At 40.1% G+C, this 72,089-nt stretch overlaps 2 long non-coding RNA genes across 3 annotated transcripts; one reads left to right on the top strand and one right to left on the bottom strand.

Annotated features, from left to right (window-relative positions):
• Window positions 1-32,405: 32,405 nt before the first annotated feature.
• On the bottom strand, window positions 32,406-41,872 carry LOC128812790 (uncharacterized). 2 transcript variants are annotated; one of them, XR_008438836.1, is made up of 6 exons: window positions 41,073-41,872; window positions 39,684-39,724; window positions 38,878-39,069; window positions 38,272-38,339; window positions 37,206-37,374; window positions 32,406-33,347 (listed from the first exon to the last, which is right to left on the bottom strand). It is a non-coding gene; the product is annotated as an uncharacterized LOC128812790 (long non-coding RNA). The 2 variants fall into 2 exon arrangements; XR_008438837.1 differs by lacking the exon at window positions 32,406-33,347 and adding an exon at window positions 36,686-36,773.
• Window positions 41,814-48,783, top strand: LOC128813080 (uncharacterized). The gene is made up of 3 exons (XR_008438904.1): window positions 41,814-41,900; window positions 42,949-43,069; window positions 48,465-48,783. It is a non-coding gene; the product is annotated as an uncharacterized LOC128813080 (long non-coding RNA).
• The last annotated feature ends 23,306 nt before the right edge of the window (window positions 48,784-72,089 follow it).

The following is a 72,089-nucleotide window of genomic DNA, read 5'->3' on the forward strand; positions in this document are numbered from 1 at the left end:
CATAAATGGCACTGACAAGACTTCATTCTTTTAATGAAAAAAAGGCACTCTGTGGTACTGACTGTGCCTGACTTCACTCTCCAGACTTTATATGCTCAAAACTCTATAAATGTTCTCAATTGGAATAAGAAGAAGGCAAGTTGAAACTTCACTTGAAAATGAATTTGTTTCCTTGTGGAGTCTATGTACATTCAACAACATTTGCTTTACATATGTTATGGATAATTATTCCAAACATAAGAGTTAATATGTAAAAGAAAACATTAAATCAGCAGAATAATTTTTACCTCCAACCATCAGTTCTACTTCCCCTTGCAAGATTCACACCTATGCACTGCAGGCATTGCTTTGAATCTAATGTTTAATGGGAAATTTTCCCTTGTGTAAATTTTAGTAGTGCCAACAGCAAGCTGGAGGGGTTCCTTTGTTTTTTTGAAAGAGTGTATCCCTGTTTCCCGTGTAACTGGACGTGAATTCTTTCTGGGGTCAGCATTTTGATCTTTGCTTGTGGCAACAGAGTCCTGGAACTCCTAAATACTTTTATAGCACACCAAAAATGATTCTTATTTAGACACATTTTTAAGTCTCCTGACACTATTTGTCATATTTCTCAAACAACATTCCAACTCCTTTCCTTCTTTATATTTTTATTTCTTTGGTTTTCCTGATAACCAGTTAGAGATGTTACTGTGTCACTGTCAGATGTCTGCCCCTCCCTTTTTTTTTTTTTTCCTTTTCTTTTTTCTTTTTATTCTGACTTGTAAGATCACACCTTGCTTCCTCTATGGAAGCTTCTAACATACAGAATGTTTCTGCTACACTTTCATGGCTGTTTCAAATACCCCAAGCCCTTCTACAAAAGAAGGCAATAATGTCCTGAACACAGTGTAATGCTTCCATTGTACATAAGACCATTTCCCGTATTTCTTAAAAAAAAAAAGGAAAAATAAAAAAAAGAGGCAGAGGGAAGGGACAGGAGCAAGGATGGAGAAATTATTTTATTAAGGAAGCTCAACAAAACCTCAAAAGCTTTCTAAAATGAATCCTTTTAAAACCTAGCCTTTTATGTCCTTGGTAATGCAGGCTGCATCTTCCCTTTAATAATTCCTCCCATGGAGTGATTTGGAATTACATGATCTGCAATTCTGTAGCCATTAATCTAACACAACACGTCTTGGAAAGTAGATACAAAACTCAGCAAAACAGGGCCAAATGGTCACAAAACTCTGAACTTTCTGTACAGTGTTTTGACAGCTCCATAAACTTATAAAAAAGTCAGAGCAATAAAACAACAGAGGCTTTGGGGATGTGGTTTGGTTTTTTTTTTTTTTTTTAATTTCATTTTAGTTCACTGCAGAAGAAAGTTGGACCTATGAGAATAAATAATTTCCTGCCCTCTGCACAGTAGTTCCCATCCCATCATGGTATATTAAGCACACATTACCAACAAAGACTGCTTGAATCATACACAAAAATGTTGGAAAATGCTCAAAATGCTCAAGACTGAAGTAAAATTTTCTAAATCATGATCTGTTAACACTCATGTTCTTTGCTACAGCTTGAATGCCTGCTAAATGGGTGCTTTATTGCCATAGCTTTCATCACCAGCTCCTGCAGTAATCCTTCTGTTTAATGAGCCTGATTTAAAAATCGTTACAGTTAATAACTCCTGATATTTTACTTTCAGCATTTTGGCATTCAGAACTGCTTAAATGAAACAGTTCAATCTTCTAATTGACAATAATAGTTCTCATTATACCAACCTGCAGGATTTCCATACTGCTACATTTTGATATATTATGCCCCTGCTTGTCTGTGATCGTTAGCACTGTATTAAAAATACACTTAATCTTTGTCATAAAGCTCATCAAATATTGAATTTTTTGTTTGGAAATATAATTTTCTTCCTGGGAATTACTTTTCCTCTTCCCATGCTGGACATGGGCTAGAGTTTAGCTTCAATCTAAGGATCTGACTGGATTGTGGTGCTATTGCAAGTGTGTATAACATTGCATTAAAACCTGCCAGTTGTTAGACTAATTCATTGATACTACTCATTAATCTCTGTATTATTAAAACAAAAAATGAAATAGAAAAGACTTGAGTAAAGTGTTGTTCCTGAAGCCTGTCAAAGCATCTACACTTTCCTGTTTTCATGATTTTATAGTGAAAAGGGGAAGAGAGGAAAAAGTCAAAACAATTTGCTACTCAGTCACCAGGAAAGGAGACAACATTGTGTTTTCTGCATAATTGCAGCATTTCCTTTTCTATCCAGCAATTCAGTTGAATTTCACAAATGGGCAATGGTCTCATAGAAAATAAACTACCACGAATGCTGTGAAAACATGGAGCTACACTGTTCCAAACAGATAGAGTCCCATTTGTTCTTTTCTACCTCTTGCTGATTAATAGATAGGGAACAGAAATGCATGAGAGTACTAAGAAAAAGTTATGTGTGATGGAGAGGAAAATAAAGAGCATAATTCAGAAGATGAAAATTAACAGGGGGATGGAAGAAGAAGAGAGAAAGAATCAGCAGCTTTGACTTTTTATTTTAATTGGCGACTATTTGAATCACAGAATCGCTAGATTGGAAGAGACCTTCAGGATGATCAAGTGTATCAAACCATGGTAAGGAAATTTTCCAAGCACAAGAATAGGATAAGTGATAACAGAAGTACAGAATGTCTTTAATACAAAAACTTCCTTTTTGTGGAAAAAACAAAAGATTGATCAGGCCTTGGCAGGGGCTGCCCAGGGAGGTTTGGAGTGCCCATCCCTGGAGGTGTCCCAGGAAGGGCTGGAGGTGGCACTCAGTGCTCTGGGCTGGGGACAAGGTGGGCATCGGGCACAGCTGGGACTCCATGGGCTGGGAGGGCTTTTCCAACCTCAATGGTTCTAGATTTCTGTGATAGGGAAGACTTCAGTGACCACGTGAAACTGATAAGGCCTTGGGAATTCCATGTACTGAATTCCATGCACTGAATTCCAGGCACTGAATTCCATGTACTGAATTCCATGCACAGCTGCTGTAGAAGTAGAATGGGCTCTCTAGGTGTGCATGTTATGGGTTTCTGTAACACATCCAACCCATGGGCCTCTGCACTGAGGCTGTCCCAGACCCTTGTGGTCTATCCCAATTCTCTTGGATCTCATTTATGTGCTTAAAAGGATCTTGGAAAAGCTTTTGTGTTAGCAGTTAAGCTCTAGAAGAGCCCTGAAGAGAGGAATATAATGAAATCCTTCTAGCTTCAAGTTTCTGGAGAGCTCTGCTCCTGCTCCTTGTAACTTAGTGTAGCCAACACTACATTTAGAAACTGTCTGTGCAGCCCTACTACACATTAGTATTTTATGTCATAGAATATGGGAATTAGAGACAAGTTACTTTGCTGGTACCTTGTTCCTGGACTTACTCCAAGGAACAGAGCTCGTGCAGAGCAAGGCTATACAAAGTGCCAACTGTTTCATAACCACCCGCTATAAGCAGTTTCAACCTCATCCAAAAAATGTAACTTAACACTGGTAAAAAAAAAAAATCACAGTTGTCAATTCTAATTATTCATCTCAAAGGAGCCCTGGCTTCATATTAATTTTCTTTCCATCAATGAATCAGTCCAGTTAAATCTTTTAATAATAATTTACTTCAAAATGTGAAATGTTATTTAGGTAGCAGTTCTTTCAATTCTAAAGTAACAGCATATGTAGACTTTAATATAATTTGAGTATATAATCCAATATATATATAACTATTTCATTAGGGTTTGGTTTAGGGCATACCATACATTTTTATGCTAAGGAAATTGAAACAAAGAAATTGAATAAAGAAATTAACTCATTACAGAGACTGTGTTATTAGAGGGTGACTGCAAGGTTAAAATTCATGCTGAAAGCCTATGGAAGATCAAATGGCATTCCTTGCATTCTACTTTCAATTATTCAGTTTACATGTCATATACCTATAACCCACCCTGGTAACAACCTCAGCTGACTCCAGCTGCTGTGGATAAATAATCAAACAAAATCACCAGTTTTCCTCATTTATAGTTAGAGCAAAGCCAGGATTTGAATGTCACAGGATTTTAATCTGACCCCATTAACTGAAGCAGTGGTAAAGAACATTTTAATGTGAACAAGGCTAGAACAGCACAGTGGAGATAGCCACAATGAATAGGCTACAAATAATACCTAAATAGACAGGCAGAAGAAAAATTAAAGACTGAGATTGATTTGGGTTGGTTTTGTTCCATCTGCCACACAAAGATGTCACAACACAACAAGTTAAATTTGTTTCTCATCTTCCTACTTAGATAAAGTGAATAATCAGGTTTATGTGTTCCTTGATCTCTGGCCCTGCAGTGGATATCCTTCTGTAGTCTGGAAAAAGTTCTGAGGCAGCACTGGTCAGAATGACCTGGGTAAACTCAGAACACGAGTTCACAGATTAGTGAGATTTATTTTAAATTCATAAATCACATTTAAAAATTTATTTACAAGCCAAAACAGAGAAACAGAACAGCACTGTATACTCAAATCACTAATTTTGTCATCTCCTCCTAAATACAGAATATTATTTTGATTCACTGTGTTGCAGTCAAGTAGAAAAATTATTAAAGAAAGGCCTCATAAAACCAGGCCTGCTCTGTTAGATCAGTAGCCAGCCTGTCACTTCTTCTTAGTGCAGCTAGCACTTTGCAAGTTCCCATGTGAAAACAATCCTGGTATGAATAGTTCGTTAACATAACAATCTGTTCCTGTGTGAAAAACAACTAGCATCTGCATAAACATTTTATCTATCCCATGAGAATCAGTGAAGAAAATATGTAAACAATTCAAGAATAGAGAGATTTGATAGACAAGTAAAATACCTTTTACTAACCAATAAAATAATAAGCAAGAAAGCTACTAACCAATTGGAGTCACACACGAGGTCTGTAAAGCTGTATAAAATCGAGTTATGTGAATAAAGAATGGGCTTTTCCTGCATGAAGAAAGTGGAGTCTTGTGTGATTTATTCTGATACACAGCATAAAGAATCAGAACCTCTTCCCAATTCTGAAGGCTTAATTTTGCAGCAAAAAGTTCATTAACTGTGAAGCTGCTTATTTCTTTTCTCATGTAGTTACAAAGGGCTCTCCCTACAGTGATGGCAGCTCTGCTGATTCACCTTTGTCTGTCCCCAAAACCCTTACCTGGCCAGCAGAGCATGAGAAGATTGTCCACAGGGCTGAGCTGTCAGCAGATCAATAGCTGTCTCTTCAGGGATGGAGTGAAGCAGGCTGAAACATCAACAGAGCACCACTGGAGAAATTCCACCTAACCACAGATTTTCTCAGATTTCAGCACTTGTAGCATTTCTTGATGCATAACTCACCTGGAAAGATTGTACCGCAGGGACAGGATTGTCCCACAAATGGTTATTCAGCAAAGGGATTTCAAAATAAAAGCTGCTGTTATCTTTGAATGAATCAAGAAAAAAAAAAACACCCACACAATCCACAAGTCCCAAGTTCTGCATTATGTACAATATTTGCATATCAGAGAATAAATTGCCCAAGGCAAAATTAAGAGATTGTGCATAGAAATTTATTCAGTAGGAGAAAAATGCAACATTACAGAGAGAGTACAATGGGAAAACCAGATGGGTATTTCACTTGGAAAGATTGATAGGAATGCCTTGAGAAAGCTGGTCTTATGAAGAAATGGTGCTTTGGTAGAACTAAAAGCAGCAGTTGGGGATGAAATTCTCTACCTATGTTTGGCAGATCTTGAAATCAGGTTACTGCTTCTTCTTGTTTTCTGCTGGGTTTTGAGAACCTGCCTGAGAAGGTAAGCCCTGACTAGACTTTTTACCAGGTTTTTCATCCTCCAGATCTAGAAGAAAGATGAATACAGTGTCTTCCAAAAAGATCTCCTAATGCCTGATGTTTGTGCAGGCATTATTTCCTCCAATCTCTGTGCTAATAGAATAAGTGAAGAGGCGGGTTTGCTTTATTTTTTATGACTTTATTCTAATTACTACCATCTGGAAACATCTAAGCCACCACTGACAGAATCAGTAGGGTACACAAAAAAGTGGTAAACAGCTACAACAGCCTTTTATTACAGGTTAATCTTGATATCTGACAAAACAGCCCAATTCAAGAAAGATGTATTTTAAGAGCTGAGCATCCATGGGCAGGAAATACAAAATATAGAAACAGAAAGAGAACACCCTGGGAAAGAGAGACTTGCCTGGTCTAAATGTTAATTACACACTGATTGAGCAATTCACAGTTCAAACCTAAAGGAAACAAATATTTTTACTCCTCTGCCAAGGAATATTTCTCGTGGATTGGGTGTTCACATGTTTAAAATCATGCTTAGAGAGTGCAGCAGGCTCAGAGAGAGACATGTTATATAAGTATTGCAGAAAAATCCTTGTAGTGAAAGACTGAAAGAGTTCAATCTATTCAGCTTTTCAAATGGAAGACTGAAAACAACTAAACATTGTTGTATAAGTACATTTATGAGTTTTTTTAATGAGGAGAAAATATCAGTTACAAAAGAGCTTTACAACTAAGCAAAGAACAGTACAACATGAAAAGTGAAGGCTGGCAAATAAAAACTGTTAAAAACAATTGGCTTTAACAGTGACTGTGATAGAATAACAGCAGCAAACTACTGAGAGAAAGAGAGAATTTTCCAGCTCTTCAAGAATACAGATTGCATGCCAAGAGAAATTCAGTCACACAGAAATTCATATGCTCAAGGCAGAGTCATTAGGGTAAGCATATGATAAACTTAAAAAGGTAATTTCAGGCAAGAGAGGTCTGCTATACTATAATATATACATCTGAACAATCTGAATGTGAGAAGCTGCTTTAATGAATCCATGGACACAAAATATGAATAAGTTGCCAAATAATTCAGACCTGTGAGTAGCCAAAGGGCAGAATTAATTTTGATGTCCTGAACCAAACCAGGACGTTTCATAGAATCACAGAATGGTTTGGATTGGAAAGGGGATTCATAGATTGCAACCCCCTTGGCATTTTTTCCATGAAAACTTCCCACTAGTTTGGCATGAACATGCTATTATTTTCTCTTTTGGAAAACCCTTATTAGCCTTTTTTTTTTTTTTTCAATCAATAAATATGAACTTTTAAACACCTGGTTCCTGTGTTCACACACATTTATTTACATACATCATCTCTTCACAAGGCAGGTGCTGGTTTGGGATTTCATTCAAGAAGCAAAAATTCACTTAATATTTCCTGTCCATATTCTTGTTTGGTTGTTGTTCTTGTGCAACTTTTCAGGACCAAAAAGAAATGAATATGGAAAAAAAATCTATTGAAGTGAACCGGAGCTGCATATTTGACACAAATTGAGTGTTATTAGCATATCATAACACATACATATTTTGGTATCTCATTATTATACCAATGGCACAAGAAACAAGATTCTGTTAGGTCCTACACTGATTTTCTACCTAGACTGTGCTGCTAATTAAGACATAAAGCAGGCCAATGCTAATTGCATAAGAAAACATTGTAAGGCTTTCCACACAACCCCAAAGTGTACTGATCGCCTCAGTGAATAAAAGAAATATTTCTTTTTGTACCACGAGGTTCTCTCTGAACCAGCACTCCTGTTTCCCTGCGTGACTCAGTCAGTGACTGCACGTCAGACATGTCAGAGAGCTGATGTTCTCCTTGTCTGACCTCTCTGGGCCACGTTTGTGCCCAGCTGGGCAGGAAGGTCGGTGACATCCTGCTGTGTATGAAAGCAGGGTGGCAGCAGGCCCAGGGCAGGGCCCGTCCCCTGTGCTGGCCCTGCTGAGGCACCTCGAGGGCTGTGGCCAGCTCTGGGCCCGTCATGGCCACGAGAGCCCTGGAGGGGCTGGAGCGTGGCCAGGGAAGGGAATGAGCTGGGGAAGGGGCTGGAGCCCCAGGAGGGGCTGAGGGAGCTGGGAAGGGGCTCAGCCTGGAGAAAAGGAGGCTCAGGGGGGCCCTTCTGGCTCTGCACAGCTCCTGCCAGGAGGGGACAGCCGGGGGGGTCGGGCTGTGCTCCCAGGGAACAGGGACAGGAGGAGAGGGAACGGCCTCAGGCTGGGCCAGGGCAGGCTCAGGGTGGACAGCAGCAGGAATTTCTGCATGGAAAGGGTGCTCAGGCCTTGGCAGGGGCTGCCCAGGGAGGTTTGGAGTGCCCATCCCTGGAGGTGTCCCAGGAAGGGCTGGAGGTGGCACTCAGTGCTCTGGGCTGGGGACAAGGTGGGCATCGGGCACAGCTGGGACTCCATGGGCTGGGAGGGCTTTTCCAACCCCAGTGGTTCTGGGATGTTGTGCTATGCAACTTGGACAAAAAGATTTCCCAGCTCCGATTGGTTTCATAATGAGAAAGGAAATTTCTGAGAATACCTTGACCTTCATAGTCATGAAAAATGATCCTTGTTCTAAAATTTTGCCCTGCCTTTAGCAAACAGAAGAAAGCTTATGATTGATCTGATTTCCCTAAAAATAGGGTAGGAAAAAATTAACATCTGAAAGCAGTTAAATATACACATTTGTCCTTCATTGAGGAGCAAATAACAGACTGCTTAGCTTTAAACATATGGCCTTGAGTTCTCCTGACTTTGTGGGAATGAAAGACTTAAATCAGATTCACATGGATGGAAGTAGCTGAGTATAGAAATGAATACAAGATCAATGTTACCAATGAAGTCACACTTCCTGTAGTGTCTCTTAGGCATTTGTTGAGCAAAGAAGAGATTAATTGTATCAGTTGTAGAAATTTCACTGGTGCCTGAATTTCAGAAAGGTAAATATTTAAACAAGAAAAAAAAATCACTGGCAATAAAAATTGGATGCTTCTAAAGCCACTGGTAAAAGCCTCATCAATATTCAGGTGAAAATAGAATACTTTCCTAAGAAGCAAAAAAAAACCCCTCATACATCAGTCACAGTTTGACAAGAAAAAAGCAGTTCTTACTTCAGATTTTTTCCCAATCTGAAATGAAAATGTTTCAAAAAAAGAAAGAAAATCAGAAAATGGAGCAAGAAATCCCTATGGGTTAGTCATATCAGGAAAATGCTGATAGGCAATACATCATGTTTGACCCCGATAACCTCTGATCAAAATTTAAATGGTTCTCTGTAGAAATCACTATGTTGTAATTATTTTCTTAAAAGACTCATGATTATTTAAATGGCATAAGATTCAGCACTAAGTGCTATTCCCAGAATGAAAATACCATTATCAGAAAAAAAAAAAATAACAATCTTTCTAGAAATATCAGTACAATAGAGAGTTTGTACCAAATCAAAATAATTTAAAAATGAATACATCTGGTGCTGAAAATTTTTATGTGCACAGCAGGGAAGAACACTGAGCTATGTAAATGGTTACATCTAAGAATTTTAATAAGAAAAGTATCTGATTGGTACTCTTCACTTTAATATTATCAAGACTATCTTGGTAACTCTTTTTTTTTATCCAAGGGCCTGGAGTGCCAGGACAAGGGGGAATGCCTTCAAACTGACAGAAAGCAGGTTCAGATGGGATCTTGGGAATTAGGAATTGTTCCCTGGCAGGGTGGGCAGGCCCTGGCCCAGGGTGCCCAGAGCAGCTGGGGCTGCCCCTGGATCCCTGGCAGTGCCCAAGGCCAGGCTGGACACTGGGGCTGGGAGCAGCCTGGGACAGGGGGAGGTGTCCCTGCCATGGCTGGGGTGGCACTGGATGGGCTTTGAGGTCCCTTCCAACTGAAACTCTTTTTTTCTTTTCTTTTCTTTTCTTTTCTTTTCTTTTCTTTTCTTTTCTTTTCTTTTCTTTTCTTTTCTTTTCTTTTCTTTTCTTTTCTTTTCTTTTCTTTTCTTTTCTTTTCTTTTCTTTTCTTTTCTTTTCTTTTCTTTTCTTCTCTTTTCTTTTCTTCTCTTTTCTTCTCTTTTCTTCTCTTTTCTTCTCTTTTCTTTTCTTTTTTCCTTTTCCTTTTCCTTTTCCTTTTCCTTTTCCTTTTCCTTTTCCTTTTCCTTTTCCTTTTCCTTTTCCTTTTCCTTTCCACTACATAACATCCATATGAGAGAAAGATGTGTTGCTACAAGGCCACGCAAAATTAAAAGTGTAACATATTAACATATTTACCACCCCAAACAAGAGCTACACATTGTGCTTTGGACTCTGAACTCCTTTTTCACCCACAAAAACCTTGCACAGACATGAGAACACTTCCCACAGAAGGATATTTTCCTTTTAAGATATCGTTCTGCCACATATAGTTATAATTCTCCAGGTTTGAAAATACCAATTATGTATTATTAATGTGCATGTTTCTTCTGCTTGGAAATCTGTGCAATGAAATTCCTTAGAATCTAGATGTGAGTATCAGCATAAATCATAGTGAGTGTTGATGTGTCCTAACACTTACAAGCAAGTTGAATTCTCCAATAAATCCACTCACTCCCTCACCTCTTCAAGGTGGCCCTAAACCAGCTGCCATCATCACAGCACCTGGAAGGGCAGATAAGCAGCTCTGTTTGTGACACTGCAGCCAGCAGCTTTCTCCAGGAACCTGAATCTGTCACTTCAGCCAAACATCCATCTTCTTTCCACTTCTTAACTTCCTACCCCCAAGCAATGCTGCAAACACGGCAGCCTGGACTGGGACTTGTTGTCCTGCAGCCTGGCCTGGCTGGAAATGGAGCAGCTCAAAGAAAAGAGCAGAACTGATCCATCCCAAGAATGCAGTAGGGTAAACACATACAAACATAAATCTATGTTTACTGTACAGAATTATAGAAGATTTTTTAAAAATATGTCAAATTCTATGTGATGCAGCCAGTGGAAGATGCATGTATATTGTAATTATTTTCTCAAAAGACTCATGATTATTTAAATGGCATAGGATTCATCACTAAGTGATATTCCCAGAATGAAAATACTATTTATCAGAATAATAATAATCTTCCTAGAAATATCAGTACAATAGAGAGTTTGTACCAAATCAAAATAATTTAAAAATTAATGCATCTGGTGCTGAAAAGTTTGAAGTTAAAGGGAAATGTTCCCTGAGGTCAAGGTCAAGGCATGCTGTTGAGGACACTTAGCACCATTTGAAGAGCACCTGATACTGACTATTATCAAAAACTGGTCTAGGCAGACTTACAAAACTTCATTCCTTCACATTTTTCATTCCTTTGAGTGGCATTTCTGGTACGGTCCCTTCTGGTTCCAAAATAACAAGAATTTTCCTCATTTAAGGTCTTGCTAGAGAAATGACTTAGTAAAAAACACTTCATGTTTCCTATGCCTTTGAAGACATGGAGAAATGTGTTGAGAACTGGATACAGAAAGATTTTACTTCCTTGTTGAGGCTGGTGCCTAATCAATATTTGACAAGTTTCTTTCCACAGAAGTTTTAAAGTTTTCTGTGTAAGTTTTAGCAATTTCTTTCAAGGCCAGTGTCCCTGCCCATGGGAGAGGGTGAAATGGGATGATCTTTGAGGTCCCTTCCAGCCCAAACCAGTATGTGAATCTATAATGCAAGATGAAGGAATTGAACCTTTTCTGGAGGAAGATTATTTTAATTTCATGTCAAATTTAAAATAATACTTGAAAAATATAGAATGAAAACTTTCAGCGTGTAAAATTACAGATCCATGCCAACTTGCATGAATCCCAGAGTCCAGTTGCATTTACATTCTTTATCTTTTATGTCTGTTTAAAAAGGACCTTTTGGATAACCCACAGCTGCAGAAATGGCAAGAGCATTTGGAAATGTATATGTGACAATCAAAAGAATAATAAATGAGGTTCAATTTGGCCAAGTACTGGTCCTGTTATTAGAACAAAAACTCCTGAAGTTAGGACAGCCTTGGATGTGTGTGGGGGGTCATTATATCAAAATGACTTGGAAGCACCCAAAACATTAAGTTGAGATCCCCAAGGAGATTTCCAGAAATAGAAGCAACCAATATTTATTCACTGAGCTACTTATTTTCCATGAAGCAAATGAATACCTCAGTTTAAATAAAAGGCCCATGAAGAGTTGCTTGGCAAGCTGCTGTCAAGAGAGGGAATTTCTGACCTGGAGATGGGAGGAGTGCTCTCTGCAGGCATTAAAGGCACATTTGTCATGGAAAGGTAGCAGGCAAAATTACACCACACACAGTCTAGGTTAGTTTGCCTCTTCTTCCCCTGCATGTCTCAAAGATTCTTTATAAAGGCATTTTTCTCACAGGAAATCTGAAAACTGAAGCCTGCTCAGTAAGTTTCTTGCCTTCTGTGATTGCTTGGCTCTCATTGTAATTCAGGCAACTAGTGTGTCACACCTACCATTTTTTTAATGCTACTCTTAAAATCCCTATCAACAATCATTTTGTGGCTTTGCTAATCACTGTTCTAATGGCTGCATTCACCTTAGAGGTGGCTGGATTTCTGTAATGCTGGAACCAGTCTTCCTTTGGTGCATTCACAAAGCAAAAACCTCTCAAAATAGTCAAAACAAAAGAGACATAAAACTGGAGGCAGATTTTAATCTCTGTAAAATAAATTCTCAAAGTATTTTAATTCTTGTCATTCTACAAAGCACAAGACCAGCACAATTACAACAGTTTAATGTACAGAAGTCCTGGAATACAGTCTGCGTCAAGAATTTCTTGTGATTCACCTAATTGGGATTTGGAGTGCTTAATCCTATTTCTACTACCCTGATATTCCTATCAGCTGTGTTCTCCATTTTATTTGCTTCCCAGGAATGCAAAGCATTCTTAGTAGCTGTTTCACAGAAACTCTTGCTGCTCCACTGTCTCACAACAAGAAGTATTTTTGACAAAACCCTGTTGTGAACAAGAAAAGCATTTACCTCCAGATCCAGATGATCAAACTCACGGGAAGACATGAGTTATTCTCTTCAGTATATTTGCCTTCCTCTGTTCAGTCTTTCTGTGAGGTGTTATTTTTGATAATATTCTCATGTTCAGGCTATGGGAATTTGTACTTTGGCTCATTTCTGAAAACAGAAGTTGCATGAGGGCTTGAGGGAGCCTGAGCCATGCTAAGGTGAACGACCATTTGACCTCTGATTTACGCTGTGAGAAACAGGAACATTTTTCCAGGTAATCCCTTAGTCTTATTTTCCTATTATGCTTCCACAAATCTTTGCAATAGCTTTTCTAAAGATGAAACACTATGCAGCTTCTGTTGAGATAATAATAGGAGGTTTGCACACCATGGCCAGTGGAAACACCATCAACCCACATATCAGCTCTGCAATGTTTTTACTGAAATTGTCTGCAGCTGGGTTATTGGAGTGCAATTTATTTTCACAAGCCATCATTTCAGGCAGTTTCAGATGGCTTTTAATGCACATTAGTGACTTTGCCCTGTGTTAATTGCAGGTATTATATTTATTTCTTTTATTTCTATGCTGCTATTCCCAGCAGGTTGGAGGGGACACCACAGGATCACACCCTAGATAAGGCTGGGAGGGACCTCTGGAGATTGTCTAAACCCTCCTGCCCAGACCAGCGTCAGACAGAGCAGGTTGCTCACAGCTGCTTTCAAGTCAGGTTTTTGGTGTCTCCAAGGATGGAGAGCCCAAAATCCCTTCGCACAACCTATTGCAGGTTTGGTTGTCCCCATAGTGGAAAGGTTTTTCCTTATGTATAAATGGAATTTCCTGCATTTCAGATTGCTGAGATTACCTCTTCTCCTTTCACTCCATACCACTGAGAAGGGTTTGGCTGCATCTTCCTTCCTACCCCCACTGGGTATTTACACATTCCTGCACTGTTCACAATTGCCATCAGCAAAGGATAAAATGGAAGGAAAAAAAAATAACTGGAATTTCAGTTGCTTTAGCCTCTTCCTGCTTCATTGATTTGTTTTACTTCTTATGGAACAATTTTACATAGCAGTACTGGCTGCAGACCTGAAACAGGCTGGAGTCTCCTCTGGGCTGAAGGAGAATAACAATTCCTCCTCTCCTATCCTGTGGAATAAACACAGTTGTAACATAGATTGAATTAACCTCTGAGAATAAAGGCAGAGTTTCACTCTTTATGCCTTTATGGCAATGAGAAGTTCATATGCTCCTTCTCACCAAGTTGACAGAATGCAAAAATAAGAGGAGCCGCAATTTCCCCTCTGCACAAGGAAGATTCTGACAACAAAATAACACCTTCTTCCATGAATTTTCAAATTTTCTATTAGAATAATATATTTAAATTCAATTTATAAATGAGTTAAAATAGCAAAAAGGCAGAGAAAGTATTGGTACCAGAAAATAAGGAATGGAGAAGGAACTTCAGGTATTTTAGCAGCTTGCTCACTGTCCTCTACTCCCACAGTGTGATGAGGGAGAAAATAGGAAGAACTAGGTTGGGAAGACTTGTGGGTCAAAATAAAGACAAGGAAATCACTTATCAAGTACCCCTGAGAGGAAAACAAATTCTCACCCTGAAGCTTCTCTTTTCCAGGCTGAACAATCCCAGCTGTGCCAGCCTTTCCTCCCAGCAGAGCTGCTCCATCCCTCTGCTCATCCTGGTGCCTCCTCTGCAAATCTTATGTAAGAACAGGAAGGGTCTTGGTGGATAAAACCAGGAATATTCACCTCTTGTTACAGGGGCCAAACCTGGCCAAGTTGTGTGATTTGCAGAACCCTGAGCTACTTAACAAAATTATTTTCCTTTACTCTTCTGACAAGTCTCTGCCTGTACTATCTACTTCAGCTGCTGCAGAAATGCAGCAGCTCAGGGTCACTAGAAGAAGCAGGACAAGACCAGAAATGACCTCAAAGCTGTATTGTACAGGCTGCAAGGAAAGCAGAGAGTGTGTATCCAAAACCCTGAAAATTTCACATAATGACTTAAAGTTCTACTGCAAGCCTGCATTTTAAAAGACTGAAAAAAGTCCCTGTTTTGGCATATGACACTAAAACTTTGAATTTCAGCATTTCTTCAAAGGCATTCACACTTATAACAGGAAATAAATCTGTGCATATTTAGTGAGCATTTATAGCAAGAGTCATCACTTCTGTTCTCTGTATCATCACAATATTCATTACAATGAATTTTAGTCTAGACAGTTTTTTTCTCCTCATGATTAAAAATGTTTATTCATAAAATAATTTAGTTTCACATTTGGGAACTTTGTATAATTCATTTGCATTAAATAACAGTCTTAGTGGCTTTAAAAGAGACTACTTATTTTCTGTATACACATCTCTTACAAAAGGACTTGAATATTTACGTAGCTACCACCTTGGATTTCAGCGTAATTTATCAGGCTATGTAAAAGTATTTCTGAAATACGTTGATTAAACAAACATTCGATTGCTAGATTAATCAGAGCTTTCATAATATTTCCACAGAATATTTATTTGAATTAGGACTGGTTTTAACTAAGGTAACTTCATCATCAAGGACTGCAATAGGCATTTAATAAAACAATCAAATACTTGACTGCTTTTTCTCTGCGCTTAGACATTATTGCAGCTCCTGCTGACTAGATTAGAAGTGGTGTTAAAGAAGATTTCGATTAATGAAACATGTAAAGTCATGGGAGAATATATTAATAGAAAAATCACACAGTTATCACATAATCTGTTCTTGTACTTGCCCATTAACACAGATTTATTGTGTCTTTACAGAAATGAATGCAAGTGTGCTTGACTCAAGGCTTGGACCAAAGATTCTTGACATCAACAGAAAACTCTTGCGACTTCAAAGAGCTTTGCAGCAGAGTTTATGTCATCTGTGAAACAAACCTCTCTTACAAAAAGATATTCAGCATCAGCTCTTCTAATTTAGACTCCAACTATTATCCTTCAAAACAGGGTTTTGTGCTAAAAGCAGATCTGATAATTAACTCAGTTGGACACCTGAGTGTTTCCAGAGTACTAATGGTCTCTGCCTGTTCAGAACAAGGCTTGAGTCCAGGAGATCCAGAAACAAACCTTTAACACTGCACCAGGAATGAAGTCACAGCCCGTTCCCAATGGGAAGAAACACACCCTGTTGAAGAAATAAACATCCCCCAGAATAAGGGTGCTGTTGCAAAATTTAAATATACACTGACAAAGGAAAACTCCTGGTTTGAAGCAGTTTATACCTAAATTCTTTATGCTAGTTTCCACCTAACAAAGCTCTCCACCCCAATTCAGGTTCTTTTTTTAGACCAAAGACAGTGCTTTTGTTAATCTGTAGCAACAGGACATGTTTATAATGGGAAAAAAATCACATGGATTCCATTTTCTTCATGGTGGAAAAAGCCCATTCTTTATTCACATAACTCCTTTTCATACAGTTTTACAGACCTCATCTGTGACTCCAATTGGTCAGGAGCTTTCTTGCCAATTACTTTATTGGTTAATAACAAGTTGTTGTCCTGTATTGATTGGTCACTCAAACCCCCATGTGTACATGCAGGAAAAGCTGTTTGTGACAGAGAGTTTTCATTTTTTCTATCTGATTATGTAAAACTAGTCTGTACAGGTGCTGGTTGTTTTCACCCAGGAATAGATTGTTATATAAACCAACTGCTCACACCAGGATTGCTTTCACATGGGAACTTGCAAAGTGCTAGCTTGCCTTAGAAGAAATAGCCAGAGAAGGCCTGATCTTATGAGGCCTTTCTTCATAATTTTTCTACTTTATTGCACCAGTTTATTAGCTGTTATAGATTTGTCATGTGTCCTCTGCTGTCTCAGTGATCCTGGGCAATATGAAATGTTGCTGACAAATAAATTCTGACAGGCAGTGCTGTACAGTGATTCTGACCATCAGCCCCAGATTTACCACAAGCTCTGAGGTACAGCCAGCACTGGGCACCCGTTTTTACTGACCCAAAGCAAAGGATGGCCTTTTCTTACTCTTTTTAATACTTACACAGGTTCAGATCACAGAACTCTGCAGTTCTGCTTTATTCAAGTGCTTCTCTTTTTAGGAAAAATTGCCCTGCATGCCATGTAATTGCACTGCTTGGTGTGGCTGAGGAACTGGATTTGGGCTATGAATAGGATACAGTCATCCTGAATATTTTCTCAGTTAATGATCTGTGTTAAAATAAACCTGCAACTTCATCCATTAGCACTTCTCTCTACAGAAGAAGGGAAATGCAATCAAAAGAGAAAAGGAAAAAAATTAGTCTTGGCTTCAGGACATCATTGTTTTAGCTTGGAATCAAAATCAGGAAACTATGAACATTCTAGGACTGTAAATCACCTTAAATGGTGAGTAACATCATAGACTTGGGTGTCAATCTTGCTTCATATTTTTATTCCAAAGGCCTTATTTTCAGCAATTCACCTTTGAGTGCCTTAGGTGAAGTGTTCTCAGCGTGAAAGCATTTACCTTTGACCAGATGGAATTGCACACCCATTGCTGTCAGATTTCTCTCATCTTAAACACCACTGTGAAAAGATGGAAAGAGACTGTTCACCATTCAAACTCTCCCATCCACTTCCTTTTGGCTTTCTTAGTTAACTTTGAGGAAGAAAATTGCTTAGCTTATTTTTTAGTAATTTATTTTTTAGTAATTAATTATATACAAGTATTACAGTGGCCTTTTTCTCCTCCTCCCCCCTGCTTAAAAAAAAAAAAAATTAGTGCTGGAAATTACTGCATGCTTTATTTTTTCCAAGGTACTCATTGTAAATCTTAAATTCATTGATCCCTTCTCCAAGCAGTGGCAAATTGTGACATATTTCTCTATTACTTCCCGTCACTTTTAGTTACAGATAAATATCTCAAGAGCTTGAAACTGATGGTCTTAAAAACCAGATGGGGATCTTTGCTAATGGCAGGGTTGTTTGCTCTCACAAAGGCATGAGACAGCCAGGTTTTGGCAAGAAGCTGCCATGTACCCATGGGCTGACTTCAGGAAACTTCTCATTCCAGCCATGCAGGACCCTCCAAAGGCACTGCTGGCAGCACCTGAGCTGGGACCGAGGCCCCTCCACAGCTGCTCCCCACACCCACACCGGTTTTCCTCACCAGCTCAGCCCCAGGATTCCTGTGGCAGAGTCTCAGATGTCCTGGTCCTCAAAATAATTTAATCTTGGTGCAACAACTTAGTAACAAAACCACAGCCTGAGCTGATGCCTTAGTGTTGGTCAGTGCTGGCTGATCCTTAAATGTCTGTTCTGCTGCCACTTTGTCCATCTGAGAGCTGCTCCTGCCTTTCCCTCTCTTCCAGCAGAGTATGGCACAATCCACAAATGGCAGTGCCCAGACAAATACCTGGGGAGCCTGGCCCCAAACTGCTCCACATCTGCCTTTATCCAGAAAGGAGAACAAGACACACTTGCTAGCACAGAGCAGAATCAAGCACATGATATCAAGAGCTGGTGTCCTGGATGGGGGTAGCACAGGTTAGCCAGATTCATTCTGAGTCTGAAGTGAATTTTAAATTAGAGTGAGTGTATATGGATGAAAAATCTCAAAGTCCAGCCCAGATCCAATGAAACCACACAGGCCTCGTTTTCAGTATCTTCCTGCAGCATTTTACAGAATCACAGAATAGCATGTGTTGGATATAAGAATAACCTCGAAGGACTCACCAGGATTATCGAGTCTGACTCCTCTCCCTGCCCAGACTCCCAGCAATCCCCCCTGTCCATCCCTGGTGTCCAAACACTCCTGGAGCTCTGGCAGCCTCGGGGCTGTGCCCATTCCCTGGGGAGCCTGGGCAGTGCCAGCACCCTCTGGGGAAGCAGAACCTTCCCCTGATGTCCAGCTTGACCCTGCTCTGCCCAGCTCCAGCCACTCCCTGGGTGCTGTCCCTGGCCCAGAGCAGAGCTCAGTGCCTGCCCCTCCTCTTCCCCTCACAAGGAAGCTGCAGTCCCTGCTGAGCTCTCCCCTCAGTCTTCTCTTCTCCAGCTGAACAGATCAAGAGCCCTCAGCCACTCCTCACTCAGCTTCCTCTCCAGACCTCTCCCCATCCTCATTCTCCTCTAAGCCAGTTGAAGATGTGGCAGTAGCTGATGGCTTCCTTGCCAGTTGCCCTCTGCTGTTTTCATTATTTAGGCACAGGCCTAAACTGGGGACTATCCACAACAGCTGGGTGAGATCTGCCAAATTTGCACCCAATTCCTGCTGCAGGAGAAGCAGTGCTGGCAGAGAAGAGCAGGTGAGCAGGCTGCCAAAACCACTGATGGTGAAAGGATCACATCGACAGCAAACCTCCTCCTCTTCCTCACCAGAGCCAAACACAAAGCTCAGGGACCAAAAGAAGCAGAATCTTCCCTCAGCAGAGGTTTGGCACCTTCAGACTTTTAAGAAGCTCCAAGTCTGCTTGCATGGAGTTGCTTCAGAGTCCAAGAGTTCTCAGGTGTGCAGGAGAAATGAATCAGGATTTTAGGAAACTGCTCTGCAGCGGGCAGTGTGAAGGGCTGGCAAATGCTTTTACAGAGGCATTTTGTATTGATGCTACAGTTTCTCCCTGACATTTTAATCCACACCCCAGCGAGTCAGAAAAGAGACCTCAATTCCAGCTTGGATCATCTGGCCTGAGCTTCCACATGGATAAGAAGTGCTGTGATAGTTCTCTATAGCAGCTTAATTTCAAAATCGCTGAAGCCTGAAAGCCTCAAATGAGTTTTCCTTTTCTGAAACAGAAAATAAAACTTCAAGATCCAACTGTTGAAAAGCTTCCCTAAATCTCCTGGGAATCACAGTGCAGTTTTATACAGTAATAACAGCCATCATTCCCATAATTCTTAATTAGAAGAAAGCCTTAACCATATAATATGGAATATGTTTTATGTACAACATTTCTTACTGTTAATCTTAAATTATATTTAAAAATTGCTCTATTACATACAGAGTAGTAAATGTCTTAAAGCACACACCACATTGATAGTAAATATTGAATTTGAGGGGTGGAGGAAAAAAATTTGAAGCAACCCTCCCCCTGATGATTTCAAAGACAAGTCATAACTAGAAACTGGAAGGTGCCAACACTATCCAACAGCAAAAAAAGTGATTGGCAAGGTCAGACTATGTCTAGAAGCAGCATTTAAACATTGTCTTTACTGAAACTTGAAAATATTGCTAAGACAAGGGACAACAGGCTATTAAGAAATTAAAAAAGACTTAAGCAGAAGAAGGCTCTCCTCACAGGGAGCATGAAAACAAAATTGATTCTGCAATTGACCCAAGATATTTGAATTGACAGAATTCACTTAGTGTGTCCTCAGGAAAATCATGTAGTATAGTTTTCCAGTATTAGTGTATTGTCCAATTATCCTTCTAAAGATGCATAGATCACCATTTTACCCAAATGCTTTCCAAAAATCTGGTTATCAAAGCCCCATTTATTTTAATTGCTCAACTATCCTAATTTCAACTGGTTGTTTAGGAAAGAGTATATATAAAAAAAGAATAGTTCTCTCTCAACAATTTACATTGAGGGGGTTTCCTCAGCAAGGTGTGGTTTTATTTTCACAGCTCTTGATGGATTTCTTTTCCACATTTCAGAGTCGAAGCAAAATCCAAAGAAATTATTAGCACATCCTGCAGCAAGGGATTTCAATGCTTAACAGGGTAAATGTTAAATTTTATTATATTTTAAATTAATTTATGAATACCAATGAGGAGTGTTCAGGTCTGTCCCCTCAGTCTGTCTGCATTCAGTCTGTACTTGAAAAAAGAAAATTAATATGCTTTTTTTTTTTTTTAAATTAAGGTTACCCAACTTTGCATGTGTTTAAAAATCTGTTACTGCTGTGCAAGAGTAGGTTCAAGAGTAGGCAAAAAACAACATTTTTGACTTTAACAAAGGGCAACACCTGAACAAGGTGAAAGGGCTGATTTTCAGACTGATTTATGCTTTGGCCTTTAGTTTTGAGAAATTCCTCTGTTATGCCCTGACTTGCCTGAAGATGGTACTGGCATCCCACAGACCTTCCTGCCAGCTCCAAAGCAGCACAGCACAACTCCAACACCTCATCTTGTGATCCTCAGAGCAGAGCTGAAACCAGCTCAGGCAGCTGCTCTGAATATTTTAATCCTGTTTCTTCTCTAATTTACAGTAATTTAAATATAAAATAATAAGTTCTTCATGGTGCATTATTGTGCAAATAGCATTTAGTGAACCTATTTTTCTGCAGCTCTAACTTAGCTTTCCAGAGTGAGCATTGCTACAGGTGGGAAAATAATGGGTGTTTTAGTTCTGTATCCAAACCTTCAAAAAATGAGGAGTGGTTGGTGGATTTTTAGCAGAACTTGAGGATGGAAAGGGAGAGAGAAAATGGTGAGGGGAAAACCATCCCTGCCTTGGGGCAACCTGCAATGCATCACTTACCACAAAATAAACTATTTCATGCCAAAAAACTTTGAAAGATGCTGTTTCGAGGAAGAAATTAAGACAAATTGAAAGGGGTATTTTTTCATACAGTATTTCACTTTGAAACAGATGATGAAACACTAACCACTTGCTTGTTTCTGGAGAGGTTTACTAATTTTTTGATAAAAAACCTAAATCCTTCTTATTTAGGAGCAGAAAAACTGAGAGGAGTGATGAAGATCACTGGAAATAGATATATTATATATATATGTATCATGCAGGTTATATATAAGTTATGGATTAAAGACATAACTTAGAGTCAGCTGATGTCACTGAGCTTAAATGGCTTTGAATTTCCATTTTTCAGCTTTCATCTTTTCAATCTTTATATGAAATTGATACTTTTAACCTTTATTTCATTATATAATTGGTTGATATGACAACAAAATATGGGCTTGTTTCAGGGCAAAAGAAATCCACAAAAAAAAAAAAAATCCTGAATGTCCTAATCTTCCAATAACGAAATGTAAAGGATTTTTGTTAAACTAAAAAAAGAAAAGGATTTCTATGTGCCAGGCAGCACCCTGGAGTCTAAAGGGAATTCTCTTTTTAATGCTACTTGGAGACAAATGATACAAGACCTTCAGTGACAGACTGTGTTCACCTTGTGCTGAAAACTGAGAGTGTGAGGCAATGTTCTAATGTCTGCTCAAATGGGTGAACAGATTTGTTTGAATCAAGATGCTTTTTGTGCTGTAAAATGACCCATTTTTTGGTATCAAAGAGGATTTTGTTCATACATGATGCTGAATAGAAAAGCCAAACAAACCAACAATCCAGCATATTAAGGGATGGGGCAGAGAAGGCAAAATTTTTCCACATTTTAAAAGTTTCTACTCTTGTGGCAATGAAAATTCACCTTGGAAAGAACAACTGGATTAGAACAGAGAAAAGACTCAACTAATCTGATCCAAAACACCTAGGGGAAAAAAACCCCAAAAACTAAAGTTGATTCTATGGATTACTATTTTCACTGACTTCAGAGACTTCACTGGACACTGAATAGCTCATTTATATAAAATGGCTAGAATTTTCTAATAAAAAGCAAAAAATACACCATAAATTTTCACAAGGATTCATAGATGTGTGGAACATTTCTTTTCAAAGACTGGACAAGGGGGAATGGCTCCCAGTGCCAGAGGGCAGGGCTGGATGGGATCTTGGCAATGAGGAATTGTTCCCTGTGAGGGTGGGCAGGCCCTGGCACAGGGTGCCCAGAGCAGCTGGGGCTGCCCCTGGATCCCTGGCAGTGCCCAAGGCCAGGCTGGACACTGGGGCTGGGAGCAGCCTGGGACAGTGGAAGGTGCCCCTGCCATGGCTGGGGTGGCACTGGAGGGGCTTTAAGGTCCCCCCAACCCAAACCAGTCTGGGATTCCATGACTGTCTGAAGTCCTGAGAGAGTAGTTGTAGAATCTAAATGTGGATCTTCCAAACTAGGAGTAAAACATAACCTGTGAGCCTGTAAGGGTTGATTTTTGAGTACCATCACACTAAACACATATAAAACTTTCCTCTTCTGAGGCAACCCCACAGACCAGAAATAAAACCCATACAATTAATTGCGCTCCCCAGGAAACTTGGAGGAAGGGTCAAAATGATATTATTTCTCCCAGGTCAGTAGTGAGACATACCATCACAAAAACCAGCCAGAAAACAGACCCTGACCTTTCCCCTAACCCAGCTCTCTGCACCAATTTCCGCTTCAGCTCTCTTTTCATAAAGATTAAACAAAAGAACTGGATGGCAACTGCATCTGCTGCCAAACTTGGAGCCCACTACAAGAGTGAGATTACCCCTTAGCTACTGAATAATTAACATCCTTCCCTAGATCATACCAAAGATCTGAAGGACTTCATGCTTCTGTGGTGATAAATTTCTGGAGTTTTGTCCATATTCTCTATTTTCCAGTTCTTCAGTGTTGCTGAAGGAAGCAAAGCTTTTCCATTCGAAGGAAGGACAATGCAAAAGTGGGGACAGCATGGTTTCACTTGCAGCTATATAAGTTTTGAGAACCCAAGCAGGATCCTGAATATTAAAGGTTTTTTTGGAAAATGTTCTCTTGGACCAATTATTAATTGCCCAGACTGAATGATCTTTCTAATGATCTTTTTTTTTTGTCCAATTGGAAGAATCATTTTACCACAAGAATCTTCCATCTTTTCTTCATTTTATGTGACCTGAAATCTGTTCTTCAGCAGAGAACACATTTTCTCTATCACTTACCTATTTTCTTCTTCTTTGTGAAATTATATCTTCTGGTGATAGTTTTGTTTGCTTGCATCTCCTTTGAAATATGAATTCTTGGTCACGGAGATTGTTGTGATGTAGCTTCAGCTCAGCTTCACTTCATATTTTTCTGAAAGACAGGTAACAGAATATAATGGGTCAGTGTGAACCACAAAGATGATTAGCTGTTCTATGCAACATGTGCCCAAAAAGTCTTCTCAAAATACTTGTTTGTTTAAAAGATGATTTCAGAGGTTTTGTTATTGCTGCATGCATTTCCCTTCACAGGGATTTCATCATTTCAAACCATGTGTGATTTAAATGGATTCATTCAGGAATCATTTCTCTGAGTTATTGATGGCTCTAAATTAATACTATAATAATAGAAATAGCTCTGACCTCCGGTGATTTTGTGATTTTTCTGGAGGCTCTCCACAAAGGACAGCAGAGAAAGGAGAGCTCTGCTCTTGTTACATTACAAGGACACCCTTCCCCTTCCCCTTCCCCTTCCCCTTCCCAGCACTTCCCAGCACTTCATTTGTTGGATTCCCTTTGGCACTGGGAGTTGCTCCCTCCGCAGCTCTTACACACAACCACACCACTACAGCCCTGTCCTGTTTAGGATTGGGTGCCAGGAAGAGATCATGGCTTTGCAGGGGCAGGGCACAGTGCAAGACTCAGTGAATGGATGCAGCAGGACACCGTGCACTTCATCCAATTAATTACATTGCAGAGTCAGGCACTGATGGAGGCTGAGAGCCAGAACAAGGAGATTCTGAGACCTGCTCTCAAGGAACTGCCAGGGAAGAACACAGATAATTGACATGATTCCTGCTTTCTGGCCACATTTAAGCTGTGTGATGCTCTTATTAAGCTCAGACTTTTTCCTGTTCCTTATTTCTTCAGTGAAAGAAGGTGATAAATTCTTTCTTCAGTAAAGCAGGGGAGTCCACGGGCTCTGAGCAAGGCCCAACAGACTTGTGCAGAAGCCTCAAGGTTGGAAAAGCCCTCCAAGGCCATGGAGTCCCAGCTGTGCCCACCCTGTCCCCAGCCCAGAGCACTGAGTGCCACCTCCAGCCCTTCCTGGGACACCTCCAGGGATGGGCACTCCAAACCTCCCTGGGCAGCCCCTGCCAAGGCCTGAGCACCTTCTCAGTGAAAAAAGGAAGTGTGAAGCCTCTCACAACAAAGCATGTACTTTTCCCCACCTCTCAGATTTCTTTAACTGTTAAATCTGTCTCGTCTTGACTGATTTCAGTCCTATTCCCTAACATTCATTTCTATTCCCTGCAATTTCATAGGTGCTCAGTAATTCCCAGTTTCTAACTTCATTATGGGCACCATGGCGTTGAAAGGTTTTGTGTGCACATTTCTTGCTGTGCTGGAAGTGCAGCACAATTTGCACCTGCTTGTACAGTTGACTGAGCACAGAAATCTACTCTCTCTTCTCTTACCTGGAAGCCAAAGCCAACCACTCAGACATGCAAGATGAATCTAAACAAAAGTTTTGGAGTTTCATATCTCCCTAGAAATCCATCCTAACAATTATCCATGGAAGCCAGACTGTAAATGGCTTCCACTTCTTATGGCTATAATTCCTGATTTCAGCCAAGTCAACAGAAGCATTTCTCAGTGATTTTTATTTTGTGTGTAAATTCTAATAACCAGTTAATTGGCAGCCAGGTTTGTATTTCAGTATTCTTATCTTGGATACTGAAAATATCCAAGACTACAAGATTCCTCTCCATGTTTTTTTAAGGCAATGTAGTTTATTTACATGGTTGAAGTAATGCAGCTGCATCCAGGGATACATTCTAAAAATTCTGCAATCACCAAAACTTGTTTAAAAGAAAGCTATAGCCCACATTTCCTTTACCTTCTTACTAAAAATAACAGTAATATTTTCACTTACAACAGTGCAGAATTTTTGTAGCTTTCATTTTTAAGCTCATCCAGCTCTCACTTTTTACCTTTTTATGTGTTGCACAGTAATATTATTATTCTTGGCTCCGTTTGTAGCTTCATGAAAACTATACAACCTACTTTAGTATTCTTTGGTCCTTAACAAGAGAGACTGGGAATTGAGGAGTAATCACTAATGGTTATCTGCCTTTCTTATTTAAAAACAATAATGATGTTCACTCATCCTGAACAAGGACTTTAATTAATCATTGTAGTAATGCAGACTGAAGTCCCAGTGTTACTATCACTGACACATAACAGTAAGTCCTGCTCAAATGCTTTTATTCTGTAAAATAAATCTTTGCATCAAGACCCAATGATTTAGTAAAATTAAAATACAGCCCCATTATTCTAGTTCTTACAAAATTTTCAAGCAGGTGTATTATTTTCAGGCAGGTATTGCTGTTATCCTGTGAGAGCTGACAAGTACACTATTTAAAGGATATGTTTTCAGGCAGTGAATAAATAAATCTATTTTTATATGTATTCTGTCTGTATATTTTCCTTATATATCTATATTTAATTCTTGTATTAAGTGACACATTTCTCCTTCTAGAAGTATTTTCACTCCGTTTTGCAAGGTATATCTAAATTCCACAAAGTGTAGCTTAACCTCCGGGTTTGTTCCTTTGGGTTTAAGATGACCCTGTTTCAATGGGCATGGGAAGAGCCCAACTTTGTGCATTACCTCCCAGACTGGTCCCCTGACTGACTGAAATACAACCTTCACCTTCTATTTAGATATGGCTACTACCAGCTAATAGCCTAGTTAGATTAAAAGCTACCCAGCATCTTTTTCCATGTGAATAATTCAAATGCAATGACCAATTAAATCCTTAAGGGAAGCACACAGCTATTTATGCTGCTGCCTCAGAGTTCCCATCACAGTGGCCACGCACACATCTCCTTCTTCTGTCACATTCCAAAAGATTCCCCCAGGCTGGGAATGCTGCACAAGGAAGTGATGTGCAGCTGAATTCTCTGGAGAGGAGGAATCAGTTGTGTAGGGACTTAAGGAACTCCAGTTTCTAAGGAAGACAGGGAAAACCAAAAGGAAATGCATTTCTGCAGCAGCCTGAGATGGAAAGGGCCACATTTCATATGCACTCTGCCCTATTCAGTGCCATACTCTGAAGGCAATGAGTTAGAGAGTGTTACTGGGGTGTTTTGACACCTCTTTAGCTGGACTCCACATATATTTATTTATATATAAAAGGGATTTGATACTTTTTTTTTCCTCAAGCCTTGCCACAGCTACTCAAGGAAAACTTTGGCTAGTATCAACTTTGCTTTCCATCCTAGATTTTCCACAGTTCTGGTCCTGCCAATAGAAGAGTGAGTTGGCAAGGTACAGAGATGACAGTGCTAAAGTGAAAAATGAAATGAAATGAGAAGAAAAGAAAAAGAAAAAGAAAAGGGAAGGGAAGGGAAGGGAAGGGAAGGGAAGGGAAGGGAAGGGAAGGGAAGGGAAGGGAAGGGAAGGGAAGGGAAGGGAAGGGAAGGGAAGGGAAGGGAAGGGAAGGGAAGGGAAGGGAAGGGAAGGGAAGGGAAGGGAAGGGAAGGGAAGGGAAGGGAAGGGAAGGGAAGGGAAGGGAAGGGAAGGGAAAGTTCCCAGCTTTCCATTGGGTGATATGGCATTCCAGAGCCAGGGACTGTGCTTTGCATTCCAGGCTGTTGTGGACAAATCTCTTGACCTCTGAGCTTTCACTACCAAATTGGCAATGGTGGATGCTGACTTTTCCCTACCTAGATCATCAAGTCACAAACACAGGTATCAATCAGTGCCTGTTAGTCACCTTGGTAATGTAGAAATCAAAGCACTAAGTATTTGTCTAGCTGGGTAGAAACCTGGTATCAAGCTCTCAGCATGAAAATTGAATCTGACTTTTAATGAGGAGATTTGGATAGGTGGTCCAGTTTTGAACTTAAAAACCACTGAGAAACACTTTCCAAGTATATTTTTGTCCTTTTAATTAGAGCCTTTTCTCATTTTTCCAATCCCTTTCAACAGCCCTCTAATATTTTTTCAGCCTTGCCTTTTGAGGGGCAGGCACAAAGTGAGGCAGATCTACTGAACAAGGGCATATCAAAGCCTGAATTTCCCCTGTCGCTTTAACCACATGAAAGCTCTCCAAATGTCTTCCCTTGCTCCTCTTAGTGGTTTGTAGAATGAGTTCAGTGGAAGTGAACACTAACATCTCCCTGTTCCATTTGCAGCTGCTGGGAGCTGAAGGATAGCTGTGCTATGGTAATGATTCTATTTGAAAAGGGAATATTTGCCACTGCATTCTTTCTTACAGGGTGGTTTTTTTTTTTTTTTTTTTTCTTTTTTTTTTAATGTTCTGACTGTGTTCTCAGTTTTGGGGAGGAAAGGGAGGAAATAGAAGAGCACTAGAAAGGGATGATCCCTGCCTCAAAAATTTAAAATCTGATGAGAAAGAAAGAGGACAGAACTAACTGGTGGTCTCAGAGGACAGAGAAAAATTTATGATAGGGTAAGGAGGAAGGAAAGTCTGTGGTTGCTTATCAAATCAACTTTGTCTGGAGCTCTGATGTCCTACATAACTTGTGCTAGTCTTCAGAACTGGAACCAGTAAAGCTTTGCAAGAATCAGAGAATCCCAGACTGGCTTGGGTTGAAAGGCACCTAAAGCTCATCCCATTCCACCCCTGCCACGGGCAGAGACACCTTCCCCTCTCCCAGGTTGCTCCAAGCCCCATCCAGCCTGGCCTTAGAGACTTCCAGGGATCCAGGAGCAAGTCCTGTCCTTGTCTCAAATATTCCTGACATGCTCAATGCCTCCCTACAACCCCCTGTAGAAAGCCTCTCTTCACATGATAATCTTCCATACACATAAAGTGATGTAACTGTTTCAGATATGTTTCACAGGTAAAGCCATGAAAGCAATAAAACAGTGCAGAAAAAGGCTCCCAAAGCTGACAGAAAATTGGGGTTATTTGCTGGATGCTGCACATATACTGCTCTGGTGCCTCTCTAGGCTATAGAATCTGCTGCTTACTCACGAGTATGGAATGCTTATGCAAGAATGCACCAGCACTCCCAGACAAGATGCAAAGTGTTCCTCAGAAGAGCTGTTTTATGATACATGGATTTTTATGGAAAAAACAAACTACACAGACTTTCCCTTTGATAAATTATGGCTGAGAAGCAATACAATTATTTTTAATTTTTATACAAATATTCTTCCCCAGACAAAGTAGCCAGGGAGTGTGTCCTTTTAACATATTCTTTTCTCTCATAATACCCAATTTTGAGAGGCTTACTCCCACTCCTGGCCAGTGCAGTTGTTACTATCTCTTCAGGGATCAGTATGGCTTAATCTTAGTTCTGAAAGAGAGCATCATTAGAGCTCTGTGAATGATTTCTTTTTTGATTCAGGTACTGAACCAGGCAATAAAAACTAAGAAAAACTATGCAGATCAAATTAAAACTAAAACTTGCCACTTTTTCTCCATTGATTCTAGAACGTCAGAAGTTTAATTGATTTTGCTTTGCAACTTGAAATGACCCCATTTTGTTTCAGGGAGCCCTTTGAAAAGCAAAGAAAAACAAAGAGGCAAAATTCTTAAACTGTGGGTGGATGAAATTCTGGTGGTATTTTATTGTTGGCTCAAAAGTTAGTCTAAGGCAGAGTAAAAGAGGAGATTGAATCTAAATCATCATCATTAGGGAATTGTCAGCCTGGTTGAATTAGTCTCTGCTTTACTAAGTAATTTATTTTTTCTCTGAACACAGTTTTGCTGAAGTCTGCATGTAGCTGGCACTGACTGAATCCAGAGAAAAAAATCCAGAATAAAACTACAAGCGATCTTGTAGGAAAGCTGTAAAGAAGATTTACACTGACCAGGCAAATGCATGAACAGGTAACAGTTACTAACAGCTGAGCTTTGCCATCCAAATACATATAAATGTCAAATCAGAGATTTATCTCGTTTGGGAGCCTCATTGAGTTCCCTTTTCAGAACCTGACTGGCATCACCTCACAACCTACTGAGAGTGATGCTGGAATAACACCATAACCGTCTTTTCCTCAGAAATGTCTCCTAGCAGCTTTTTACTCTTTCAAATCAGAGAATTCAGACATTTAGGGGCATTGTTAATTCTTCTTCTCTACTTACAGCATGAGCTAAGTGACATCTGGGTGCTTAACATATGAGAACAGGACGTGGGCAAAGAGCTTGGAATGGGGGCTTTGAGGAAATGTATTGTTTTGGGGGTGCTTGTGTTCAGGATCAAGCAAACAGGCATTAGGAAATACACACACCTCCCACCTTCCATGGAATCAGAGGCCAGTTTGGGTTGGAAGGATCATTCCATCTCATCCCACCCCTGCCACGGCAGGGACACCTCCCACTGTGCCAGGCTGCTCCCAGCCCCAGTGTCCAGCCTGGCCTTGGGCACTGCCAGGGATCCAGGGGCAGCCCCAGCTGCTCTGGGCACCCTGTGCCAGGGCCTGCCCACCCTCACAGGGAACAATTCCTCATTGCCAAGATCCCATCCAGCCCTGCCCTCTGGCACTGGGAGCCATTCCCTGGGTCCTGTCCCTCCAGCCCTTGGCAATTGTCTCTCTCCATCTTTCCTGGGGCTCCTCCAGGCCCTGCAAGGCCACCCTGAGCTCAGCCCAAAGCTTCTCCTGTGCAGGTGAGCAATGCCAGCTGTGCCAGCCTTTCCTGCCAGCAGAGCTGCTCCATCCCTCTGCTCCTCCTGGAGCCTCCTCTGGGCTCTGTGCAGCAGCTCCAGGTCCCTCCTGTGCTGGCCCAGGGCTGGAGGCAGCACTATGGTCACAAAATCTCCCACATTTAGGCAAGGGGATGATTTGAGTTGTTTCTAGTGTTTGTTGATTAGCTGTTGGCATCTGTGAATGTGCCAGCACTTGTTAGTTCATTTGAATATAGAATAAAAAAAGCCCCTTTCCCTTGTTTTTTGTAAATGTTTGATGCAGTATGTCATTTAACATAGTCACAATCAAAAAAAAATGGATCAGACACTGAAATAGTTGCTTTGTTTGCCAGTCAGAGAACAATGCCAGTTGTCAGCATTTGAATTATTATACAGCCATTTGACAGCTGTACAAAAAAGACTGCATTTTTGACTCGCCTTGTATTGCATCAGCAAATAGAATTACTTAATAGGATTATTATTGTGTTATATTGTACATTTCTATTTCAGTTACAGCCTTTGTACATTGCCTCTCTTTGTATTTTACACATGTAACTACATTATTATATTGAAAAATAAAACACTGAAGTGCAAGCTGCTTCATTAAAAAATATTTCTATGGTATATTTCAAAAATATTTTGAAATGTGAACAATTATGGTAAAAGAAAACTCTGCATGCTAAAATTTACTTTTAATTATTGCACAGAATCCAAGCCTCATAGATTGGCTTGACTTGGAGGGGACCTTAAAGCTCATCTTGTTCCACCCCCTGCCACAGGCAGGGACACCTTCCACTGTCCCAGGCTGCTCCAAGCCCTGTTCAACCTGGCCTTGGGCACTGCCAGGGATCCAGGGACAGCCACAGCTTATATAAACACTAAACCTTTTATTTATGCTATGTAGTTGAAAAGGATTGATCAATCAAATTTGTTATTTGAAAGCTCATTATCTCTATTGGTGGGACCCAAAGGAAATCAGAGCAAAAATACAGTGAAAACGAAACCAGTTGGACAGTGAATGGGCACAGTGTGGGGGATGTTCCTCTCAGGATGTCTCATCATTGCTGTTTTTAAGCTGAAAGCTGATAATAGCTACCATTTGAATTTTTGGCAAATAATTTGGTGCAGCTGTAGTTGTTCACATGCACCATTAACAGCCAGGGCATATATGGAAAAGATTCCTGTCCTTTACTGGGTATTTCATAGCTCTTCTGCTTTAAAACGTACTACTCTAGGCTATGAAAATTTTCCCAAAGTATTTCCAAAATATTTCCAAGAAAACAAAGTCCAATGTACCTATTGGAATTGTTCACAGTGGTTAGAAGCAACCATCACTTCTGTTTGCAGTGTAGGATTATAAATTATATTGAAATAGCACTCAGTTTGAGTCATTCTCCAACACTGCAAAGAGATGGATGGTCTCCAGGGTAAGGCTGTCACAAAAAGGAAAATCAAACCAGCTGAATAATACAATGAGTCTGTGTATCAAGCCAGCTCAACCAAGCACTGATAAGAACTGTGGCAGGCTTTGAGGCGCTGGCTGACAGATTTCATTTGTCTGCATTCAGATCCTGCCCCAGTGTCATATGTCATATCCTCCCACCATCCCTTTGGTGCTCTACCAGCACCCCTCCAGGTGCAGTCAGGGGATTAGAAGGAGTCTGCCAGTTAAAATGCTTGAATGGATAATTCAAGAGTACAAGTAAAGAGCCCATTTCATTTATTTTTGTGTTTTTAATACGCCACAGAATTAACACAACTTTTGCATTTGTCTGTGTGAGTACACATATATTAAACTTCAGGGCAGAAATATGTAGTGCAGTGTTAAAATGGGACATTTGATATAAATAGTAAAGAATGGAAAATGAAGATGATGAGGCCCTTTGACAATATCAAGAGTTATCTTTAAATCTGTGACTACTGATGCAACATCTGGAGCCATATATCAGACATTACCAGTGTCTCTGCAATTTAGACTCAAAGGCCTGTCCACCTGCACAAAATAGAAGTTGCCCTGTGTTCATTGCAGTGTCTCCTCTGTGACTTCATTTCCTCAGGGATTTTAGCTTTTACTTTTTGCATTCACTTCAACGAGGTAACAGAATCCCAGGACCACTGGGGTTGGAAAAGCCCTCCCAGCCCACGGAGTCCCAGCTGTGCCCGATGCCCACCTTGTCCCCAGCCCAGAGCACTGAGTGCCACCTCCAGCCCTTCCTGGGACACCTCCAGGGATGGGCACTCCAAACCTCCCTGGGCAGCCCCTGCCAAGGCCTGAGCACCCTTTCCATGCAGAAATTCCTGCTGCTGTCCACCCTGAGCCTGCCCTGGCCCAGCCTGAGGCCGTTCCCTCTCCTCCTGTCCCTGTTCCCTGGGAGCACAGCCCGACCCCCCCGGCTGTCCCCTCCTGGCAGGAGTTGTGCAGAGCCAGAAGGGCCCCCCTGAGCCTCCTTTTCTCCAGGCTGAGCCCCTTCCCAGCTCCCTCAGCCCCTCCTGGGGCTCCAGCCCCTTCCCCAGCTCATTCCCTTCCCTGGCCACGCTCCGGCCCCTCCAGGGCTCTCTTTCCACAAGGGCCCAGAACTGGCCACAGGACCTGGTGACTGATAAAGAGTTATATTTTACAGACCTGTCTAATGCACATTCCCAAGTTAGTTCTGAATGAGTTTTGAGAAACAATTCAGATTACTAAAGCAGAGACACTTTGGTGCATAAATATCAAGCTGATGATTCACCCACCCTGCATCTGCTGTGGCTACTCTGGACGTCCTGGTTTCACTGGTGCTTCCAAAACAGCACCAGGTGCCTGTGCTCAGGGAGCTGCACCACACCGTGCACAAAGAGCTCAACAGCAGCTGTGCTCAGTTTTGGGAAGCAGCTCTGGTGAGTTAAACACTTCAAACAACCCAATATATATATTTCCACTGCTCCAGCTCAGCAGGAGCACGGGCTGAAGCATCATGAGCAGCAGCTGTCTACACAAGCACACAGACACACTCCCAAAATCCACTGCTGTTCCAGGACTATGCCATGGCCTTCCAGGGATGTGAACAGCGTGAACAAATCTTTCTGTTGGGAACTTCAGGGCTTCAGGTTTTGAGCTTCCAGCTCCAGCAGATACAAATTCCCATCTCATTTTACACAGCTGTTTTCCCCACATTTGCCTATACAAAAGATATGTAAAACGATAAAAATCTCAATTAAAAATAAGTAATCAAAATAGCACATTTTGTGAGTAAAATACAGCATCACACTTTTGATGTGAAATCTATTATAATTTGAAAACCTAATCTAAAGCTTGTAACGGTTTCAGAAAGCATTCTTCATGAGTATTGGATAGGTAAAAGTTTTAATTGCAAATTCTTTGCTTACAGGAGAAATCTTTAGACATTATCAGCACCCTGAACAGAAAAGGGAAGGATAAACTACAGTTTAAAATTTAATGGCACTTTCATTTCACATCAAAATCGAAGATTTTGCATAGCATTTGTGGTTTAGTCCCACAGGTTTCTAAAATCAAAGCAATAAATTTCAAGTCCAACATTATTCGTAAAAAAAATTATTTACATAAATATCTCTCAGCAAATGTCACTTTATATCTATTGAAATGACAAGAATATTCATTCCCATAGCAGTCCTAAACTCTTTCATAGACACATCTCCTGAAGGAGGTGGACAAAGACAAAGGGCAAACATCCAAAAATTCCTGAGGTGCCAAGTGCACCTGAGCTGTGCATCACAACGGAGACACAGCGGCCTAGCTGTAGAAGAAAAAAGAATTCTAAAATTCCAGTTCACATCCAGTCAAGACATACATCTACATTTTCATTTTTATTAATTTTAAAATCTTTACCTTTCTATTTGTGAGCAAAAATAACAGTGTATGTGAATGAAAATGTCTGGAAGGAAAGAAAACAGTAACTGAAGCTGCCTTTAATCAGCAGTACTCAGGAATAAAAGAGCTGCCAGAAGCTGTTTCTGTGCTCTGGAGTTACCAGTCCAGCCTGATGCCAGAATGCCTCTGGCAGTGCTGTTTTGACACACTGGTAATGTCTGCAGCTTGTTAGCAAGGGTTGTATGAAATCATCTTGTCATCAATTCCAGCTTTTATCAAGTTAACTTAAACAAATCCATCACTTAAAATAGAAAGTATATTTTTTTCCATAGAGTAAGCCCAGATACAACATCTTTGAAATCTCATTTTCCTGTCTATGTATAGCACCAGACTTGTGTGTGGAAGACAGAAGAAAAGATAAGCACTTTTTTTCTTTAAATTTTAAAAAAGTATAAAATGGAAAAATGAAATAATTTTTCACTTCCAAACTTTAAAAGCACTGCCTTTTAAATAATGTTGATCTTACCCAAAATGAGAAAGAAAAGCTGGTGGGTGATACAAGATTTAACATCAAAAGGAAGCTCTCTACAAGAAACAACATTTTTAAAGAGGTTAAACTTGATACTGTTGGTCATGCTTTGAAATTTGGCACCTTTAATACTTTAGGGTTGCAAAATCAAATAAATTAAAACAATTACGTGTAATAGTGGAGCCAAAGGATGTATATGAAGGATGACACAAAACCCCCACGTGGCAGCAGTAGATGGACTGATGGTGTGACACAGCTGTCAAGGTGACTCCAACCCTGGAAAAACTGGAATTGCCAGAGAGGAGGGGCCCTGACTTCCTAAGGGAGCACAAACTGCAGCACAGCCTCCTGAATGAACACATATCCACGTGTCGTAAAGTCTGTGAACTCTGGGACAAGAGCAAACCACAATATTTGATTTTATCTAAGCCCTTTTATTACACAAAAGTGCAGTAAAAATGCCTAGAAGTGTTTCAGCAGTTTCTAATTAAAATATTTTAAAACTATCCTGACATAAGCCTCTGCCTTAGTTTCACTAAAATAAACATAATTTCAGTAATCATAGTAGATTAAATCCTGTGTCTAAGATATTTTTTCCACTCCTAAATTTAAGTATAAGCTGCTAGCAAATAACCTGAGAAGAAACTAAAACTGACAACTTTTTTTTTCCAACCATTGTTAACTTTCTTAAACTAAATTATGATAATTTTGGCCAGTTTGGCAGAAATTGATTGTAGTTCATCTCTCAGGGATATCAGTCTCTTGGGCAGAGCAACCCCAAACTGGGAAGGGATGAGTGGATGCATGGCCATATTCCAGCAAAATTTATGGATAGAGAGAGCTGCTCTGTCTCCTTGCTCTGAACTCAAGGTATTTGGGTCAAGCTTGAGCTTCTTAAACTTTCAGAAAACTGGGAAAGTTACCATAGCTCTCAGAGGAATGGGCCTTCCTGTGTTCTTCTGGGTGAATAAACAATACAATTGTTTTGAATGAGCTATTTTGAGTCACTTGAATTAGCAGGAGCTCCCAAAGGAAATTTTCCTACTCGTGGCGAATTCAGTTGGGATTGCTCTGTAAGCACAGGTTTAAAAGAGGAGATTGTGAGTACAGGATTTAGCCTGAGAATGATTAATCCCAGTGTTGTATGCCTGTGACTAGGAAGGGAGGCAGCAAATGTTCCTGTACTGAAGTGTTGAAAAAAACCTGCAAAATGCTTATTGAGTAATTGTGTTCCTCATCCATGAGGAGCATCTGTTAAAGCTTTACAATTCAAAAAGGGATTTTACACTCTCTTAAATGATCAGCTTTGCCAGCCAGACCCCTCTAATCAGAACCTTAATTCTGAAGAAAACTCACCTCCACTGGTCATAGGTGAAGGCCACCAAATACCCAGCTAAAACTGTTGGTATTTGAATTCTTCCTCTTCTCTTTCAAAAATAAAGAAGTATCTCGGATGAATACAAGGGCACTGCAAAATGCACAGGGTGCCCAGAGCAGCTGGGGCTGCCCCTGGATCTCTGGCAGTGTCCAAGGCCAGGTTGGACATTGAGGCTTGGAGCAGCCTGGGACAGTGGAAGGTGTCCCTGCCCATGGTAGGGGGGTAGGACTAGATGGGTTTTAAGGTCTCTTCCAACCCAAACCATTTCATGATTCTATAATAATCCTATGAAGATACTTGTACTAGTTTGAAAGCAAACCAGTGAGAGTCAGAACCACAATTTAATAGGAAAATTAAAATAAATGCAATAGCACAAAACCACTGCAGAGTGAGAAGAGGAGCTGCCACCCTGTGTGTCAGGGTGGTGGCAGCAGTCCCATTCCATGGTGGCTCAGCCCTCCTGCAGTGCCAGCTGTGCTTCTGCTGCAGCAGGATCCTGGACAAGGCTGGAGTTTTCCTCTGAAGCTCCAGGGGTGCTGGAGATGGGCCTGGGCTTCCTCTGGGAATGCAGTGGGGCAGAAAGCTGCTCCTCTGGGAATGCAGTGGGGCAGAAAGCTGCTCCTCTGGGAATGCAGTGGGGCAGAAAGCTGCTCCTCTGGGAATGCAGTGGGGCAGAAAGCTGCTCCTCTGGGAATGCAGTGAGCAAAGGCTGCTGTGGTGTCCCAAGGTCAGATTATATCCAGGTAGGAATGCTTGGCTCCTCCCCTGGGTGGAGCATCTCCCCGTGGGATGATGGAATTTTCTCAGCCATCCAGGGACACTCACTGGCCACGAAGAGAAGAGATCTCCTGGAGGGAGGATGGATCATGGAGGAGACAAAGAACACTGTCCCACCTGGTTTTAATAGTTGGTGATAGAATACAAACTTTTGGTTACATCTTAATTTGCAACCTAAGACAATACTCTGCCCCACAACTGAGCTGCGTAATTGATTTCCTTTCAAGAACAAACTAAAATATTGTAATAGATTTTCTTCTTTGAAATCCATCAGCTGCTACAGGACAGTATAGATGGGCAAAATTCATGCCTCAGCTGGAACATTTCATTACAGTTCTGCAAGACTGGCTTACAGGTTATCTTGATCACTGGAGAGTCAGTAAAATTCTTTAGGTTTTATATCTTGGTAAAGTTACTAAACCCTTTGGATTTCTAGTAAATACACAATCCCACATTTTGACCTTTTTTTGTCTGAGATTTATAGCAAAGGGCACATTGCTTACCCTAAAAACTCCCATGCTGCAAAAAGAAGGCAAAGCACATAAAGTGTGAGTTGGTGGGTTCCCTCCACCTTCAGCAGGAACACAAAGACATCCCTCATACTTCAATCACTTCCATCTTCATCTGGCTCCTTAGAATTCCACATTCCTTAATCCCACCTTTGCTCACTTCCTGCAGAGACCAGCACAAAACAACTTTATCTGAGCAAGGTGGGAAAAATAAAGGGAAAACTAACTTCAAAATCATGATCAGAAAGGGGTTGGTTTAATAAGGAACTTATTCAGGAACTCCACATATGCAATCTAGTCCATGTCTAGGTATACTTTAATTATATAAATTAGCTTTATTTAGGGTAAGAATGGGATTCCTACGGATCCTCAACACTACAAGACATTAATGACAGAACAAGTCTAAGTGTTGATTCACATACATTATAAATTCAGCTCCTTAAATCTGTATCTGTATAGAGGAAACTATTTTTATTTACATAATTATAAGCAACACACAGGGACAGAAACTGGATTGAAATAAAAAGGAGTTTTTCACATTATAAAGCATTATACTTTTTTTCCCCTATAAATAAAATCAAGGCCAAAATTTGCCCAAACACAACATATTTAATTGTATAGACAAAACAGTCTGACTAGAAGCACACGCCATTGGGATGACTATGCAGAAAATCCGTATTTTTCCAGTTTTATAAAAGAAATGGACATTGCTCATACTGTTAACATGTTCTAGAATGAGGGTTTACAAAAGCTAACATTAGTATTCGTGTGACACTAAGAAGTCACCAATCTGCCCTGGATAAGAGATGTCTAGAATATGATACTTCTTCTTTTTAATAAACAAAATATTTTTATTCATGGAAAAAGATGAAAAGACTGAATGTTTGCTTGGATTTTGAAATTTGAAGGAATGACAAGTCTCTTAACACCAGCCTCTGAAATATCAGATTGCATCTAGAAAGGTTTAAAGAGTTTATAAATCTAAAACAAAGACAGAGGAAAAACTTAGATTCACTCAGTATATTTTGGAACAAAAAATATCATTACTTATGCAACTTACAGTTGTTCAAAACAGGAAATTGGTTTTTTCTCATGAACTTCCATTGGCGTTGGAGCAGTCTGCAGTTCCTTTGATCACAAAAAAAAAAAGATGAAGTCCATTAAAAGGAGTAAAATCACAGAATCTTATGCTAAATTCATCATTTTTACTTGCTAAGCACTATTTATTCTATATGGTTAATTTTGAGAAGTTTGGAACTAGAAATGCCTCTTCTCCTCCCCTCTTTCTTCTGCAAATCCATTGAAAAATTTTGAAAACAGTCCCGAGAGTTTTCATTAACAAAGGGATGCCAAAAGCATGTCAGGAAAATCTCCAATGAAAGTTTAGTAAATATTTCTCCATTTTTAATAATAAATATTGATTATTTAACAGCAAGGCTTCCAGATGCTGAAATGGCAAAAACACTGTTGTTAGCAAATCAACGCAGTTGGAACTGTCCACACTGAGTATAAGAAATTAAAGTTAAGTGCAGTAATCTTCGGAATTATTTTACTTCTCTAAATAAAATGCCCTAGCCTACATTATTTTACTTTTAATTATTTCATCGTCACCAAATTCACTTTGTACTGATGTTGTGCTTCAGCCAAGGATTGTTTCCAAACAAACCTGAAGCTTAAAAAATTTTTAAAAAAGTCATAGAGGATACAGCCAGGTGGAATCTGGGCTCTTCCCAGGGAACAAGAGGCAGGACAAAAGGAAACAGGCCCAGGTTATGCCAGGGGAAGTTCAGGCTGGACATCACAAAGAATTTCTCCATGGGAAAGGTTGTTATTGAAATGCTTCTCATCAGTATTTGTTCTAAAAAGAAAGGGGTAGAAGGAAAAATTGTGACATCGTGTTGGCTGTTGGTTTGTATTTATTGATTTAAAAATCCATTTAACCTTAACTTGTTCAGTGCCTCATTATGCCCAAGGAACATGACCAAACCAGTGCTGAACAGCTTCTGAGCAGGAGCCTGATTGATTTCAAATCCCAGTCATTTAACTCCAAGCCAAAAAGAGCATTGGACTGCAAAGCAACGAACACGCTTCAATCACAAGTGTTGATATGAATCTGGCCATGTGGGGAAAGCCACCCAAGGGCATAAGAAGAAAAAAGAACAACAAAGTGAACAGAGATGTGAGCAGACAGGAGCTGTTCATTATGGTTATACAGTAATTGAAACAAAGCGTGTTTCAACAAAAGTCAAAATGTCTTTAAAATAAAGCAAGGTGTGGAAACTGAATTTAAAGCTGTTATGTGCATCTTCATCTGTTCTGTGAGTTTTAGAGACTCCACAAAGTGTTTGCAGTCTGCCCAAAGGCCGAGGAAGTTCTTGAACCTAACATTTTGAAAAGATAAAACCTCTGCAAAATAGATTGGAACAAGCCTCCCCATAAACAACCTGAATACCTTTCAAATGAAAGTCATACCTCTAATCTCTTCTCAGCATTCACAGGAACTGCCTGCAACTCTGCAAATAATTTTATCCAATGGTCAGGCAAGTGGAAGCAATTATCCTTTCAATCTTAGGTACAGCACACATACATGTATATACATTTTCTGATGAGGTGAGAATGGACTTAAACCTGAAAAGAAGATCACTGAGAAAGTCTCTAAGCTCAGTTTAATTAATCCTGAAAATATAATGGGAAGACTAAAATAGCAATGGGAAGAGTAATAGAACAATAATGAGAAACTCATAATACTCAAAACAATTACTGTAATATTCTTTTACCATAGGTATAGCACAGATTGGAAGTGAGGAATACTTCAGCACATAAAAAGTTGGTGTAGCATCTCCACAGAGAGACAAGAAGTAATCATTCACAAACAAATGCTAGAAGTTATTAAGCATCAGACTGAAGGAGACAGAAACACAGGGTGAGGATTCGCAGCATGGATCATGGTAACAACAGACTGGGGAAACTCACAATTGACACTTCTGGACACAACTTACTTCAGTATTTCATATAATAATGCCAATTAATAATGCTAATAACAATGCACTCAGCTTGCAAATAAGAGTGACCTGCAAACCCTACATCTGAAAACAACCCTCCTAAAGTCCAGCTGAGTAGTTTCATACACATTTTTTTCTAATCTTCTGTGGTGAGAACCTGTGTCTTACCCAGTAAAACAGATTAATACAATGTTTTCTGATGTTGAGAAAGACTTTCATTACATCTGCTTCCTTTTGATCTTTTTTTAGAGCCTAACACTAATGATGAGAATTTGATTTCCTGTGTTTATAATAAAGCTGGCATTAGCTATATGTTCTTAATTAAAGCTTTAAGATGTATTAGACAAGGACATGACTAGATTTAAAAGTACTAAAGTATTCTTCAAAAAAGTTTCAGCATTTTGCACTTTGCTTGCAGTGTATGAACACAGAGATTTCACAGACAATGGAGCCAGAGCTGAAGACATCACAAATAGGAGCAGCATTCCTAAAAGCCCACAGAGGAATAGGAAGAATGGATCATTTCTCAAAAACTGAGGTGCAGCAGAGAATGAAGTTCAGTTTCAAAATATCCTGCTGCAGGAATCTTTTCAACTTCTCACAGTCCACATCGCCTTTCACCCCTTCATCTGATCTCTGTGTTCAACAGCAGGCTGGGCACTGGGGTGTTAAGAATTCCATTTACTGAATTAAAAGTGCCATTACTTCACCTTTCCATCTCGAGTCAGCTGATTCATGAATAGCACAAAAGCATCGGGCCTTAGTTGATACTGGACACTGAGGTCCATTCATTTGTCTGTTATTATTAACTAAAGCTGTGAAATCTGTGTAATAAAGGATTTAAAAGATGCAAATGAACCTTAATATCCACTTCTTCACTGGTCTGAATTTATTTGCAGATGACAAGGAGCTGAGGGGGCAGTGGGACCTGGATAAGCTCCAGAAGCGGGAATTCCCTGGGAATCTGCTGAGCTTTGCCAAGGCCGAGCGCTGGGGCTGCCCCTGGGCCAGGGCAGCCCCCGGGATCCATCCAGGCTGGGGCTGAGCAGCCGGAGCAGCCCCGGGAGAGCCCTGGGGGAGCCGCGGGGCAGAGCCGGCCCTGCCCGGCCCCGAGAGCCGCCAGCCCAACCCTGCCCTGGGCTGGGCCCGGCCCGGGCAGCAGGGGAGGGGATTGTGCCCCTCTGCCCTCAGCTGAGAGCCACCTGCAGAGCTGCCCCAGCCTGGCCAGCACAGGAGGGACCTGGGGCTGCTGCACAGAGCCCAGAGGAGGCTCCAGGAGGAGCAGAGGGCTGGAGCAGCTCTGCTGGCAGGAAAGGCTGGCACAGCTGGCATTGCTCACCTGCACAGGAGAAGCTTTGGGCTGAGCTCAGGGTGGCCTTGCAGGGCCTGAAGGAGCTGCAGGAAAGATGGAGAGAGACAATTGCCAAGGGCTGGAGGGACAGGACCCAGGGAATGGCTCCCAGTGCCAGAGGGCAGGGCTGGATGGGATCTTGGGAATTAGGAATTGTTCCCTGGCAAGGTGGGCAGGCCCTGTGTTGTGTCACGTTGCAACAGAGTTCATCATGTCCAGAGAGAGAGCAGCTGCTGGTGCTGGGCATGGGAACAAAAAAAAGTCTTCATTTTATAAAGATCAACAATCCATTTATTTCCTCTGGGGACGAGGAGGGAGATGAAGACAAAAGACTGGGTAAAGGCAGGGTCGTGGGGGTTTTATAGGGTATCACAGGGGTGGAGTTTAGGGTTTGGGTCAAGGGAGGAGTTATTAGCAACATAAGGAGGGTAAAATCAAATTTCTACCTCTTTGGAATGGGAGCTCTCCACAGCCCTGGCACAGGGTGCCCAGAGCAGCTGGGGCTGCCCCTGGATCCCTGGCAGTGCCCAAGGCCAGGCTGGGCAGGGCTGGGAGCAGCCTGGGACAGGGGGAGGTGTCCCTGCCATGGCTGGGGTGGCACTGGATGAGCTTCAAGGTCTCTTCCAGCACAAGCCACTTTATGATTTTAAGATTTCCTTTTTGAAATTATTTTCATAAAAATTGACATTTGGTGGAGAAAAGGAAACAAGTCCTCTAGGTAAACTAACAAGTTGTTATATCACTTCTTGCATCTTGAATTGCTTTTTAATCCTCTCTCCAAAGCTGGCAGAAAATGCTTTAACAGCTCATTAGCTCAGTGTTCTGAGGACTAAACTGCCTTCCTAGCCCTTAAATTTTTCAGCACCTTCTGTGTCAAAAGACAATAAGAAGGAGGCCATAAATATATTGCATAAATGAAAGTTTATCTCTGAGAAAAGTAGCTATGATCATTCAACTTATGATTATCAAGCAAAATTCAGGAAATCCTCTCCCTTTCCCTGGCTGCATTCTATTTGTCTTTGCAATTACTTGTGTGACTTCCACGTTCATTATTTGCACTTTGTTACTGTGAACAGCATTAGTGGGTCCTCCAGGGAAATGTGATAAATAACATAGCACATACCTCTCTAAAATAAATGTTGGTGAACACAACAAATTGTTTTAAGCTACTAGCAACCAAAATATAATTACTTAGTTTTCTGTAGCCCCTAAGAAGAGCCCCCTTGTTTGCTATTACACACAATTAGGTATTTATGGGTAATTTGGGATTTATGAGCTTTAGTGCATGGAATTGGCACCCTCCATATGCCTCTTCCATATCTCTAAATTACTCTAGGTTGCCATGGTAATTTTTTTTTCTTCACATCATCACATTTTGCACCAGATTCCAGATTTCTCCCAGTGAAATAAGGCAGCTGGTTATCCCTCTTCAGTTTTGTTGGGCAAGGATTTGCTTCACTTCCCAAGTTGTGCTCAGTGACAAAACACAGGGAGCCACTCAAGAGGTAAATGTGAAATATGACTTTTGAATATTGCAATGCCAGCTTCTTTTCTTTCATGTTTTCAATCATGCCAATTGCTTTAAATACCCCTTTATGGAATAAATAAAGGAGAAATGATTTTGTAGAAGCAATGAGGTCACCAAAAGGGTTGAAAAAACTGTGATCCCCTATTCTTTGGTGGAGTGAAATTTATGAGATTATATACAAACCATGTTTGTAATACATATGTAAATTGTCCATAAATATGACAGATAAACAAGGTTTTTGGGTTTTCCAATTTTCAGGCAAGAAGTTTCAAATTAATTTCATTTTGTAAGAGGTGTCCAAATGGAAGATTGTCATTCAGTTGAAATATGTGTCACGAACTGGAACCCACCTTGATTTCCAGACAAATACAAATCCTTGTTCTTATCATTTTACTGTCTTTTAAAGATAGTAAAACTTCATTTGTTCTTAATAAATGTATCTGCAGAGTTCCACTGCCTCTGACAGAGCCATCCCAACTTTCCACCAGCACAAATGAGAGGACAAGGCAGCTCATTAATACATCTTGAAGGTCTTATACAGTCAACTGCAAATTGGCTCCACCCAGTAACCACACAGTCAGTAGGGAAACAGGTCATTTTCCATTTATTTACACATGAAATCAGTCAGACTTGCTGGTTTAGTCACAGCTCTGTTTTCATGAGACTATCATGTCTGTGCTCAGATGAGCTATTTCTCTTTCATGACACAAATATCAAGAATAATTCTTTTGTGAAGACCTAAAAGACAGGAATATACTAAAATAAGGCAATGCTTTCCAGGAAATGTATTTATTGATTCAAACATGAAATTTATCTTCTCTTAAATCTGTGTCAAAACCTAGAACCAATCACAGAATTTGACTTAGAACAAAGAGTGACACACACATCCAGCTGCAAAGAAGGAGAAGGTCTCTCTTAGCCTGTCCTTGGAAATACACACACAGATTTTTAAAATTTAATTGTTTTATACAAGGACAATGAGAAACTAAGCTTGCATGATATCTGCAGACTTCTGATTTCAAATGTTTGGATTTAACTTCATGAGTATTTTTCAATTCAAGCCCTTTGCATCTTTGTGTTTTCTTTATTTTTGATCTCTTAGATGCCAGAAAACTGAAATTTCAGAGTAAATGATCTATTAGTCTTCTAAATACAACAGGTATGTGAGAGCTGAACTGCAAAAATAGTTATGCAGAACTTATAAATAATGCTAGACTACAGAGTTCAGAGTATAATGATATTAAAATATAGTTTCTTGGGTTTATGGCAATCTAGAATTGTGTTCTTAGTGATTAATTGAGGGTAAAATCAATTTGCATTAGAAACACCTCTTTGTAATTGAATATTTTCTATGAAGAAGCTTGGAATTAAAGTTACCTATGTCCTGGTTTCATTTTTCCATGTGCTTGGTGACCTTCTCTGGGATTGAATGTGGACAACATATCATGGCAGAAGGTGAACATCTCTATCAAGGTTGTCAAATCCCCCTTTTCCCCTTGGATTTCTATCTGAGGGGAACTGACAGACTGGAAAAGCCACGGGGAACAAAATTAATTCTACAACCACTTGAAACCTGCAAAATTTATATTCTGGGTCTGGACAAGAAAAAGAGAAAAAGTAGCCTTTTATTTTATTTTAAATGAAGGACCATTGGCAATGCAAATTGCAGTGATATGTAAAGATCTAATCCCTCTCAGCCCTAAATCTACACTTCACTTAATTAAACAGCAGTGAGTTCATTTACACTGATATTCTGCTGCCCAGTTTGACTCAGATGTACTGAACCAAAATCCCACATTTTAGTCTGAAGTTACAATCTCAGGGCTCATCTTCCCAGACAGAATCCTTGCTTCCCAAAGTGCCAAGGAATTTGAAATAATGCAAAAACCCGAAGCATTTGGGAACAGCAGTGAAAGTTCAGCTTAGCTTGGGTCTGCAAGCTGCTGGATGTAATGAAAAAGACTTGAGCAGTCCCACTTGGTAAACCCTGCTCGCACAGAAACATTGTTTTTGTCATTGTGATTAATTATGGACTTGCAGTCGTGAATAGGAACTTGTTAATACCTAAAACACGGCATAATAAAAAAAAGCAAGGAAAAATAATGCAACATTGTTTCCTTGAAAGAATATATGTAAACATTGATTTAATAAGCCATTTCATATTTTTATTTCTACTTTTTTTTTGCAGTAATAACAATCAAAACACTGTCTACAGCAGTCAGGCACAGAGGTATGGGGAGAAGGAAGCTTTTAAGTTCAAGATGGCCCCTCCCGATGAAACCTATCCATTTTACCTTCACTATTACAGGAAAAAAAAAGTGATTTCTAAATGCATCAATAATCTAAGTCCCATATTTTGGTCCTTTGTTACCCCAGAATCCCTTATCTAAGGCAGGCTGTGATATTATCTGTCTCACTGCAGGACAGAAAAGAAGAGGCCTGTCAGGATGACATGCATCTAAAAGCAGGAGCTTACTTTAAATGAAAGACCTTCCAACAACTGAAGGTATTTTCTCCTTTTGGTGTGTTGTTTGATATTGCTTTACTTGTCAATACATTTGGATGGAGGGCAAAAAGCAGGAAAAAGCCTTTCTAATGCCCATACCAGGCTGAGCAGTATGGAACAGAGCTGAGCCTCCTGTGCTTGGGATTCTGTCCAACTGCCACCACAGTCCAGTTAAAATCCACATTTAATTTGCACTATACATAAGTCAGTATAATAGAATTGAGTTAAACAATAAACACAAACTGTACTTCCATGGTGCAGAATATTTACAGTAACAAACTGAATACTGATACAACCCCTTGTAATCCCACAGGTTTCAGCACATGTTAAAGATTAAGTACTGAGCAACATATTTATCTCACTATGAAATATTTATCTTCCCCCCTCCTTTAAAGGATAAATAATCTATTTTCCCTGCAGCAAAAATATTTTGCTTTGAAAATACTTGTTTTCCTTAATGTGATTTTAATATTTAATTAAAAATTATGGGCTTCTTTGAATGGAATGCATGTTAGAACTAAAATAAAATGAGAACATAAATAAAAAAAAAATAAAAGTAGAAATAAAAACTAGTCTCACCAAAAAAAAAAAAAAAAAAAAAAAAGAACTTTAGTTGCAATATTAACTGGACCCAAATTATATAGTATTTCAGGGACACTACTGAGATAACATAGAAATAACCCAAATGGAAGAATTTTGCTGTAGATGTCATACAAAAAAAATTAGAGTGTGAGATTTCTAAAAACATTCAGTCTTGGTCTAGCTCTTTCTTACTCTTCAAGAATTCAATGATAAACCATTCATAAGCTTTAGTGAAATCAGAATTAAGTTTCCAACACACTTACCAGGTATAGAGTAGTTACTTGTTCTCCTTCCCAAAAATCTATCCTCCTCCAAATGTCTTCTCATCAGAGACAAATATTTTGGGCACTGTAGTTGTAATATTAGAACACCAAAATTCAGGTATTCGTAGCAATATGAACTCAAGCACAAGCCAAGGTGTTGGGCAGGTAAATTTGTGCTCAGACTGTTGCAGAAAATAATGCAGTAGGTGATGTAATTTTCAAGAATTTGTCATATTGTAAATTGTGAAAAGTTCACATGGAATCCTCTTCACCTTTGGCCTTTCTCTTCAAATGTTTTCCATACACTGAGTTTCCAGCTCTGTTTAATTCCTGCCACATACCCAGAGTCCACTGATGTGTATTTGAATCACTCAAGGCAGGACACATAAATTCAAGGTGGAATTTTAGCAAATTTAGCAAATATGATTGATGATTATAGGAAAACAAGAGAAGTTTATATAATTGAGGCCACAGCAGAGTGAGAGGCAGATATAATTTCTACTGTTTTTTGTCTTTCATTTCAAGTATTTGGAGCTTTGGTTTTTTAAAAGTTCTCTGACAGCAGAGCTGTGATTATTACAAACTTGCAGTAACTAATGATGTCTTCTGATGCTGAGCAAGTTACTTCTGGACACCTGTAACACACAGGTCTGCTTGTCTGATAACAGAAATGGTCTGCAGTGTTCTGTTGTTAATCATCTCACTCATTTAAAAGTAGAAAGAATGATATTCTCAAAATCTCATCTTTGCAAGATTAAACCTTTCCAAAGTGGTTTGATAGCAAATTATGGAGACAACTTTTCTTTTAATTCTCTTCAGAAAGTAAATTTACACTTGCTATAAATGTGAATCATTCTCATATTTGACCAGTTTTCCTCCACGGGGTATTTAATGGTCCTATAAAGATTTACTTGACTTTTGTTGCTCAGAGGTGGTTGGCAGGTGAAAAAAACAGTGGAAATAACAAAGCCTGGAACACCAAATACTCAGCACTCTGCTCTTCATGGGAAAAGCTACCATTAAATTGAGACATGCCCAAAACCCAGGATGCACATTTGTGTGATATCTGACTGTACTGCCTGGCTGGGGGTGTACCCAGTGTGCTGGGCACACTGCCAGTCTGTCAGCCCAGCCTTGCAGATGTGCAGGAGGTACATGAACACTTTTGGGAATGTAAATCCAGCTCTTCTTGCCAAATGATGTTCAGCATTGGAGACCCAGTAGGTGTTACAAATGTGGACTGTGAAAGACCCTGTTGGCATAAGATGGTACAGGGACATGAACATGATGCCTCAGGTTTTAGCTTTTCTATTTTTCAAATTCTGTGCTGCTTTCGTGTGTGGGTCTGAGCTTCATATTAGGGGATGGTGAGCTCTCTGCACAGAGCAGGCAGACAAAACAATTCCTTCTCTAGCTGGGGACCAAGGACAGCTGATCCAGCTCTCAGGCCAAGAGCATAAACAACGTGGACTGAGGAGAGAAAAACAAGAAGGGTGGGACTTCATGGGCTAAAGCTGGAATTGGACAATTAACTCCAATATGCAAATGGAGCAGAACTTACCAAAGTTATAAGTCATGACTTATAAAACCGTGTGACCGGTCGTCCATTCTGTGACCCTTTTGGCTCACGTTGGCTGTAGCCCTGGCTGGGCTCTTGTGCTGCCCAAGGTGGATCCATTGAGGCCTTTTAGCAAATCCCTACTTTATTCTGTAACTCTGTCCAGTCTCTGTTCTAGGGCAGCCTTCATAAGGCATCAAACAGAGCAGTGGGTTGTAGGGAACAGTTCAGGACTGGCACTGGGAACTCACCAGTCCCTTGAACTCACAACTCACTTGAGCAGCTCACATGGGAGTGTCTTGCCCTGAGTGACCCCGTGTCACATGAAGGTGGCACACTGTTGGCACAGTGCTGCAAATGCTGCAGTACTAGGAACACAATAAAGCCACTATTTTCACCTCCCTTCATATCGAGCTCAACAATGTAAAGTTTGTTTAAAGTTATGTTTTTTTTCATTTTACAGCATGATCATCTCAAAGACCAGAAGCTTTGATAGCCCAGAGATGTGTGATGCTGCTCAGTGTGGCTCATTCTACACTCTCAGATGAAAAACCACTGCATGGGTTAATGGTATTAATTCAGTTTATGGCTTCCAGAATGCCGCTGCTTTATAGTCTGTTTATGTCTTCTGAAAAAATATATAAGTAGTACAGTTAAAAAAAGTTAATCTCAGTAGAGTCTTCTCCAAATGCATTCCTTTGGTACCTGTGATTTACTCTGCAATCTGCTTCTCCTTGAGGGCACTGCTACTTCTTTGTTTAGTTTTGTTGTGTGCTACGCTATTATTTTACAGAACATTAAATATCACCAAGAAAATATTAGGCCAGTGTAAATATAATCTTTGAAATGTGTCTTGTTATGCATAATAGGGCACCTTGTGAATTTTCGAATTTTCACCTGGGCTACGCATCTATTTCACTTCAGCAGATGTTGCTGATACTCCTAGGGGTATTCGAACTTTCATAGATTTATTTTCTCACTGAGTAACCAGGTGCCAGACCACAGAAACCCCAAATCCTGATGAAATGTATATCTATTCCAGTGATCAGAATACAAATTAGGTATCTAATCTACCCCAGCAGGGCATAATTACAGATTGAAGACTACAGGCTAAGCCCTAACTGGTGCTTACTTTGCATTTCTCCCAAATATATAACACATTTAGAAAGAATGATTCTGAAGTCTACACTCTGCTTGGCTCTGCCAAGGAATTGCTGAGTGACTTTTTCTTTATTTTCACCACCTGGCCAATGGGTTTAATGGAGAGCTAGAACAAGTCCAGGCAAATACAACTGGTGTGATCAGAAGCACGCAAGAGGTTCACTATGATGGGAAATTAAATAGGTTACACAACTTTCCCTTCCTAAAGAAAAAACAGGGAAAGGAATATAAAGCAGATCTGAAAGTTGCTAGGGATGCAAAGAGCAAATGGATGTGTGTTCATTCTTCCTCAAAACACAGGAGCCTGGGTTTATTCAGGGCAACCATCAAACAGCAGGTTTAAACCGAAGAACTCATGCTACTAACGTGTTTGCTGCATGAAGGTGTGAAGATAAAAGGCTGTACGGCTTCAAAGAGGGATCACAGAAGCTCAGGAGACAGGGATTAACTATCAAAAACTGATATCTGTGTGCAAGATCTTGTTCAAGACACCCACATTTCCTGGAAGCTAGCTATGCCTAAAACTCCAGTAGTCCCTTCCCCTGGAATGAGATGTCAGAATAAGCTACATTTAGCCTTGTGTGGCCATTGCATAATCAGCAAAACATTTATCACAGAATCACAGCATGGTTTGGGTTAGAAGGGACCTTAAAGCTCAGCCAGTCCCACCCCCTTCCATGGGCAGGGACACCTTCCACTGTCCCACGGTGCTCCAACCTGGCCTTGGACACTTCCAGGGATGGGACATTCAAAACTTCTGTGGACAACCTGATGACATCAGCTCATGAAATTTCACATTTTCATGAAGCAGGAGAACTTCTGGTGTTAGTTTAAAAAACCCTATAGAAATGTAAGAGAAGGGAAGACTGGAATAAAAAAATAAAATCCTTGGACTGTTTTAGTTCTTTTTGTTTGTGCAAAATTAGCAAGTATAATGCTTGATCAAGTTCACTTTTGATCTAGATAAGGACTGATGATCTTAATTTTTTAAAGGAAAAGGTACTTTTTTTACCCAGGGTTGTCAACAGAAGGCAAATGATATGCTTAAATAATGCAGGGACTTTGCCACAAAGTCTGCAGCCACAGATTTCTGCCAGGGGAATGACCAAACACTGTGTGAAATCACTGCATCACAACCAATTCCTGCAGTCAAGAGAGTAACAATGTGCTTGACTAAGTTTCAAACTGAAATCACACAAAATTAGAGGTAAAAGGGGAAAATTACATAAAACAGAGCAATTACTCACTTGTGGCAAAATTGGGCAAATATAGTATTTTATGAAATAGTAATGAATTGAAATTATTTTTTCCAGTTGTTTTAGCATTTGCTGATTTGTTTGAGATTCTAGACATGTGATTTTATATGTGATTTTATTAAAAAAAAATAAATAGTGCTTGGAAAAATCTCATCCATTGTGAGCAACTGCAACTATAAACTAAGGTTTGTACCTTTTTTAGTATCCTGGTTTTTAAAGTATATCTTGGTCATATTTAATTAAATTAAATGCTCAAACATTTGTATTACAGTGTCAGAGTAATTCCAACTTCTCCTGAAGAGTTGAAGGTTGATAATACCTTTCAATCAGTTTGGGAAAGAAAGATACCTTTTAGCTGGTGGTGATATTGAGCTGGAATTTGAGCATTTTGTTTATATGTAAAATTATCCAATCTAAAAGAAAATATAAAGAATAGATAATATATTCTATCAAGTTGTGTGTTGAATAAGAGGATAATGTTGAATAAGAGGGGAATAAGAGTTAAAAACCAAAATACCAGCCAGGACAAAGGCCATAGAGTGCCCCTGACCTATACATAGCACTCTTAAATTATAAAATACTACTAATGGTTTATTGAAGCTAGTATTTAATTAAATAGAGGCAGTAATTCCCATGGTGCTAGCAACTTAAAATCAGAACCACAGGGAACAAAGAAACACATCAGGGGATAGGAAAATCCAACCAAACTTTAATTTAATTTGCCCAGAAATTTAGTACTACTTGAATGATAGTACTCTCAACAATATCCTGAATATATTTATGTCTTTAGCATGTCACAATGTCCAAAATGAGTATTACTGCAGTAAAGAGACTGGCAGTTATAGGGATTTTAACAGTATGATGGAGAAAATTCCAGTATTGAAAATAGATTATCATTAAAACCTCCACCAAAAAAAAAAAAAAAAGCAGATCTCTGGAAAATCTTTTGCCTTTAGACAAAATAATCTTTCATTCATTTTGTGGTTAAAAGCAAGAAAACCTCTTCAAACCCATTGGAACGTTCATTAACGGGAATGTTAATGAACTAGCATCATAGTATCAGTAAGAAGTCTGGGTTGCTTCTAATGTGTTATACATCTAAAATAATTTGATTTTTAATTCCAGTAGAACTCTAGAAAATTTTGAACCGATCTGTTTTTCACACCCAGCTCAGGTTTTATTTACTACATTTAAACCCAAGACACCTAAAAACGTTTCATATTTGAATAAAATATGTGCTAAAACCAAAGCACAATAAAGTGCTCCTGTGCACCCAACATGGTGGTGGGGGGGAAAGAAGAACTCCAGCTTCAAAGAATAGTTCAAGCATTCTCTTTAGCAGTCTGAAGGGAAAGCTGGAGCTTTCCATGAAAAGATTAAAGAGCAGGAAAGACACTGCAGGAAGATTTTTCATCCACTTGGACATGACAGATGATATACCATGTGCCAGTAAAATAAATAATTTCTAGCAGGGGGAATACACTTAACAGCTGAGCAACAGAGATGTAACTTATCCTGTCAGATCATGGGAGTAAGACAAGGAATTAAGAGTCCTGAAATAGTAAAGGGAACAGACAGATGCAGTTAAGGATTCCACCGTGTGACGCCAGTGTCAGACCGTCTGAAGACAAATGTGCCATCTCAGATGAAAGTATTATTGTTATGAATGTAATTGCCTAATAAAGGCTACAGAGATGGCAATTTATAAATTATTTAGCTGTTCTGCATTTCAACAACTTCAGTTTTCTTATGATATCTTCTTAATCAATGCAGAAGCCATGATTTACAGCTGCCCTCCCAGTCCGAAGGCAGCTCTGTAGGAGGGGCTTTCTTACACTGGGCAGAGACTCCAGGCTGTCACTGAGTTCAGGAGGACAACTGTGTGCCTCACAGGGCTTTAGACCTGCATTTTACTGGAACTCAGCATCAGACTGGCCTTCAAAAGCCAAACAAGTGCCTTGGACACCTTTTGATGCAGGTCTGTTGGTATTTTGTTGGCACACATCAGCCTCTGAGACTCTCTCCAATGACATTAAATGTGCAATGTTAGTTTGTATGTGCTGGTCCTTAGCACAAACATTTTCATTATTAAATATTTCAGATAAGACTTGGATATTTAGGTATTTATTCTAATTCTTTTTAACCAGAAAAATATGCAGGGAAACTTTTATTTATTTTAGTTTAATATGTCACCAGATTTAAAAAAAAAAAATTTAAAACTTTTCTTTCAACTTCCCTTCTACCCTCAAGGCTACTTTTTCTGAGTATATCATATCGCATTTCTCTTCTGAACAAAAATTACAGATTCTACTTTTCCTATTCTTACCATCACAAATACAATTACTTTAAATAAAATATCTTCTTATCCTTGATATCTGATCTATCCTCAAAACAATTATAATATTCATTTGGAACATTTCTGGCCTTCGAAATAAAATAAATTTTATTTACTGGCTTTCTTATACGCTCCTTCTTTAGCTGTAGATACCATATATACAATATTTTCTCAATGCAAAACATTTTAAAAAATGCACAAAAGCCCTTTTATCTGTACTTTTAAAAGTCACACCCAGGTATATATAAATGGCTCTGAGCATAGAACAGCAGTTTTGGGCATAGATTTTGACATCCAGTGAATACAAGTTTAAAAGCATGCAGGAACTAATCCCATTCACTTGTCCCAAAGACAGGTGGGAAATTAATCACCAGCAATTAAATCTATAAATGACAGTTTAGCGAGGAGAACAATTAATAATACACATCCTTTTGTGGTTATTCTGGTCCTGACCCAGTCGGTTTTGCTGTAGGATCAGGAAAAAAGTTGCTTACTCTGTGCTGATTGTTGCTGATGCCAGTTTTTCCCATTTTAATTGTTGGATTATTCCTTCTTCTTGCATCAAAAGCTTTCAGCTCTCAGAGCTGAGCCCAGCCTTGGCCCAGGCAGGCAGGGGACTGTGGCCAAACCAGGCAGCACAGCCAGACCTGCTCCATGTGCACATCGCTCTCTGTTCCATTTGCAACTAAAACGTTCCCCAAATGTTTCTTTTTGTGCAGCCTGGCAGCACCATATGCGTTTTAGGACAGTAATAATGACAAACAACTGCAAAAATCCCCCAAAGCTGCATTTAACACAAACAGTGATGTTTTAGTTCATTATAGCTGTGGAACCAAAATGAGGAGTCTGAGCTTCGTTATCACTCTGGTGAGCAGCGAGTGGAAGTGATTGGGTAACACCTCAGGCTTGACATGATTCTAACTCCTAACTTGACATGATTCTAACTCCTCACTAAGCAAACCAACTGCAGTTTGAAATGTAAGCACACTGCTCTCTGTGTGAGAGCACTTGCACACTTGGATGCTTTTCCCAATGAAACGAAAAAGGAACAAGTTTGAATCAAAGAACCCACCCTCATGAAATGGCTTTGACCCTACCAGCAATACCAAATGGATTTACTTGGCCAAATGTTCATCTCTTGAGGATTTAGTTTCCTTTCAGGCATCTTCACTTACAGATCCCTCAGAGATGACAAAGTCCCACTGTATTCTTGGCCAGAAAATGATCTGTTAGATGGCTTGACAGTGCTGTAAGGTGTATTTGAAAACCTTCTGTCATCAGCAATTCCCTGTTGGAATTGGAGGTGAAATACTTCATGTCAAGAATAGTGTCACTTAGCAATTGTTCACATGAGACTTGTGTTATAACCTCTTTTTGTTGTAAAGGGAAAACTGGATATTCTATTAACAGCCCAGAGAGGAGCTGATGAAAAGCCTTCTTAGGTTACCAGAATCACCCATATCTGATTTTTTCTGCTGCTTCAAGGACATATCCACATAGAAGACGGAATCCAAAATCTGTACAGTGAGGAAAAGTTTAATTAATTATTTCTCCCTTCTGCACAGCCTAATGCAGGCAGGAAGCTTGAACCTCGGGTTGCTGCAGTACAAAGAGTCCCTCTAAAAGCACTGCCTTGGTATTTCTCAAATCTACTCCTGAAGTTTTGCAATAAACTTGCATCTCAGCCCTTCAGCTGAGGCCAGGGGTGGTTAATTATGCAGTACACAGCTGCCCTGCTGACCAGGAGCTGTTTTCAGTCTGTGTCCACCTCACATGCCAAGGTTTGTGACAAAGAACTGCCTTTTGTGAATGGCAACCATGACTTCAGTGGAAATTTGGGTTAAATATGTGATTCTGTGCACATAAAGGTGAACAAGAAGATGGCAAAATAAAGGCAGACTTAAAAAATGAAATTAATAGAATCACAGAATATCCTGAGTTTGAAGGGATCCACGAGGATCATTGAAATCCAACTCCTGGCCCTGCACAGGGCTGCCCCAAAATCACATTTATATTACCAGAAAATGACAGAATGGTACAAAACTGAAAAGAGAATTAACTTATGCCACAAAAGATCCATGGCAATGCATATTAATATTTCCTTTAGAGATTCTATAACTAGAAGTGCATGTTTAGAGATTCACACCTGTATTTTAAATACCTCTGACAGGTAGTTATGACTTGTACTTACATAAACTGTAAGTTACTGTTCTGCAAAGATCAGTTTTCCTAAGTTGATCTCATGCATACAGCAAGTCCTTAATAATAGAAATTTTTATATCTAGTAGAGGCATTTATGGCAGATGTTTAATGCAAAATTAACACAAGTCTTCATTGCCAACTGTTAGGAAGCAGATAACAAATTTGACATTCTCCTTAAAAAGACACTTCAGGAAATCAGGAGCATCTCTTTCTTCTTTTCAGGAAAATTTATTATGTTGCCTTATGTATTCCTTCCCCCAAACTATTTTTTTTTTCCTTTACTGCTTCCTTCTCGTGGTTCCCTAAGCAAACAATTATGGCTTTTTCAAAGCAATTTATTTATTTTGTTTTCTAAACCTTCTGCAATTTGAAAATGCATAAGAAAAGTGCTGGGAGCAGCCAGGCCACCAGAAATTCCCTACTGTTGTTTTTTGTGAGTCCATCACCAGCACAGATCCTGTCATTGATCTGCATGTGCTGGAGCTCCACTGAAATCAATGGAGACTGCTACAGGAAAAAGGAATCAAAGGCAGGATGCTGTCTCCTAATGAACAGCCCTGAAGTCTGTCACAGCTCCCATTAGCAAAACCGACTCTGCAGAGTTCTCCCCACACAGCTCAGTGCCAGACAGGATTAATTTGGGAATATGGGCATTTCAGCCCTTGGCACCAACAAAAATTTGGCTTTTTTCCCCCCAGTTCTCCTCCCAGGGATGAAACATAGGTTTGTTATTTTGCTCTCATTTCCCAAACATACTCTAGGATTCCCTAGGCACTTCCTCATTCCTGGCTGAGCTGAGGGAGGAACATCTTTGGAATGGGCATCAGATGTGGAAGAGCATTATCAGGAGCAGGAAAAACCATGCAGGCAATCTCTTCCTGAAGAGACCACAGTGGAAAAACAGCTCTGAACTGCACTTTCATATTTACCTGGGATAGTGGGAGGTGTCCCTGTCCATGGCAGGGGCTGGAACAAGATGAGATCCTTCCAATGCAAACCCTTCTATGATTCTACAATTTACATTATAATTTACATTATGATTTACATCCCACTAGTTCTGACCTGTCACGATTCTTAGGGGAAGCCTAGACTGTAACTGAAAGTTAATTCAGCATTTTAGAAACTCCTGCTTGATTTCTGCAATTCCATTACATGAATTAAAGGCACAGGTAACCAAAAGGAAATTTTCCAAATTCCCAGGGAGGGAGAACAAGCCCATTAATTTTGTGGCCACTTCATCTTACTCCATAAACTACCTTGCTCATAATTAATTTTAAAATAATTTAAACAATACCTAACTGATCTCTAGTGATCTAAAGGATATGAAACAGAATTTTACTGGTTGCCTAACCCTGTGTGACTGGTATGAACTCTGCCAGTGCCACTGATAAAACCACAGAAAATAGATTTAAACAGTTCTAAAGCTGTCATTTGTTCTTCTTAATATATTAAAAATGCCTCAACAATAAGAATTCTACATATATTCAGAATCTACAAAAAGAAACTCATACATTTTAAACAGATTCTTTATTTTAAATTCTTTAAATTAAAAAATGCTTTTTTCAGCATAAAACCACACTCTTGACTATGTCATATTAGACAACAACACTGTGAAATATGAGAAGGCATCATGAAATTTGATGATATCAGTGATTCCTAGTGGAAAACAGTAAATTCTCCTTGAACAAAGATAACCTGGATTTACACGAGAACAACAAAAAACCATCAGATATTTGTAGAGACATCCAGGAGGAACACTTATAATACAATGATACTGGAAAAGCATGGTCACTTGCTAATCCCACAAGATATGTTCAGAGAATGTGAAATATTATTTATGCATTTTTACAATGTTTGCATTTTTACAGAGCCCTTGAATAAAATATTGGCAAAACTGAAGGCAACTGGAATAATTTACTACTGACTTGGAAAAAAATGGGAATCCATTCTATGTCTAAAACCCATAACATAATTCTGTGTTTCTACTTGTATGTTTATTTTTATTGCCCTCATTGAACTTTTCTGCACAGAAGAAATGCTGCAATAATCTCTTCAATAATGATGACCTTTTCCAAGGCCATTAGAGAATTCAGAGTGTCTGAAGTGGCACTGACCTTCCATCTGCTTCCAAAAGGGCACACCCACTCTGGAACTGCCACCCCATTCACCATGCCAGAAGTTCTATGGCATGAATAGCCACTTGTGCAAATAATAGATAATGTTGGGGATTTCAGTGTGATAATGATTCTTCTGAAGCATATTGTTCAAATGAATTAAATATTCAGAGTAATTAGACACTCTAAATTGGAACTTTGATTCTTAGCAGCCTCCTACACTAATTTTGTAATTCTTTGTGTTTGACATGTGCAAGGTAAAATTGAAAAATTAAAAGCATATATAAAATGCAAATATTTCCTAGAAATAAAGCATTGTGCAGATGAGAGTTTCAGCTTTGCTCTATATTTTCATATTCTGTGTAACTTGGAGAGATGGATAGTTGGCATCAAGCACAAAAGTCTTAAGGAAATCTGTATACCCTTTGTGCAATGAAGCATGAAGTAATTGCACTGAAAATATAGTCTCTGATCCTGCAGACCTTCCATTTCCCCAGCACAACTTCCAAATAATTTGCTTTCATGTGAGTGAAAAGCAGAGGAGCTTGGAAATGAAAGTTCACCCAGCCAGTTTGGGAAGTGACCACACAGATTATCCAGTTTCATTTCTGGTTTTATAGTGAAAACAGAAAATTGGCTTTGATCAAATACCATAATTTGATAATCTGCATAAAAATGCTTCAGGTATAAAATGTGTCTGGAAGTATCTGTGATCATGGGATATCAATATCCTTTAATTCTTAAAGGCAATTTACCTGGCAGGTGTAAAGAAACTTTGTCTCCATCAAGGTGATTCCTGCTATCACTTAGTTTTGATTGTGGATCTGGGCTCTGTGACTGCTCCAGGAATTTCCAATGGACATTGCCATGTAGTACTGTATCTCCTAAACTACAACTGCTAAAGATAATTATCCCATCTTACCCCTCCTGTATTATTAATTCCACACAGAGGCAAAGCCATCTGAAAGAGGGGTGAGAGAATGTCAGAGGCATAAAAAACCAAACAAGTTCTTTGCTTCTCCTCAGCAGTGCAGACAAATGGATGCCATTCAGAATCCCAAAGAATCTCAATTATTAGCAGCAATATGGGTTTTTTTTTTAAAGTCTTCTCTTTCTCCTCACACAGCATATTTAATTTAAAGTTAATTTAAATTATAGCTTCTGTTGTGGTGGACAAACAAGAAGGAAAATCTCAGGTACAGACCAGCAATGGGCTGTGAATTCTTTCACACAGGAGTGAAGTCAAACCCTGCTTGTTCCTCACGTGGTGCTGCCACTGCCTGGAAGAGCAGGCACAGGGATTCTACTTCATGGAATAACAGTTAAATACACCTTTGCTGATCCTGCCAAAGAGCAAGTGCACTCGGCAAGAGCTGAGCTAGAAGTTCTAAATGGCAATAATATTGTTCCCAGGGAGCAAACACATCATCATCCTCTAGCTGTGCTGCCTCTTGCTTTCATTCCAAGCTTTGCTTTCTGTCAGGCTGATGTGAGTACAGCTACACTGCAGCAAGAGCAGTCACTTAGCAACTTCACTGTACCCACTTGGGAGAGGAGTGTTTCCAGGGAAAAGTTGCTTATTGATCCAAAAGAACTCCCTGTGACTCTGCTGTGCACGCAGATAAGGGCGAGCTTGGCAGGGTGATTTATACAGATGATTGATAGATATGCCTGGAATGGATGGGAATGTGTCACTTAAACCCTCCAAAAATAGAGTCATTAAAAATGAAAACCAAACGTTTTTGACACTTCTTCAGCATTTAAATAAGTTCATAAGAGATGAAGTACTCAAGGGACGGGAAATTTTGAGGAATGGCACATTTCTCATTGTAGAATCACAAAATGGTAGGGGTTAAAAGGGACCTTAAAGCCCATCCAGTGCCACCCCAGCCATGGCAGGGACACCTCCCACTGTGCCAGGCTGCTCCCAGCCCCAGTGTCCAGCCTGGCCTTGGGCACTGCCAGGGATCCAGGGGCAGCCCCAGCTGCTCTGGGCACCCTGTGCCAGGGCCTGCCCACCCTCACAGGGAACAATTCCTCATTGCCAAGATCCCATCCAGCCCTGCCCTCTGGCACTGGGAGCCATTCCCTGGGCCCTGTCCCTCCAGTGTCTGATGAAAAATCCCTCTCTGGCTTCCTTGCAGACCCTGGAAGGTGCTGTGGGGTTTCCACGCAACTTCTCCTGTCCAGGCTGAGCAGCCCCAGCTCTCCCAGCCTGGCTCCACAGGGGAGGGGCTCCAGTGCCCTCAGAAACTTCATGGCCTCCTCTGGGCTCTGTGCAGCAGCCCCAGGTCCCTCCTGTGCTGGCCAGGCTGGGGCAGCTCTGCAGGTGGCTCTCAGCTGAGGGCAGAGGGGCACAATCCCCTCTCTCGATGTGCTGCTCACACTGCCTTCAATGCCCTCATTTCAATTCTTCCTGAGCATCAAGATCCAGGAGCAGCACAGGAGCCCTGGCAGGGCCTGAGCCCAGGAGCTGCCCCTGCCCAGGAGGCAGAACTGCTGCCCTGGGCAGTGCCAGCCCTGAGCAGATGGTGCAGAGAGGCTGTGGAGTCTCCTCCCTGGGGATATTGCAGAGCCACACGGACACACTGCTGTGCCCTGTGCTCTGGGATGGCCCTGCTGGAGCAGGGAGGTGCTGCCAGAGGAGCTCCTGTGGGTCCTTCCAGCCTCAGCCATGCTGGGATTCTTGAGCTGTGTCTTATCTACCTAGAGGGCATAATGACATGAAGACAATAAAACCCCAAAATAAAGTTGAAAAAACGTATTTTTCAATCCTCTGTAAGCAGCTGCTGCTGGGGAAGCTGAACAAACCAGTGTGATCCACTTCCAACCTTCTGGTATAAATCTGTGGTAGAATTGCAGTCATGGTAGGGCTTTAGATGAATCAGGATCTCAGGGAAAGAAGATTCATGTGGGAAAAGCCAAACAGAACTATGTCCATGCTGTGCTTACTTAGCTTTCCCCATTATCTCAATGGAATACAAGAACCCCCTTTGCCTCTGCACATGTACAATTTTATACATTCACCTCTACATGGGTATTTTATTATATAAAATCACATAACGTTATGTATTATATAAAATAAATAAAGAGCAAAGCACCACGACCGAAATCTGACAAACAGAAGTGACTGCTTTAATAGCACCATGCTTTTGCACCCTGTGGTATTTCTATTTGCATATTGATGAAGTTGAAGGTCAGATGCCACTAATTATAACCTGTTCACTCTGTCCAACATCCCACCACCAAATACTCAGGAGTGGACCTCTTAATGCCATTATGCAAATTATACTTAAGTACAGAAATAAATTCAAAATAGTGGCATCTAAAGCAGCATACTAGCAGGAGGTAAATTAATAAATATATTCAAGAAATTGAAATTAAAATTATTATTCAACATGAGATTAATCATTACTGAATGATCTGTAAAAAAATAATTATTTTTTTGTCCCTGGTGTAACAGAATAAAACATCCAGTATCTTGGCAGGATGTATTAGAAGCAACATTTCAGCATGGGTCTGATAGAGAATATGTTGAAGCAAATAGTAAAGAACTATCTTGATCTGTGGAAAAGTGAAGAACTGATTTAAAATTATTTGAAAATTTATTGAATTGATGTAGAAAACCTCTAAGAAATCACCCAAAAGAAACCCCCCAAAAACCAAAATCCCACAAAATCCCACAGTATAGCAGCTTGGTACTGGAGACAATAAATAATATAGTTTCTACAAATAATTGCTGATATAAATAAGTAAATTGTTGTTTACCATTAAAAATTAGGCAACTTTCAGATGTAACTCCATGGCATAAAAAAAGTGATTATTATTTCTTTGGTGTAGAATGTGAAAATAAATTGACCCTTTTTCTACCATCCCTTTTTCTATAAAGAATGAGAATACAAACAACTGCACAACTTGAAAGAGAAGATCCCATATGAAAAACATCCCTGGAAACAAGCACTGAATGCAGACAATCCAGCATTTCCAGCACTTGCTGAAAAGGAGAAAGGAAATTTTTGTCTCCTGTAGGAGAGCAATGATAAATACAAATACAAAGACAAAGCTGAGTGTGAAGGAAGCCCTGAAGTCATGGGTGAGGTTTCCACTGTGGGGAATGTGATGGAGGTGCAAGGAAAGCCACAGGTCAGTATCTGTAAGACAGATTTATCCTGTGGCAAAACCCCAGAAGGAATTTTAGTGATGTGCAGGATAGGGTTAGGGAAGGGTGGAGGGTGTCTGTGCTGCTGGTTTCCATCACACAGGAAGGGAAAATGAGTAACAGCTGAGAACTGGCAAAAACCAGAGAAGCATAACAGAGACTGAGAGATCATGGAGGAGAAAACAGTGGTACTGCAAAGTGGTGATTGGGTAAAACAGCCAGGGAAGAGCCTGGAGGGAAGAATGAGCTGAGGGAAGAAATAGATTGCCAGCAGAAAAACAAGTGTGAAGTTAGGGAGCAATGCAAAGAGTCAGGCCACAAAATAAAAGGATTGATCTGCAACAGATCAATCTGGCCTTAGTCCTTTACCCCAGTGTAAAATATAAAGGAGGAGAGCAAAGAAAAAAAAAAAAAAAAAAAAAAAAAAGATAGCTGACCCCACAAAACAACTGTCAGTCAAACCAGCAGAAGTTTACACTCTGTTTACATAAATTAAGGCCCAATTGTGCAAGAACTTTACCTGCTATGAAAACTTTAGGCTTTAAAAATTTTATCTCCTGTTCCACTGTCTTTCATAAGTTTTAGTCATTCTCTTGCACCAAGGCTTTCTTCTTTGGTTGCTTGTAAATAAATGTTCAGCTTTAAAATGATAAAAGTTGTCAGCAGAACAGAAGCCAAGTGCCATGACAAGAGACCTGTGGACTGAAGGGTAGGAGGAGGAAGATCACCACAGTTGGAATTCACAATATATCAAGCTATTTTTAACATTAGTGTTAAAGCAAGGGAAAAGGCAAATGCTACAGGAAAAGCCTGGGACAATACAAGAATGCTCTCAGCCTCCTGATACATGTCAAGAGAGATCAACAGCATTTCTTGGGGATAAATTTCTCCCACTGTAGAAATCTGTCACAGCAGTATCCAAAATGAGGAAGGGCACACAGTGCTATGTAAATCTTTGTTTCTAAAGGTAGGAAAAAAAGCAGATTATTTTAGAGTATCCTGCAGAGGATGGTGGAATAATAAATCACCATCTCTGGATCCCGAATTTTGTAATATTTATCCAAGCAGCCTTACATCTATTTCTCAAAAATACTTTACCAATAAGAAAAAAAAAAACAAAAAAAAAAAACAAAAAAAAAAAAAAAACCAAACAAAAAAAACCAAAAACCCACCCCAGCCCAAGATTTCACCTTAGTCTATGAACTCAACTATTTAGCCAATAATGTCTTTGTCCATTTCCTCCTCAATACTTCAGTCTTACACCTGTTTTATTTTTTATCAGTTCCTTTGGATGAAGGACTCAGCAAAAGTCCTGAGGAACTAACTACAATTTGTATTTTCCTTCCCTGCTGTGTTTGCCTTTCTGTGGTAAGTAAACCCTTTTAAGTTGATGAAATTATTCTTGCTTTGTTTTTGTCTTTCAATTTATTCAGTGCAAGACAACTAGACAGGCACACTTAATGTAATTCCTTTTATAATAATCAAGGAAAAAAAAGTGAAAATTTATTTCCACATGTTTTGTTTTCATAAGTTTGTTGTATTAAACCTACTTAAATAGCTGTTATTTTGTTATCAGACTAGGAGAATAAAGTAGAAAAAGCGTTTAATTAACAAATATGAATCAACATTTTAGGACTGATAATTTGGAAGCTTTAAAACAATGAGCAAAAATAAAAGCACAAAGCCATAAAAGATAAGACTTAGCAGTGTGGTTTTAATAAAATGGAGTTTTCTGGTTTTCAAGTAATTCCATCTGGTTTCAATCTTAAGAGGCTTTCACTGTAGCAATACATTAGATTGAATATCATGGTACAAAAATCTGTCAGAGGAAAGATTTCCCCTCCCTGGTGTAAGAGAACTGAATAATCAAGCACTTCTACTATTAGACCTGCAATAATAATTTCAACATTTGTTCTTCTATTGAGCAAGAACTCATTTCCAAAATCTTTAGCAGTGAATTTTACCTGCACCCAGCCCTTTCCAGCCCGTTGCTTTGGTTTACCCAAGGCAGTGATGTTTGAGCTGCTTTCCTGCAGCACACACACGTTTGCTTGTGCTGAGATGAACAGCAATCAAATGTTAACAGGGTTTGTCTTCCCTGGCAGAACAGATTAATGTTAGCAAAAGTCACCTTTGCTACAGAAGCTTTAAGAGTCTCTCAGACCTTTCATGTGCACTTCAAAATGATCTGCTGAATGCCTGCAGCTGCTTTTCCCATATTTTTGCATGATTTTCTCACAATCATAATGCTGCTTCTACTCCAAAACCCTCAGGTAGGAAAATCTTGCCAATATTTGTAGGTATTCCTTGTGGCATATTATAAACGATCACAAGCAATTATGTAAGGATTTTTTTTAAGACTTCTGGACATGAGAGTGGCTGAACATATCCAAAACATCTCTAATTGATATGTTGAGACAGAGAAATCCTTTGATGACATCCCAGTCCCTGAAAGGAGCCTGCAAGAGAAATGGAGTGGGACTATTTACAAGGAACTGCAGTGCCAGGACACAAGGAATGGCTCCCAGTGCCAGAGGGCAGGACTGGATGGGATCTTGGGAATTAGGAATTGTTCCCTGTGAGGGTGGGCAGGCCCTGGCACAGGGTGCCCAGAGCAGCTGGGGCTGCCCCTGGATCCCTGGCAGTGCCCAAGGCCAGGCTGGACACTGGGGCTGGGAGCAGCCTGGGACAGTGGGAGGTGTCCCTGCCATGGCTGGGGTGGCACTGGATGGGCTTTGAGGCTTTTCCCCACCCAAACCATTCTGTGATTCCATGAAAACACATCATGTCCCTCCCGGATGGAGAGCCAAGGCAGACCTGAGTATATTTGTATATTTGGAACTACAGATATACTGTCCTAGCCCAAACCTGATGAGCACAGAACTATTCAAGAGTTGCACCCCCAAAGCTGTGACCTGCTTCGTGTCTCATTTCCTTTTCTTTTGCCAGCCAAGTACCTGCACTTTACTATGTTCATCCTTTCTAAATCAATCAACCAATCAGTCAATCAATCAATCAATGAATCAATCAATTACCACTGCTACTGCCTTGCTGGTGCCCCAGTGGAGCACACCCACCCAGACACTTCAGGAGTTCCTCAATATCTCCCCTCATAACCCCAGCAGGTTTCAGTACAGCTTTTTTCCTACTTGTTTAACAATTCATTCCCACTGTATACAAACTAGAAAAATAAAACTGTTTGGTAGGAAGTAGCTGGAATCTTGAAGTGTGTGTGTGCTGGTGTTGGAGCACAAAGTTGCTGTGCTGAGCCCTAATGAATACCCAAGGCAATAAATAACTTAATCTGGAACAAGAAAGCACTAGAATATTCACTTTACAGAGCTAATCCACTGACATGCAATTCATTAATTGTCTCAATTTGATCTTTTCAGACCCTGTAATTTTCTGCAGATGGAATGTCACAGTAAGGCACACAGGAAAGGCAGAAGTTACACCTGAGAGCTGGTTATGCCAGCCCCACTGCTGACAACAACAACCATAGAGCCACTGAGGCTGCAAAACACCTCCAGCATCAGAAGCCAGCCTTTGAGCCATCACCACTTTGTCCTGTGCCCTGAGTGCCACACCCAGTTGTTCCTGGGACGCCTCCAGGGATGGGCACTCCACCTCCACAGACATAAACACAGTCTCTCTTTTCCTCAGTAACTCTGACAACTCACACTATTATTTCAAACCACAGTTGAAGCAATTCAGAATAAATTTCAATGCATCAGCTGGAAGCAGCCTAAGCAGAGTGATTTCAGAAAGCTTAGTAAGGACTTTTATTTTGTGGTAATAACAGAAATGTAGGCCTTGGGGGCTTAGCACTAAAAGAAGGTAGAAAGTGTTTTCTGGGGTATAACAGGATCATTTAAAGCAACATTTTGATGGCCTCAGTGAGTAACACTTTGCAAAGGTCTCGTGGTGTAAAAATATCAAAGATACTGATTATATGAGCTGAAAGGCACTAAAGGTCCAAGCTCCCCTGAGGAGCATTCGAAGAATACTACAACTACCTGTCACTGAAACAGCTTCGTTACTATTTTCCTGTGCCTTTGAAATTGAAAATATTTACCTAACATTTAAGATTGCCACTTTAATAACAGGACTAACAAGAAGCACACAGGCATTACAATATTATCCAACAATGCCAGCTGCAAATTAGCACTAGAAGCTACAAGAAAGCTAAAAAGGAACCCTTTCTTTTAACTTGGAAGTTAAAAGTTCATTTGACTTTACACTTTCTGATTGAAGACACTCTCTGTTCTCAAGCGGATGCAAGGTACAAAATGATTTTAAAAGGTGATTACAGGTACTAAACATAAGCAGGTGCACTGGAATAAGAGAGGCAAGACTGGGGGATTTTTTTTTTACCTTTACTAGATAACTTGAATTTTTTTTCTTTTTTTTTTGAATAGTATAATTACATGTCTTTAGTATGAATGTAGAAGTCACTCAATCCAGTTGTCAAACAGAACCCCCAGCTGTTGTAGAGGCTCAGAGTAAGTTGCAAATCCCATTATAAATAACCTTCCTAGTATTAAATTGCCACACTGAGATGCGAGCTACCAGGTTACCTCACTCTCAAAATCAGGACTTGCTTAACCAGGATAATCAGCTAGAGTAGTTAGCTAATACTCTTCATTAAATCTGTTTTGTAGCTTGTGATATTGCTGATATTAGTGGTACTCACAGTCACTAGAGACTGTATTTCTATTTTCATCCAAAATGTCAAAGACCACACAAAAAATCTTGCTGTTTAAAACCTTAAACTCTACCATCCCAATTAATGACCAGTATTGTAATCATCTTTTTTATATCTTAACTGATAAAGAAAAAAAAAATCACTTATTTTTCACTCAAATGAGCAACTTAAGAGCAAGGGAACAGATGACAATATTTCCTAATATAATTTGGCTTAATTATAATGAGGCACAACAGATCATAGAATCACAGAATGGTTTGGATTGGAAGAGACCTTAAAGCTCATCTCATTCCAATCCCTGCCTTGTGCAGGGCCACCTTCCACTACCCCAGGTTGCTGCTCAAATCCTGTTAAATACTATGAAAATTTATCTCATCTATCAGATCAAGAAATTTCTTGCAACATAAGGTTCTAATCAGATTTTTATTCCAATATTTTAAATCATTGTCCTTTGCATTTGAAGTAGAGCAGACAAATACAGGGAGTTCCACATCAATTTGCTTGTGACTAATTGCCAAGGCTGATTATGTTGCTTTAAACCTAATTAACTATACTGACAGGAGTTCACAGAGGCTCCACACTTCCAACAGGCACTGAGGACAAGGTGAGCACAGAGTTCTCAACATCCTGAGGATCCACTGCTGAAACAGATGTTCTTCTCATCTTGAAATTTAGAAGTTCAAGAAAAAAGTACCATTTCTTGTTTCCTCAGCAAGAGAATACTCAGAGAGTATAACATACTGAGAGCCATAACTGAACACAGGTTTTTGGGTTTTTTTAATAGGAAAAAATTAGGTGGCCCCATCATCTGAATAGAAGATATATAAAATATTGTTTATGTGAGTGAACACTAAAAGTTTTGTTTAAGCCCAGACGCTGAGCATCCTTCCTGTGCTCCAAAGGTGAAATGCTTCTGGGTTGTAATAAGCCTTCTTAGAACCAAAAAGGAAATGTATTTGAAACAAAAAAACCCTCAACTTTATATTGCATGCTACTGTATAGGGGAGTAAGGGGGAATAAGGGGAAATCCAATCTCAAGACAATTTTCTGAAAGTAGAAAGAAAACAATGGAATTGCTAAGAAAGCAATCAGACACCTTTTTTATACTGCCTGTCTTGATTTTTAATAGCAATAGCTCTATCTCTCAAGACACAATTTGATACAGAATATAATTTATTTTTTCCTGAGTTCAAAGAACTTAAATTGTTTCTTATGGAATGTAAAATAAGACAAAAATAAACCCAAACAAACAAACAAACAAAAATTTACTTTTAAGATATGCAAGGAAGAAAAAACCCTCATGTACTGAAATTGTAAAATCTATTTTCTCTTCTCTCCACACACAAAGTGGATGGTGATAATATGTCTCTGGAATCTGCACCCATAATTATTCACATTGTGTTTTAGCAATCTCTGGTCTACTGGAAATCATAGAAATACTGGGTTTTGATTTGGTTTTGCATCTTCCTTGGAAAATAACTATTAATCATGGAATAACCTGAGCTGGAAGGGACACAGAAAGATCATCCACATCCAGCTCCTGTCCCTGCACTGGTGTAAACCACCAGTGGCTGGCATTTCTGGAGAAGAATATTAAATCTGCAAATCAGAGGAGCCTGAATTCTATTTGCATCAATAATCTTGAGAAAACAATGACCCACATGCTGACCATTCAAAATTTTAGTTTCCAAATTTTAGTTTCTAGAGAATCATTAAAAATACTGTTGAATTTTCCTTTCATTTCCACAAAACACATTTAGTGTTTTGAGTCTTTATTGCTTTTGTAATACTACACATTATTAACTGAAACACTAAACAAGCTGGAAGTAGTGTTAGGTATTTATTGCGGAGAGCCATTTTCATTAGGAGACTGAAAGTAATGAACCTTTTCACTTTAGGGAGATGACACACACAGAAATCTAATAATTAACCCCCACCTAATTTTAAAATCTTGCTTAAAGTGAATAAAATTTTCCTTACTGACACTCTGGTTCATCTGAATAGATTATTAACTGCTAAATATGCATTTCTCTATTCAAACAAAATACTGCATGATAGATTTTTTCAAAATATATTAATTATAGAATGGAATTTTTAAATGCTTCAAGATCTTGTGTGATGTCTCTGCATGAGGCCATCAGATTCCCAGGTTTTGCTGTCTGCTCATTTGTGATACTTAACGAGGTATTTCTTCCCTGAAAGCTAAAGACTCCCAGCCATTTCCTGTCTTTTGCATGTTCCATTCAGTCCCTCCCAAATGGACTAAAAACCAGAAATGCAGATGTTGTAGCTGTGCTGCAAGAAAAGATTCCAGTTCTGTAAACACCAATATGCAGGGAAAGATGAATTTTGGGGTGATTTGAGGTGGGTATTGTGGTGGATTACTGCACAATACAGACTGCAGGTTATCATTTGCATTTACACACAAGAGCAGTGGCCCTACTGTGCTCCCAAAAACCATATCAGGAGGAAGAGAGCTCCACTCCTGACTTAGTAAAGTTCTAACAACAAATTAATATGAAAACATGAGCAGCCACAATTATTAAATTAGCATGTGTGAGGAGTACAATAGCTCTCCTAAGTAACAGAGTCACTACATTTAATGACTGTCAATTAAACAAACAGAGCCAAAAGCACAAACAGGTATTTGCTCTCTGGGTGATGGACACACAGGGTGCACACCCTGATGAGACTCAGCCCTTTGTACCACACTGGGAATTTTAACAGGGTTGGCAAAGATGCAGTCCAAGTGCCAAATGACATCCGAGGCAAACACGAGCAGCAGTTAACTTCTGATCTCCAGGTAATTAAATTTATTAGGAATGCAGACTTGAAACCTTCTGAAGCCCCTGCAGCCCAGTAAAGACCTTCCAATCAGTGCAAATCAGGCATCCTCATGCCTTCAGATGTCAGGGTCACTGCTACCTTCTGCATTTGTTCTTTCTGGATATTATTTTATAAATAATACATGCAAGTCTAATTCTGCTCAAACTCTGTCAAACAAAAGTATCTGACATTGTTTGCCGTCTAGAAATGTGATTACTGCTTTCTGTCAGAAATAAAGTTCTGTGGGAAATCTATTTTTCCTGGTTAATCAAGTACTGTGCTGAACACAGAGTGAAGGGGAGCACAAGTGGAAATTATGCAGACAGTGTGACTAGAGGAAAATGAGGAAGTGCAAAGCGAGCTTAGAATGTATGTGTAGAAAAGTGCTGACACACGTACCACTGATGATGTAAGAAACTAATCACCAGCCTCTGCTATCACATGCCAAGGTTCATAAAGCTGGAATCTGCTAATATCCATGCTTATTGTCATGGTCCCTGCCCATTCAGTTGGGAGCTAGTGGGGTCTTAAGGCTAGAAGAGAAGGAGAAGTCTTGCAGTTTTAACCAGTTGTGGGAAGGTTTGATTTATTCTCCAGAAGAAAAGTTCTGTAACGTTTTTCCCTCCACTGTGCCAGGCTGCTCCCAGCCCCAGTGTCCAGCCTGGCCTTGGGCACTGCCAGGGATCCAGGGGCAGCCCCAGCTGCTCTGGGCACCCTGTGCCAGGGCCTGCCCACCCTGCCAGGGAACAATTCCTCATTGCCAAGACCCCATCCAGCCCTGCCCTCTGGCACTGGGAAGCTATTCCCCCTTGTTCTGGCACTTCAGGCTCTTGCAGTAATTTCTATCAAACAACCTAGAGGAGGGTAAAAAACCTCAACTCTTACCCAGTTGTCGGTGGGCAAGAACCTGATCCTTAAACTATGGAATTCAGCAGCTTGATACAAACTACACTGCTCAATATTACATGCTATTTACCAATCAACACCATCTTAGTAGAGAACATAAAAGTGGCAGCTGTAGGTTTCTTAGTGACAGTTATTTACAGATGCCTGAAGGTTCCAAGATGTGGCATTCAACCCTTTCATAGTTTACAATCTGTCAGAGCCATTGCCTCAATACTATCAATGGTAAATTTTGACTTAATCTTCACATTTGCTAAGAAAAAAAAAATTAAGAACCCAGAGAAGATATAAGCTGTTTTATTTCTAATGTGGTTTTACAGCTGCAGTTTCTACTCTTCAGTGCCTGACATTTTGCAAGTCAAATGGTGTGTCTCCTCAGGGAAAGTAAATCAGCTGCTCTCCTGGAGCGCAAGCTTCCTAATTCACAAAAAAAGTGCTTTGTTTGAGAGCAAAAGGGCTGTACAGTTGTTATGGCAACTGGATTTTAAAAGGAAGTGCATGGTTTTGAGGGGCATCTGCTTAATTCCCAAACAAATTCTTCACCCCAGATGCCCAGAGGAATGATTTTTAAATCAGTATCTGGCAAGATACAGAATGACTTCTGTATTGAATTACAAGTCCTCCGGGCTTCACCCGGGTGCCCAGCCAGTCCGGGGGAAAACCCTCGGCCGGCCGGTCCACGGGGAGGAGGTGGCGGGACCCGGATAGCTCCACCATAAGGACGAGAGGACCCCGGAGCTGCTGTATTCCTAGAGGCTTTATTTCAGGAGCGTCGCAGGAACAGGAGGGTGAAACGAGGGACACGAACTCTCCCGAACGGAGCGAACCCCGAGAGCCCCGAGGGCAGGCGGGGCTGGGTATTAAGGGCAAGGGAGTGGGAGTGGTTAGGGTACAAAACAACCAATGGGCAACGGGTAAAGGGGAGACAGAGTGGGGTGACATACAGAGAACTAATCAGGGTACAGAGGAGGAGTGGTATTCTAACAGGAGCCAATGGGGGTAACGGAATAACTGAACCTTCTGGAACTGGGGAGAGTACCAAGCATTGATGGACAGCTCTTCTGGGGCGGAGGGCAGCAGTTGATTGGCAACCTTTTCTACACTGTTGCTGCTTCCCAAGGGAGAGCAGGAACCCCTCCCACAGACTTCCAGCTGAACAACTTGGCACAGCTTCCACTGGCTCCATGGAAAGGGTGATCCCTGTGCTTCAGCTCCATGGACAGGGTGATCCCTGGGGTGTTCCACCTCCATCGGAAGGGTGATTCCCGTGTTCCACCTCCATGGAAAGGCTGATCCCCATGTTTCAACTCCATGGAAAGGGTGATCTCCATGTTTCAGCTCCATGGAAAGGGTGATTCCTGCATTCCACCTCCATGGAAAGGGTGATCCCTGGAGTGTTTCAGCTCCATGGAAAGGGTGATCTCCATGTTTCAGTTCCATGGAAGGGGTGATCCCTGGGGTGTTTCAGCTCCATGGAAGGGGTTATGTCTATGTTCCACCTCCATGTAACGGGTGATCCCCACATTTCAGCTCCATGTAATGGGTGATTCCCATGTTTTAGCCCCATGGAAAGGGTGATCCCTATGTTTCAGCTCCATGGAAGGGGTGATCCCTGGGGTGTTTCAGCTGGAGGAGCTGCTGCCTGTGTGCCCCCAGAGCCCTCTCGTGTGGCTCAGCCCTGCAAACACCAAGGGGCAGCACATTGCCAGGGCATCTTAGGAAGTGTGGGTGCACAAGATCCACATTTAACAGCACTCAGCAGAAACAGAATATCCTCCCTTCCTGGACAGACACACAAAACTAACTTCCAGTGCAGGTGTAAAGTCCTTTAAACTTAAGGAGAAAGCAAAACTAGAAATCCATCTGGTGTGGGTGTGTGGGTGTGTGTGTGTGATGGGCTGGGAATGGTCATGCTGATTGTGGTTGTCACCATGCTGTCAGAACCTGCCAGAGAAGTTTCAATATGGAGCTGTGAACTAGGAATTGAAAGTTCTTTCATATTTTTAAGAAAGGCTGTAATACTTGAATCATCCATAACTGACAACATTGACTTACAGTTGTCTTCACTGTGTGGAGTTTTATGAAATTTCAACACTATACAGATGAAGTTTTGGGGATGCTTTTCAGAAATATGCAGCACAGGCATATACAACGTATTTATGCATAGAGACAAAATTGCAAATGAAAAATACCTATATTAGTGACAACTTGTGTCAGGACTAATGGCTTTGTATACAAAAACAGGTCATGCAAGGACTCAGAAGTACAGCTAAAGAGCCCAGATTCCCAAACTTCCAAGGGATACACAGATGTACAAAGTAGTTCTTTCAAAAGGACATTTACTGTCAAGCACAGGCTGGAGAAAAATATAACAGGCAAAGTAAGTGAACATGACAAGAATCACACCTTATTTTAAATTCAAAATAA

The sequence above is a fragment of the Vidua macroura genome, chromosome 11 (assembly GCF_024509145.1).
Source record: "Vidua macroura isolate BioBank_ID:100142 chromosome 11, ASM2450914v1, whole genome shotgun sequence".
Lineage (NCBI taxonomy): Eukaryota > Metazoa > Chordata > Aves > Passeriformes > Viduidae > Vidua > Vidua macroura.